A 68,434-nucleotide genomic window follows, 5' to 3' on the forward strand; every position below is an offset into this window, starting at 1 on the left:
TCCTGCTGCTGGGTGCTGAGCACCTTCTGGACACACTGCTTGCAGAAGCTGTGACCGCAGCGGAGTGACACGGGGTTCTTGTACAGGGACAGGCAGATGGAACAGCTGAGTTCATCTTCTAAGCTACAAGAGGCTCCAAATTCTTCCTTTGCTTTTGCCATGGCTGCACAACCGATCGACAACACCCACCAGTCTGCCAGAAACGAAACTGAAATGCACAGGGCCAGCCCTGCAGCCCCGCCCCCTGCAGCCCAGCCCCCTGCACTCCGCCCCGTGCTCTCTGAGGTGAACAAAATGCTCCCCCATGTGAGGCGTGTTATCGGCAGTTCGCCTGCAGCCCTGTGCCCAAGTGAGCCCTGGATGCGATGTGCCTTAGCCTGGCTGCAGCAAGCCAGGTGTTCTCTGCTTAGTCGCGCTCTCCTCAGCTGCTCCAAGCGCCACCATCCTGCTGGTACCCCAGGGTTAGGAACAGACCTATGGCAGTGCTGTGCAGGACACGGAGGTAAAAGCTGGTGCACTAGAGCAGAGATTGGCAATGCTGCTTGTGAGTGCTGTAGCATTCACGTTGTGCCGTATATCTAATAGACTAGGTTACCACCAAGTTTTGTGAACAAAATTACTTTAATAATATCCATCCAACACAGCAATCCATACAGTTCAGCAAAAGTACAATACTTGAAACAGAAGTACTAAAAACCTGAGGAGATGTATTTGATGGTAGAGCCTCATTTTCTCCTTCTCTCACTCAGCCCACAGCTGCAAAAGACCTTATTATAGCTCAGGAGCAGGCCTGAAGCCTGGCTTATACTGTGCTAATGTGGCAGTCTGTGCAGCTGCAGCCTCAAAACATAGAGAACCAAGGAGCAGAAAGGCAAGGCAGCCTTTCCCCCAGGTCACTATGTGAGTGAAAGGGAGCCATGAGAAATGCTGAAGATAGCATAGACAGGAGAGCTTGCAGGGATGATTACTGCAGCTATGGGCACACAGCTCCTAGAAGAGCCCGAATAATCCTTGACAGACACATCAAAAAATGACACTGTCTTTCTTTCGCAGTCTAGTTGTACCCTGACCATTCTGATGGCTGTGTTAAGTAAATGGACTTTAATCTGTCTTTTATCTAGAAACACACGGAGATGACGCTGAGGCGACATTTCCAGGTAGCATTGAAAACTGTTATCAGTGACACCCACTTTCCAGCACAATGAGTCACGGGTGATCACCTCCCAGAAGTGCTGGCCACTCGAGAAGCAGCTGGTGCTGTACACCCAGAACGGCATTTCAATTAGCACAGAAAATGGGTAAGATGGCCCAGCTATTCTGAGCACCGTGTCATCTACATGTAGTCCACATGCTTGACGTGATTTGAAAGTCAGATGTTCATGAGCTACAAAAACAAACAAAAAAAACCACGTTATGGTTCACAGATGGTTGTGCAGATCAACATACATCTCCATTGCTGGAAACAAAGGTGAAAGAAATCTTGAACCCAAAGTTATTAAAAGTGTATTCATTAAGTACACTCTCTGCACCTCTCTTAGCTACTCCTACAGAGTTCTAAAGGGAGTGAATATCACGTTTCAAGAAGTACTTCCATTTCACAATTTTAACACAACTTTTGCTTTCTGTTTCCAACTGCAGCAACTCCCTCACCATTATCCCGCAGAGCTTCATTATGTGTTCTAAAACGCTCTCTGGATCAATCCCCACGCACAAGTATGCAAACGTTTTATAAAATTATTTGCTTATTTCATTTGAAGCCATTTCCTAGAGCTCTCAAAAAAGCCCTAAGCATTGGCTGCCACACAGTTAATCCTGCCCTGTTTTCCTTCATACTATCTCTTGCAAGTAATGTATTTCAGTATTGCAGCTTTTTTCACTCTGTAAGTTATCGTTCAGTAGCTGTGAGCTGGCAACTAAAACTGCTCAAATGGGATAGGTAATTACAAAAGTCTGCTCAAGAGGGCAAGAACATGGGAACCAGAACTTTTTTTAATTCATCTGGACAAGATCCTACAGCGCACAGCACATCAGTATGCTGATCCTTTAAAACAGCACAAAAGAGTACAGTTATTTAGATAGAAAGAGCAAATCATTTATATTTGTAAACAAATTCCACCTGCTGCTGTGGAGTGCTCATCTCTCCTGTGCCACTTTGATGCTAGTGACAGAAGAGATGTTGCTACACTCTTCTCTTTGTCCTCTCAGAAAATTCCTAGACATCTGCACCTCACCACCCACAGCTCATTGTACTGGGGTGCCTCCGAGTCCCACAGCGCTGATGCCCAGAGCAAGCTTTCCTTTTGTTGCACACATACGTGAAAATAATCAAATGCAGTGTCAGCAATCAGTTCTAGAGGAACTTGGTGTACTTGCTGTATTTTTACAGCCCTTTCTTAAATATGCTTTGCTGATTCTCTGTCTTACCTCTTACTTAGTGAAATAATCACTTACCAAATGACGATTCCATTGAGGACTCTGCATCCAAGATTAAGTGGTCATAAGGCTGGAAATGCTCTTGAATGATGTTCTTCATTGATTCATCCATAATAGTGAGCTGCTCTGCCAGTTCTGTGCCATCTTTATTAGGAACTTGTTTCCTCTTCCTAGAACATACAGAAAGGCATCAGAACAGCAGTGAGTCATGGGAAGATGTTACCAATCCCAATGCTGAGTGAACAACTGAGCCAAGCAGAGGGCAATGCAGTGCTGGGGACAACTCTGACTATCTAAGCTCATCTGTTCTTTGCATGTCCGCACAGGCATCTCAATATTCACAAACTGCCCCAAGCTGGTCACAGGAATGGGTGCTGATGGTTCAGAAAAGTCAGTCATGTTGTATGCGGAGATTCACACACGATATCAGTGAAAATTCTGGGGCTTCTTCAGGTCTCTGAAGGAGAAAGGTGCCAAGCATGCATCAGTGTGCTGAAACTGGCAGCCGTCATGAGCCCAGCATAAGCCTGGGAAGCTGGGCTTGCCCTGTGTGCCAGGTGGGCAGACAGCCTGGGACTGAGGGATTGACAGCCATCAGCAGCTCAGTGAAATGCAACAGCAGACCACCAGTGAAGAACTTACCTGGCTTGTATTGCTGACAAACCCTGTAAAAAAGGCATTATGAAAGCAGGATTAGCACAGTACAAAGGCCAACACAAGTGCTGCAATATCTCTGGGAAGGGCTGTTATGTACCTTAAGGAAGAGTACTGGATCCTTCTGATCCCTCAGAGCCTTCAACTCCTGCACACTGCGGCTGGCAGCATCCTTCATCTCTTTGTGTTCTTTTATCCACGGCTCAATCTGAGAAAGCTGTTGCTCCTCAATGTCACTGATGGCTCCCAGGATCTCTGTTTTGCTTCTATCCAGCTGCTCACAAATCAACCTGAAGGAGTGCTCCACATGATTCCTGTGCAATCTTTCCAATGCCTTTTGAGAAAATATTTGCAAAACTATTAGGGATGGAATGTTACACTTTCCACACTCTCTCTCACTTAGAAAGGAGCCTGATCTTTTCTGCACTTAGAGAAGTATCATTTACTTCTTCCACATAGCAACATAGCAAGATGTCTCATTGACAGCAGATGGGCCAATTGACATAGGTGCCCTACTCCTGCATCTGGCAGCTGACGACAGAACACCTGGTAGCAGTAACTGGGGAATAGTCTCATTCCCTTTGGATAGACTCCAGCTCCTCTTTCCTTGGGTTTCCAATACTGGGAAGTTCAGTGCTTTCAGGAGCACCAGAATGATGCTGCCAATGACTAAGTAGCAGTTCTTGCACTAAGCTTGCTTAAGGCTTTCTGCTATGCATCTTTCCTTTTTCTGCACTGGTAGTTTTCCATGGATATGTTCTCTTTTGCTCTTTTAAAGAAGGGTAAGGAAGAATGCTTTAACTGCTTACTGCCTCCACCAAATTGCCTTCACTGTTAGCAAAAAGCTGTGCTGCCCCAAACAGGACACTGCCAACAGTACAGTTTTGCCTTCAGACAACAAGGGAGTACTTCCCTTGTCTGGTGCCAGGACTTCCACTACTTACAGCCCCATCATTTCTACCGGTGGAAGGAGTCAAGTACATTTGCATGCCAAAAAATTCAAAACACTTTGGGACGGTCTTTTAACCTCCCATCTACCAACTTCTTAGATGCACAGGCTAGCCTAATAGGATTGCTTGTTGTAAAGAGGATTAAAATCACTGTAAGATGGTTTATATCTTTCCCCTAAAGATTTTAGAGCATGCAAATTGAAGAAAGCTGGAAAAAGAAATCGCCACCCACCTAAGAGGAAGCATGGCCTCAACAGCAGCATTCAAGTTCATCTATCCTCTGTAATCTGAAAATGTACTTCCCAGTCTTACAAGAAAACTGCTCATCAGACTCCAAAGGGGAAACCAAGAAAGTAACTGAGAAACTAACCAGGAACTAAAAAGCTTGGAGATCCAGGGGCAAGGAAAGGGAAAAAAAAACACCAACACAACCCTGATCAGCTATGAGCATAAACCACCCTCTAAGTGCTATGGGATTGTGGAACAAACCTTTATCTTCTCCTGTTGTGACAGCAGATTTTCCAAGTTTTTATTCACTGCAGCTTCATGTTTTTTCAGTGTTTTCACAGTTTTAGGGAAATCACTCTGAGAAAACAACAAGAGCGAGGTATGAGGTACAGACATAAGGGCACAAGATGGGCAATGTTATGGAGGTGGGGGGGGTCAGACCCAGAAGTTTGTTCACTGTCTGCTCTCACGACAAATCAGCGCATAAAAGCTTTACTGGGAGATTCTGCCCCTGGACAGAACTCATGATCATGAGTGTGGGGAAGATACTCTCAAAACAAAAACTGTTCATACACAACAGCCACACGAAAAGCTACTTTTTATTGGTGGCAGCAGCTTCCTTTCTGTTATGCTGCCATCAATTTTCATTGCACAAACGCAACTGAGGCTGATACTCCTGTTTGAAGATGCAGTGAGGACTAAAAGCAAAGCCACAAACACTCGGTCCCACCGACCGCTCGGGAGATTGTTTTATAGCCCAAGGAGCAAGCCCAGAGGCAACCTGGAGCAAAGCCCACACCCAAAGCCACGTATCCCAAGATGGGAGCCTGCACACCTGAATCCCAGGAGTTGTTCAGGCCTCACTCTGCAGGCAGCTCTCCATATCCCGTATCCCCAGGTTTTCCCTCAAGCGTCCTCAGTCTGGGCAGCTGTCCTAGCAGCCCCTTACCTGTGCTTGGCCAAAAGCCTCCTCCACACTGATGATTTCATGGCTCCTGTGGGAGCTGGTGGCACAGCACAGCATGCAGACACAGACCGAGTCCGTCACACAGTAGCATTCCAGCAGCTTGCCATGCTGGGCGCATCTCCTTTCTGCCAAAACACGAGCATCACAGGGCTCCACCAGGACGTGGCTTGTCAGGAAAGCCTTTGTGCTGTGCTTGCCCAGGTGGGCCTGGCACAGGGAGGTCTCGCAGTTCATGCACGTCTTCACTGCTGGCTGAGGCTTCTCAAGGCAGAAATCACACATGATCTCCTCATCATGCAGGTCCGAACTTTCTCCCTTCTCTTCACATTCCACTTCACGTTTTAGTTTCTCTTCAAGAGCGGCATTTTGCTCACTGGTGTCCAAAAACTTCTGCACTACGCTGCGGAGCTGGATGTTGGGCTGCAGCTTCGTAGGAAGGGCTTCCTGGGCGCTGCACAGCGGGCAGCTGACGAGGCCCTGCGGGCAACGCTGACTGCGAAGCAGCCCCTGGATGCACTCCTCGCAGAAGCTGTGGCCACAGCTGAGGGACACAGGGTTCCTGTAAACGTCCAGGCAGACGGAGCAGATCAGCTCCTCCTGTAACGCCTTCAGCACCCGCGGCTCCGCCATGGCGTCTGCAAACGCACGATTCAACAGGGCGAAGGCCGGGCCGAAAAGAGCCGCGGCGCTGAGCTGGCTGGGCGGGGACTGGGAACTGCCGGCACTTCCCGGGAGGGCGCGGTGCCCCCTCGGCTTACAGCTCTGCTTCCTGCACTGCCGGGGCCGCCCGGCCCCTTGGGGATTCCCCAGAGCCGCCGCCGGAGCTGAGCGCAGCAAGTAGGCAGCCCTCCTGGAACGGGAAGAGCGGCGGCTGAGAGGTGCGGCCCTCGGCTTCCATCTGTAGCCGGTTTCACTTTTCTTTCTGTCGGTCCTTTCTAGAAATTTCTTGAGATGACATCTGGGGCCCTCCATCCTCAAAGCATGGCCCCGTGTCACTTTCTCCCTGCTCCAGCACTGCCCAAGTTCTCACCTTCCCTCAGCATTTGAGTCAGACCTTTGTTCCTCCTGGAAACAGAAGGGAGGCAAGCACAGAATCATTGAGGTTGGAAAAGACCTCTAAGATCATCAGGTACAACCCCAACACTTTGCCACCATTCCCACTGTCCCATCCCACAGCCCTCAGTGCCGCATCTCCACAGGTGTTGAACACCTCCAGGACAGTGACTGCAGCCCTCCTGGGCACCCCGTGCCAGGGCATCTCCACTCTGAGAAGCAATTTTTCCTGTGATCCAACCTGAACCTCCCCCGGTGCAACTGAAGGCCACCCCGTCTTGTTTTATCACTGTTACCTGGGAGGAGGAAATGCTCTAGCATTTCAGGAGCAGAGGAGAGAGGAGGATGGAGGCACCTTATTTAAGAGCCGCTTCCCTCTCTTCTCTCTGTATTTCTGTGCAGGCCTTCAGGCCGTACCCAGCTCTGGTGGTCTGATGCTGATAGGTGGCAATGCCTGGGGCTGAGCTGCTCCTCTGCTCCTATGGGTGTGTTGAAAGGTCCTGGAGCAGATGTAAGAACAGGGAGAAAAACAGGACATGTACAAAGAATGGAATCATAGAGTCATATAGATATCATGTGTAGAAGATCCTGAGTTGGAAGTGACCCCTGGTGTTTTTGTCTAACTATATGCTGGAACAGCTGTTCCAGAAGGATACTGTGAGAAACAGTATGAAAAGTTTTACTGAAATCCAAAAGGATAACATCAGCTGACTTCCTTTCCTCATCTAGGTGGATGGCCTTGTCATAATAGGAAATTAAGTTAGATAAACAGGACCTTTCCCTTAGGAACCTGTGTTGGCTGTGACCAATGACCACATTGTCCTGCAAGTGTTTTTCAGTAACTCCCAGCATAATTTTGTTCATAATTTTACCAGGCACTGAAGGGAGACTGACAGGCCTGTAACTACCAGGGTCTTCTGTCTAGGCCTTCTTGAATACTGGAAAGTTTGACAGCTTCCCATCACCTGGAACTTCTCCAAAGACCATTGAAAAATCATTGAGAGAGGTCTTGCAATGACACTGGCCAGCTCTCTGAATACCCTGGGATGAATGCCATGGGGTCCTATGGTCTTATATATATCCAAGTGGAGCAGCAAATACTGCACCTACAAGATTGAGGTTGCCTGGGATTTGATCATTACCACAAACAGTCCTCCAACTCAGTGCACCTATTGCTCCTGCAATGTTTGTTTCCTCTCTGCCTTCATCTCACTGAAGAAGTTGCTCTCTGCTCCTCTCACCAACAGCTTCTGCCTTCCCACTAACAGCACTGCTGCACTCCTCCACTCTGGACACAAGCACCTGGCTCCTGCATTCATGAACCTTTCCCTTTGGCACATCTGAAGCCACTCCAGCAGACGTGGCTCATACAACAGGGCAGCACCAAAGACATTTTCAAACCATGTATTTGCTGTCACAGCCATTCTCAGAGCTCTGACATGGAGCTGACAGATCCTGTGAGAGGGATGCTGCTCATGGTCAGGCATTTGGAAAATGCTGAAGATGCTGCCCTCATTGGGCAGATGCCAGCTAGCCAAGGTCAGCATCAGAAGATGTCCCTGTGCACAACAGCCAGTCACTGGCTTCTCTTAAAGAGGAGATAGATAAGAGAAAGAAGTATCTCAGGGAATGGAGCATCAAATTTGAAGTTAGATTGACTTCCTGCTTAAAAAACCTGCAATGGCCCATGAGATCCTGGTGTTTTGCAACAACCTTCTCTCCAAAAAAAAAAAAAAAAGAGAATAAAATTAATGGTTTGGAGAAAAAGGAGCTTTCCAATCAACTCTGTTCTAAAGCTGAAAATCACGTTAGAACCTGGTTCTAGTTGCTTTTAATTGGTTTGATTTACACATGTGCAGAAATTACCCTTCTGTCACATGCTTTCCCTTTCTCTTTCCTAGTATTGTTTCTCCATGTAGCCCGCAGCTGCCTGAAACAGTCAAGACTCCCCCCTTCCTGTCTTACCAGAAGCTGTTGGCCACGGTCAGTAGCAATGTCCAAGCACAAACTGTCCCTGCAGCCCCTGGTGGCACAGCCCTCGCTGCAACCTGTCTGCAGGGGCTGGTGCAGAGCGTCCGGGCAAGTGCTTTGTGCTCAGTTAAATGCCCAGAGGAGCAGTAGATGCTTATTTTACAGGAATTTATCATACAAACCTCCTCCTGATGATATTCAACTCCCAGTCCTGTTTCATGCACTGCAGCTGGTGCGGATGGGTGCAATTCTTCCCTCCATATCAGCCCACTGCATGCTCCCCAAGCTTTCTTGTGACCTTGGCCCACTTCTGTATTCTTGTCATTCCCAAAAGCTCAGGGTCCTTTATCATTACTTTTTGCTCCTCTGTAGGGTTTATAGTTTATTTTTTCAGCACTGCCCTGAAATATGGTTTTCTTACCCTCAATTAATTAGAGTTATTAATCTTTTCACTGAAGAAAGAATTCATCTCCCTAATTTTCTTCAGGAGTTTAGATAGCCAGAAGGTTCTGGAAGCTGCAGGTAATGACCACTGTAAATAATTTGCTGTTATCTCCTGGGCTGTTTGCATGGTGACCCACATGGCACAACAGTGTGCTGCTTCAGCCAAACAGGCTTTTCAATTCTTCTTTGGCCTCTGTTCTCCTTGGCATGGCAGCAACAGCCCATCCCCACGTCTTGTGTGTCCCTCAGAACAGCCACGTGTACCAACCGGAGCCAGGCTGGCCATGGGAGGAATACTTCTGGTCCAGGCGCTTCGTTGCTGCAGTGCCTTCCCCCGCCAACCTGTAGGGAGCACGGGTTCTCTGTTCTCCTTGGACAGCTGAGTTCCTGCCTGCACCTGAAATGAGTGGCTTGCAGTGAGGGATGGAGATGTTGGTGATGAGAACACAGGCTTTCACTGCCCACGCAGCAGCAGTGAGCTGAATCCTTGCACTGCCTCTCTCCGGGCAGATGCTGATATTTTGCAAACTCACTGAAATGAAGGCTCCTTGTGATACAACTCAACGTGAGCAGATACAAATCATGGTTGGAGTGTGGCAGGGTATAGGCAAATCTAGTTCCTCTCTGCGCCCTGGAGCAGTGTGTTCTGCATGGGCAGTAAATCCTTTGTGCTCCAGGGTACTGCTGTGAACCTGGGGCACCTCGTGCTCCTTTTTTGGGAGGATTACACTCAGGACACGTGCACTGCTGCAGTGGAGATGGTTTCCCTCTAAAACGATCGTTGTTGTGAAGGCAGTGGGGAGATCCTTTTGCTGCCCCACAGGCTGGTGGAGGGCATAACCCCACACGGCTCCGCTCAGCATCCTGTGCCATTTCTTCAGTGCTCTGCACATGTGGGTCCTTGTGGATGTCAAACTGAAAGGGAAGCAGAGATGCTCAGACAAGCAGAGAGCCCCAGCACATTTGCAAGAGTGCTCTGCCTGCACCTCACCCACTGCAGCTGCTGCTGAGCTGTTGTGGCTCGCCCAGGGCAGATGTGCTCCTGCTGCATGGCTCCTCAAGAGTCTGCTCAGCCAACACTGGGTGTAGCCCACTGTGCCATGCAGGCAACAAGAGCCTGAGGCACAGCAGCCTCACCCCCACCCAGCACTGAGGTGGGCATTTGAGGAGAGGGACTAGTTGGGAAATGGTATCTTCTTACCTGCAGGAGGCTGCTGAGAAGTGTGAGGGCTCCAAGCGTGAGTTTGAAGAGGTACTTAGAGGTAGAGATGGTATATGAAAAACTAAAATGTATCCAGCCAAGGACTGAGGGGGAGAGAAAGAAGGAACAGATTGTGAACCCACAAGGGGCAGCATCTAGAGCAAGCTCTCCACCAGCCCCTAAAAGCTCATAGAGAGTATAGACAGCATCCACAGCTGGTGTACAGAGAGAGCAAAGTTTGGCAGGGCAAAGAACAGCAAGATGGGCGAGACAGGCAGCAGCTGCTGGCAGAGGTCAGTGACACTGGGAGAGTAAGGCAGAGGTCCCTGAGCTGACAAGAGGCAAAAAAAACACCAAAGCCTTCCCCAGTCTTCCCTCTGAAGACACACGTCAGATCTGGCCAAGTCAAGATGGAGAAATCCCAAGTGGGCAAATGTGGGCTCCAGAGCCCCGACCGGGACCTTACAGTGCCAGCGCTGAGTTCCCCTGCTGGGCTGGGAGCTCAGAGCACAGCCAGCCCTGCTCAAGGTCAGGTGTTCAGAAGATGCTGAAGATGCTGCCCTCGTTGATTCCAGCCAGCCAAGGTCAGCATCAGAGGCTGTCCCCGTGCACAACAGCCAGTCACTGGCCCCTCTCCCTCCCACAGGGCAAGCTGTGCCTGCTGTCTGGTTTTGCCTGACTGATAGAGCAGGCACTGAAGCTACAAATGCATTCCCAGGTGTGTGAGAAGAAGTTGGTTTACCAGAAAGCTATGCCAAAACAGAAAACCGTTGTGCTGGTTTTGTTGTAATTTTTTGTTTCTGTTGTTTTTTTCTCAAATGGATGAGTGTAACTGTTGGAGTTTGTACACAACCCCACGTCCCCACAGCCAGGCCAGTGCACACCAGCCTACTGCCACATCCTGCTGCACGGAACACCTGCTTGGTACCCTGACAGCAGCACAGACTCACTGCTCGTGATCGGTTTGTTTCCCAGTTTGTAGTATATATGTTATCGTTTATTTATAGGCAGATCACTTCACTATTTACAGTACATGAGCGTAGAGATTCTACAGTCTTTGTGATGTAAACAAGTAACTCCGCGGCAGGGGAGTCTGGAAAAAGAAGCCAGTTCTGAAGTATTTACACAATTTAAAATAGAACTTTTATACCCACTGGATAGATATAGATAATACATCGAGCGATTTGGTTAAATTATCTATGAAACTATAGAATCTGACAATGTAAAAATACAAGAAAACGTTCTCTCGTTTTAGAAGGTAGACAGTTAAATCACACTAGAAATAAATCTCTGTTTAAAAATAATAACAATAATAATAATAAAGGAAAGGCATAGGAATCCATGCCATCTTTTAAGGTTAAAGTATATTACATAAATAAGGACACAACGGAACGGAACTGGGAGGGGGGGAACAAAAAAGTGAAATATAAAAAACCGCTACCAATTAAAAAAAATCAGACTAAAAACTTGATTCTTAATCACAGAGGGATCAACTCTGCCACTCCGACTTACTCTGCAAGCAGAAAATCACAGAGTTAAGCAGTACTTACTCAGCACGAGGAAGGGGGCAGAACTGGCCCCTAATAATTATCAGCAGTGTCCTTTTAGTTAATTAAAAAAAAAAAAATTAGCTTTTATTATAAATAACAAAGCAGATGTGCCCCTTTTTAGGTGAAATTCTTACACCTTTCTTGAGAAATGCATCGCTTTCACCTTCCTCTCTCTCACATGCATTCGGCCCCCGGCCACGCGGTGTTGGCGGTGCCGCGCTGCGACGGCTCCGGGGATGAGGAATGGAGCCCGAAGGCTGAGTTTGGTTCATATTGCTTGAGATTGCTGGGACAGATGGAGATAGAACAGAAGGGGCTTCAGGGCTCAGCTACGAACAACGATGGAGTTCGTCATTCAGCACAATGCCAAAAAGAAAGAATACGATTCAAAACGATCCAAACGCTGGTCTGTAATGCAGCTCCACATGGACCAGCGCTGAAGTCAGACACTCGGCCTGCAACGCAGCGCCTGAGCTGCTGCTCCTGTGGGGAAGGCGCGCAACCCAGCGAGCTGTGCTGACAAGGAGTCGGGGTGAACCTCATCTTTGGGGCAGCATCAAACCTAACACCTGGGATTGTCCTCTGCATTCAGCCCAGACTCAGAAACATCGGCTCCTCTCCTATGGAGCCCCAGGAACCTGCTGGATTCCAGCCAGGAAACCTGGTATCCCATCCTGAACAGCAAGATTTTACGGGGCAGATCTGTGCAAAAAAAGCGAAACGGCATTTCATCATCAAACTCTTCACGTTTAGTATCTCCCCACAGTACTCACAGGCAGCTATCAGGGGACATTCTAGAGCTATATACTTCTTAGAAAAATAAATCTCCTCCTTACTTATTGCCTACCTTAAAATACCCTTTGCTCCCAGATTCTCTGGGCTGTGCCCCAGCGGTGAGGGGCGCGAGAGCCCTTCCCTGCACCCAGAGCAGCCTCAGTCCCTGAATGGAGCGAGCTCTCCTTGGCCCCTCCTCACCCCTGGGCGCTGTGAGCAAACAAAACCTTTCCGTTAAAAAAATAAAACTCCAGTGGAAACTTATTTTTCACCACTACCCCTGCTTGAGAGATTCTAAACCCAGCCGGCAGGCAGCCACACCTGTGCTTCTCAGGCTGAAACGCTCTGCGCTCACCAAATCCTAACCTGGGGGGAGGCATGGGGGCTGGCGAGGAGGGTGCCTGAGCACCTGTGTGCGTATTGCATCAGTGCAGGAGACGATTCTCAAGGGGAGAGGGACAATGAGCCGTCCAAATTCAAGGGAGGGGGAAAAAGAACCGAAAACCCCCAAACCTCAACAAAAAATCCACTTATAGGCTTCAGGCAACACAAAGACCACTTATTGCATCTCTTCCTATCCTACGACTGCAGTACTGATTGGCTCTGTGCGTTACAAAGTTCCCATTTGCAGGGAGCACCGTGCCTCTGTGCAGAAGTGCTGCGATGGCACGGGAAGCCGCAGGAAAGCAACATCAAATTTTGGATGTTTTTGGGGGCTCACAGAAACCAAGGCTGGCAATGCACCTGGAGGCTGCCCCAGTGGGGTCCTCGAGGACCCAGCAGCCCCACCGTGCTTACCCTTCCCCTCTGCCAGGCTTGATGCATCCTCCAGCTGAGAGCAGCCCAGGGCTTGCTCCCATGGCTGAGCAAGGAGGAGATGGAAGAATTCCACTTGGCCTTTTTTTTTGTTTTTCTCTTTTTTTTGGATTGATCGTTTTCTGAAAAACATCAGCACAGCACAGGACAGTACTACCCACCCTAAATGTGTCGCTATATACATTCTACATAAGCTCTATAGCAATCACATGTAAACATCATTGTTGTGAGGAAATACTAGGACAGAAAAAGGCAAAGCTACAATGAGGCAATTGCCAATAGCAGATGCTCAGTCTCGGCCAGGGTTACTCGTGTATGCTGGGTTGGGGATAGGATGGGGACAGCCTGTGGCAGGAGAGACCTCTGCCCTTGCTCTGGGCTTAGAGCCAAGTGGCACAAGGACACGGCCGGCTCTGGTGGCAGGTGTGGGAACCAGTGGAGCTGTGTCACTGCCTTACTGGTGCTGTCGCATGGCTGCTGGCAGCCTTTCTGTCAGGGACAGGCCTGGGTTGGAGCCGCAGGCTGTGTCAGCAAGGCAGTGCTCCTGGAACCGAACCTCCTGCAGTTTTGGGGGCTTTGGTAATACTGCCTGCAAGATGAAATGGCATCCACACTGAGGAAATGAGAATAAAAACCCTAAGTCGCGTACCAGGGAGACCCCAGAAGACTCTAATCTATCTATTGGCAGAGTTAAGGCTATATATTCTATCTACAAAGAATGGCTAAATCCCTAATGATCTCTGTGTCCAGAAAGCAAATGAGGGTGATGGAGATGGCTTGAGGAGCCAGGGAGATTTCCTTTCCCCCTGGCCTGCTCTCGGTTGGGATCCCTCCAACCAAGGCTGGGGTCTCTCCCGCTCCCACCTTTCCCAGAGGTGGGGAACAAGTTTGCAAGCAAATTTCATGGGGACGCTGCTTGAGCATGCCTTATATCCAGTGGTGCCGGGCGGCCCTGGCCCCTGGCAAAAGGCAGGGGTTGGAGCACGCAGCGGCAGGCCAGCCAGGAGCCACAGACTCAGCAAAGCTGCCACGCTTCCTTCACGCTGCTGGGCACGGAGGCAGCAGCACGGAGCGCGCCGGCGGTGGGCACGGATCCGGCTCACCAACCGGGTGCTGGGTGGGTGTATGGCTTATCGGGCACCGGCTGCAGAATGGGCAGCGTGTCGGAGGGCAAAGACATGGAGCTGCCGTGCCCTGCACACGGCAGGCTGGAGCGGGGATGCCCGGAGGTGGTCGTGCCACTCCTTCACCAGCCTTCCCTTCATGCCCACACCGTGGCCCCTCTCGGCAGCTGGGGGCCGGGGCTCGGCCCCAACGAGGAGAATGGCTTTGACGGCAAAGTGGTGACCCGGCGGGGAGGCGGGCGGCCTCGTGGCAGAGGGCGAACGCTGGCTCTGGGGCTCTGCTCTGACCCCCATTTGCTCAGTGGCAAGTGCCTCATTACAGTGCATAGTTAAAAATCAAGGAAGCGGTACAATAAATCTGAATTACAGTACATTTGAGCCATAAATACATCTTTAAGTATATACTTCTTTTTTCTTCTTCTATTAAAAATTAGTTTATAATCCTGATTCTATTCACAATTAACAATTTCATCATCACACACTACGGACAAAAAATGTTATGGTGAACACAGCTGCAACTCCACGGCGAGAGCCGGGGGAGAGGGGCCGGGGGCTCCTAGGCTCACCCAAAAACAACCAGTCAGAAGCGGGGCGACTATTGTGTGGCAGTGAGACATCAACACCATGGGGACTCACAGACAGAAGCAGCTTTGTTCAATGTAAACATCAATTGAAAGGGACAGCAGTCTCTCTCTCGCGCGTGCGTGCTCTCGCTCTCTCGCTCTCTCTCGCTTGTCATAGACTGAATAATTTCTTTGAAAACGTAAACATATTGGAAGTGCCTTGACTGAGGTATTGAGGTATTCCTCCAAGGTTAAGGCTGTTACCGATGCAGGCTTAGCTGGGCCTCCTGCAGCAAGCTGTCAAAATCCATGGTCTCATACTTGCTCTTCACCGGCGCCGGGGAGGACTCCTCCACGCTGCCATCTGGGAAGAGCAGGACACAGCACATGGGTCAGGGATGGCTGGACGCCCAGGCACCACGCTCCCTGTGCCATCACACTGCTGAGCCCTGGCCGTGCTGGCAGGCACCAAGCACCTGAGCTGGTGTTTCCCCTGATGGGTGCCTGCAAACGTGCCGCTGTTATCCCATATCCCAGAATGAGAGAAAGTGGGAAAATGGGCTGTTTGTCCCCATTGAAAAGGAGCAAACTGGTGTTTGGTGGAGAGGCTCTCGCAGGTCAGGTTAGATGTCAGAAATTCACAAAAACTGCCAGATCCAGACGGGTTCTGAGTCCCCAAAGTGTGGCAGTTCCCACGTGAGCAACCAGGTCACGGCAAGCGTGGGCGTCTGCCTGTGGAGCTCCCCTTCTCTTGCATCAGAAGCTGAACAAAGAGTGCCATGACAAAGCCTGCCACATCTAGCAAATGCCAGAAATAAGGCAGCCTCATTTAGCAGCAGCTTAACCCCTTCGTGTGCACATTTTTTGCAAGAGCTGGGAGCCATGCTGGGGTCCCTGTAGCTCTGCTCCCCGCAGCATAGCACAGCCAGTGCTTTCATCATGTGTTGCATGCTGGTTCTTACCTCCTCAGAGCCCAGAATGAAGGATCTTGGGGTTTATTACATGAATAATGAGCGTTTGCACCCACAACCAAAATTGGAGTACTGCTCTGAGCAAATGAAGTATTACAAGGTGCTAAGGGATCAGGCAGTACTTGTGTCAGACTGGGCACCTAGGGGGAAATCAAAATGTATGGCTTTATTTTCTGGGCATGGAGCAGGACTGCCTTATTTTGTGCATGAAGTGAGATAGAACCACTTCACTTACTGCAGAGGGTGCAGAAATTAACCTGTACTGTTCATGAAACACTCGAGAGTCAAAGTAACAAGAGCCAAGCAAGGCTGGATCAGGTTTCTCTTTCAGAATCAGCACAGTTTCGCTCCTGTCCATTAGCAAAGGCTGAGGAGTGAGGCTCAGTGAGCCTGACTGAATCCAGGCAGGGGCCTATGGAGAGCAGAGTGTGTGCTTGCAGAAATCCACACAGCACCAATACAGTTAACGCAACCACAGTGCATTTCCTTATCATTTTGGATGAAAAGTACATACGCAATGCTGGGGATATTGTCCTGTCAAGCAGCAAATAATTCAGATCACATTTTGGAGCTGTTGTTGACTGCTTTCTCTAATGACAGGGAAGGGAGATCTCTGCTGGAAAGTGTCAAGCAGAAACACAGATGGGAAAGGATGATCTGTGCATTGGCTGAGATCCTGTGGCCCTGGACTGGAACGCTGTGCTTTGTGGCCCGCACACTCTGGGGTCCTCCCACAAGCTGCTATCCTCCTGCCCTTGGCACCCAAAGCCATCCAACTGAGCTAAGAACAGCTGTGTGAGCTGTGCCAGAGCAGGTGGGCTTTTGCTGCAGGCTGGAAAAGCTTTAGGATTCTTGCATGACAAAGATGCAGTGCTGTTACCGCAACACGCTGATAAACAGGATGCTTCTGAGGAAGCCTTCTTACCTAAGTCAGTGTATCTGGTCCAGAAGAAGTTCCCAAGGCTACCAGAGCTGAGCTGGAAGGAAGGCTCGTTCCTCTTCCTTAGCGAGGTGCCGTTCTTCAGAGATAAGGCGGCGTGCTCTGAATACCGGTAGGTGATGAAGCCGTATTTATCCCCTCTGAACAACCAGAGAAAGAAGTGGAGTTGTGTCAGGCTCCAGAGCCATGCAAATGTGACTCTGCTCTGTGCCATGTGCCCACGGACCGGGCTGGGATGGGCACGGTGCAGACCCCCATGCACAGGAACCTCGCCACCCACCTGTTAGTCCTGGACAGGACTTGGCACTCCACGATCTCACCGAACACCTCGAAGCGTTTCTTCAGTTCGCTGGAGCTCATGTTGCTGGAGAGGTTCCTGATGTACACCACCCGGCCTTCCCCCTGCCAGCACCAAGCCACAGGTCTCAGGCTTCCAACCCACACCTCCACTGCTGCCGACGGATACTGGAAACACGGAGTGCCAGGAGCCCCCACCCTGACCATGCAGTGCTGCTGGCTCCCAGCCCACCAGCTAACGCCCCTTACTCTCATTAAGTGCCTCCTGCACCCCCCCTGGCGTTTGCAGCTCATCGTTGTAAAGTCATCAGGGAATATTCCTGAAACAACTGGGGGAAAAATTCAACTATGCTGCAGTAAAATGATGCCAGATGGGCAGGTGTGAACATATGCATATATGCATGGCAGTAGAGAGGAACAGCAGCTATGTCCCTGCACATCCCATTCCTGCCACACACTCGTGCACCCGAGCTGCCTCTGCAGCAGTGGTGGTGGTAGGGCAGCTCCAAGGATTCCCCAGTTCACCACCCCAGCTGCCAGCTCCACAATGGAGCGCTGACGTGGGATGCTCTGGGTATTTCTGTGCCAAGGACTCTGCATATTGCCAATTGCCAATTGCTCCTACTTTACTTTAGATTTTCTCTCTTCCCCCACCATGTCCTTGTTTAACACTGGCCTTGCACCAAATGATGCTGAAGCCAGAACTAATGGGCTCCAGTGCTGCTTTTCCAGTATAGATCACTGAGGGCTGTGGGTTTCTTTGTCCCAGTGCACATTTGGGTGCCCATGGCTGCAGCTCCCTGCTCACTTACGATGGCCTTTTCCTGTTTCTTCTCAAGCTGGCCCCGGCTCCTGCTGCCACCCTGACACCGCTCATTGTTCTTACACCTGCAGGGCACAAGAGTCAAGGTCAGCCCAAAAATGGGACAGCCCAAAACTGGGGGAAAGCTTCAGCTGTCAGAAAGGAGCTTAGGCGCTGGGAACTATTAGCAGCAGAGGAGAGATTGGGTCATGCAGAGCATTCCGCTGTGCTCCAACACTGGGAAGACCTTTCCTTGATGCCAGAAGAGGGCTCTAATTATAATATATAATATAATTATGTAATTATATTATATTATAATGATATAATATAATATCCCTTCACAGGAATGGCTCCGGCCTCTGCCTGTTGCTCCCAGCACAGTGGAAATCCACATTACTTCCCCAGGTGCCGCTCTCTGGCTATGGCTGATATTTTCAGCAGCTGCTGTTGTAGTACCAATTATATCAATAGATTTTAATTAATTAGCATTTTTATGACTCAGGCTAGCAGACCAGAGAGAGCCAGTGCTGTCATACAGTGCCTTTGGATAGTGCTGGGAGCACAGCCTTGTGCACCAAGCACAGCAGGAATGATATCAGGGCTGGTGCTGGGAGCAGGAAGCCCTGAGATTCACACAAGGACCTCCTGCAGCAGGAAGGGAGGAGACAGCCACTGCACTGGGTCAGGCCAACAGCCAGTCTGGCCCAGGACTGTCCCAAGCCACGGACAAAGGAAGCTTCTACAACAGCACGTGACCCAGGCTACTGCCTGCAGCTGCTGAGGGCTGTCAGCCCTTTCCACTGCCCAGCTGTACCTGAAAGTGCATCTGCTTGTGGGGGATCGGGACCGGCAGCACGAAGACCCCGAGCTGGACCTGCTCCGGGAGCAATAATGCAAACTGGTCCTGGAGAGGGGATTTCTCCGCAGGCACAGCTTGGTGTCCAATGGGCTGCCACAGTGCTCCTCCTCCTCCTCTTCCTCTTCCTCCTCCTCCTCCTCCTCTACCAGGGAGCCACTTTCACTGCAGCTGTCGTCAAAAACAGTGTCATACTCAGGGGTCTTGCAGAAAGCCATGTCCTCATCGTCAACAGGACTGTCCGGGACACCAAAGTGCTTCGTTAAACTGGCTCTGATGTCCTGATCTCTCAGCTGCTTGATGCCATCCTTCCACACCATCTCGCCACCTGCCTCCTTGCTGCCAAGGTCCAGCCCCTGGTAGTGTGTGTCTGGGACCCTCCTCTTGTGTTCCATCTCAATCTGGCCTGAGGGCTCCCAGGACTTGAGCACCTTCCTTTGCAGGGTGCCCTCAGGCTTCAGCACCTGGCAGTAGTCATGGTCCCCAAAGGAGCGTGAAAAGGGCCGCTTGAGCACTCCTGACTGCTCAGCAGCTCGGCTTAGGTGGGCCAAGAGCTCTGTCCTCTCAGGGTGCTTCTTCGTAGTTTTCTGAAAGGTGGCCGTGTCCCCTGTGCTGCCAGTTCTGGAGCTGGGGACTGTGCTGTCCTCCTTGCCTGTCTCCGGGGGCATGTCTGGCTTGTACAGATCCTCCTCAGCAGGCTTGTACGGTGGAGTAGTGGGTGGCGTGAGACCTGAACCCGTGACAAACAAACCACAGGAGTCAGCAGGAGTCAGCTCTGCCCCAACTGACACACTCCATTCGACCTCAAAGGATGAGCAGCATTGACATCTATCCACTCACCGGCACTTTGGGATAAAAGGATGCTGGATCCCCAGCAGGACCACCACACTCCCCCTTGGCCCAAGCAGCAGACCCCTAAACAGCCCCCACATCCAAACACCTACTGCATTGCCTGTTCTTCAGAAAGATGGAGCCTAGAAGCTGCTCACAGTGTTATGAATCCCCGTGGCTGATCATGATGGAGGCTCCCACAGCACAAGATGAATGCACCAGCAGCTCTAGGCTGAACTCAGGCTGTTCTCCAACCCAAGGAGAAGCGAGACATTAAAAGCCCATCCTACCTGCTGTACCACACAGCTCCATGGTCAGCATTGACACCGAGTTTCTCTTCCCAAAAGTAGAGTCACTGGAGAACAGCAGAAAAGAAGGAAAAGAATGTGTGTAAGTGAATACAGTCAGGAAATATAAAAAAGGAGGCTGAGAAGATGCTGCCTACAAATGTACTATCCCACCACTCCTAGTGCCTGGCGGTGCCTGGGACAAGCAGCGTGCCCTCTTTGCCACCGCTGGGAATGAGCTGCAGCCAGACCTTGGGACACATCCCCCACGCACCTGTCCTCACCCAAGGGCCTGAAGCCCCCCAGCCCCTTGCACCCAGGCGATGTGCATGGCTCCCACACCCCCGCCCCGCTGCACATCCCTCTGCTTTTTGGCATGCCCAGCCGGACACAATGAGACGGCTTTCCAGCCCCAGCGCGGTTAGTTCTGTCGACACAGATCCTGTGTGCACTTACGTTTGCGCCAAGGACAGCGTGAGACACCGGGGTGTTTCTGAAAGGCAGGAGAAGCAGGGTTACCGGCGGAGCTGCGCTCCCTCCAGCGCCCGTGGGCAGGCAGCGGCGCGGGGCAGCGGGAGCCGGGGCTGGGGCCACTGCCAGTGAGGTGATAGCATCCACACAAGGGACGGTGTGGCCTGGCCTGGGCCGGCAGGTTGGAGCCGCTCATGCACACAAAGCACTTGCCACAGACAGGCTGTGCCGGCTGTGCTTTTGGGGCACTGGCACAGCTGAACCCCAGAGGGGTCCAGCCCAGTGTCTGCTGGGCTGCTGCTGCGGCACCCGCTGCCTCTTCCTGCCATTACGATGGGGAAACTGAGGCAGGAGGCAAGGTGGGAGCGGATTGAAACAGCACCCCGACACCAGAACAGTCCCCAGCTCCCCACGTGTGGGACCCCGCGGCCAGCTAGCACCTGAGGGTCACCCCCACCCCTCACCTGCACGCTGCTGGGGGGCACAGCGCTGGCTCTCACAGCTCTCACCATCCCCCGGGGATGCCGGGATGAGGGGCTGGGGCTCTGCTGGCAGCACTGCGCTCCCGCCATCTCCCTCTTCTGTGCCGCCCACCTCCACTTCGGCCGCAGGCTCTTCAGCAGGGAAGGCCTCCAGTGGCGGGCACGGCACGGGCTCCCCACTGGCTGCGGCCTCCTGGGGCACAGAGGAGTCGGGGGGCGACTCGTCGAGGAAGGACAGCCAGTGGCCCAGCTCAGGGTTGAGTCTCTTGGACCGTCGGACGGCATAAACAGAGCTCTCGGGCCTGCGGGCCGCCTTCCCTGCAGCTGTGCCTGGGGTGCTTGCACGCCTCCCGGCCTCCTCCTCCACACTGCCAGGCTCCCCCGTTGCCTCCATCTCAGTCCCAGGGCTGTGCCGTGGCTCTGCTTTCTCTGGCACCGCTTTGGCTCTGGATTTGCAGGCTCCACCGGCCTCCTCCCTGTCCTGGGCCTGCACTGCAGGGCAGCAGGTGGGGGGCAGTCGGGCCAGGGAGGCGTACACGGGCCTGCCCAGCCGGTAGGGCTTGCTGACATCGCACAGCAGGTCCCGCGCCAGCAGCTCCTTCAGGATGGAGAAGGAGGCTGCGGGCTTCTGGCAGGCCCCAGCCGCGTGCCAGGCGCAGCCCGGCCGGCTCTCTTGCAGGGCACAGTCTGCTTTGGCTCTCTTGAAGGGGCTGCTGCAGGGCTGGGGCCTGGCATCAATAGCGTCACGGGCGGGCAGCTTCCTGGGCGGCAGGCAGTAGGTGTGCATGTAGCGGATGAGCTCCACCACCGAGTGCAGCCCCCCTTCGCAGGAGAACCGTCCGTCGGAGCTGTCCTCCGCCGAGGAAGGAGAGGGCACCGCATCGCTGGAGCTGAGTGAGTCCTCACTGCAGTCGCTGTCGTCCTCATGCTGGGCGCAGTCACCCACGGGTGGGTAGTGGTGGCCGCTGTGGCACTGCTCGGGTGCGCGGGGGGCTTTGGTCTGGGCGCAGGGGGTGGTGGAGGTGAGGTGCCGGTGCAGCTCGGTGCAGCTGCGGCTCTGCGGAGCGCCTGCCTGCCTGTCCCGGGGAGCATCCACCTTGGGAGAGGAGAGAGCCAGCCGTCAGCTCCGCGCCCGCAGGTGGACGTGGGCCCGGCATCGAGAGCGGGGGAAGAGACACATGGCATGGTGGAGACAATCAGGATGACGGAGCTCCTCCTTCCCAAGAGAGTTTTACAGCTGCTCTTAGGCAGTCTAATTTGCCCATCCTAATTACCGTTACCCAAGTAGAAAAATGTCTGACGGCAGCTTCTGCTGGGGTCAGCAGGGGGCTGGGGACAGGTGCTGCAGTGCTCCCTGGGCCCAGTGGTGCCACGGTGGGTGCAGGCTGGTGGGAGGGGGCCAAGGGGCAGTTCCCATACAGCAGCTCTCAGTGACACTGGTAGAGGACTGGGCCAAATAAAACTAGGTTATCCCCCAAAGCAGAACAAACCCACACATTTTGCTGAGCCCCACAGAGACATACAGGAAAGCAGAGGGCACTCCACCACCCCGTGATGCTGTTTCCATCACCGTGGGGCTCAGGGCCCTTCTCTGTGCATGCACCACTGAGGAAATACCTTTGTGTAGGGTCGAGATGGCCGGGATTTGGGTGTCCCTGGGCGCCGGGCGCTCCCATCCCTCTGCACCTCACAGCTCGGAGGCGATGGAGAGAGGAGCAATTTCTTCAGCTGCAACGAGAAGTGTCGAGAGAGCGTGTCAGCATGGCATCTCCTCCAATGAGCACCACGCGCAGGGGGCTGCGGGCTGTGCCCAGTGCTGAGCTCCCAAAGCAGGGGAAAAAGGCAGGAGGGGTCTCACACCTCCCAGTGCCCACAGCCTCATGCCCAGAAGCAGCACAGGGCAGTGGGGATGTGGGGCAGGGGAATTTGCTTCCCAGAGCCATCCCCACTCCAACCACATGGGAGCTGTCGTAATATTCCATGCCACAATCCATCAGCTCTGTCCTTTGTGACAGAGTCCATATTTACATGGTGACTGATCTGGGCCAGTCTTGGGTACTCCCCAAGGCTCGTTCAGCTGTAACACCCAGAACGAGGCCCCCGCTCATTAGTGAGCTTGCAAAGCACCGTGTGGATGTAACCCCTGTGTTGGGCTGAGGTTCTTCCCCGGAGACTCCACTGCAAACCAAAGGGTGGTCAGAGTGGAGTTCTCCTGAGGTCACAGTGGAGTTCTCCTGACAGCCAGGTTAGCAAAACATTTCTGCTCAAAAACCTTTTTTTTTTGGTCAGGAAAAAAACCCACCACACGCAGCAGCAACAGCATTTTGTGCTGCACCTGGAGGCAACAGCGGCTCAGCACAGGGCGACCGCATAGCCTCTGCAGGACTGCATGGAGGCACAGATCTGAAGTGCCCTGGATCAGGCACTGGGATCTTTTGGATAATAGGAATGGGGGTGCCCAGGTCAGAGCATCAGCCAGGGCTGTGGGTGTGCAGCTCCTGTTGGTGGAAGCAGTCAGCACCTTCTCCCTCCCCCTGCAACGTATACATCCTATATATACACATACATACTGTGTGTGATATATACACCCACCTGCGCGCGGGACTGTGGGAGGTGGAAATGCGCGCTCTCACCACTGGATGTCACTCCTCCCCACCAGACAGTGGGGCTGGGGGGACCCCGGGCAGGGCTGGGGTCTGGGGGGGCCGTGAGCCCTGGGAGGAAGCAGGACAAGTGGCCCCATCCCCATGGACTTCCCGGGAATGGCAGAGATTTGCAGCAAATGCTGCAGCGGGCCGGGATAGGGAGCGGGGCCGAGCCTGGTAATGCAGGGACCAGAAGAGATATCCCGTTTCCAGGCTACAGGGACTGAGGCCACACAGCCCTGGGGGAGCTGTGGAGAAGGCATGGGGGGGTTACACCCACCCCTACAAGCTGAGGGCAGTACTCGCACTCAGGCTAAGTCCCCTCTGTCTCTCATTAGAGAGCAGCGGGAGCTTTGTCCTGGGGATACAGGGTGGGCCTTAGGGCCATGATGCTCTGGAAGGAGCCCCAGGCAGCCCACAGCCTCTCCTGGCATTAACAGGGGCTGTGGGTCTCACCATGCCACCCCCCACCTTGTGACACCCCCTGTGGGTGGCACCCACCCCGGCCCCTTAAATAGATACTGGAACACACACAGCAGCACCCAGCTTGTTCCCGTGAGGATGGCGATGGAGGTGACAGCAATGATGCAGAACATGTATACGTATACAATACAAGTATATGCTTTGGTATTGACGGTTAAAGAGAGTTTTAAGCCTAGAATGAAAAAATTCAGACCTTTGCTTCCTATCATACCCATGCAGCCGGCTTATCAGGGGCTCATCCAAATCCACCTTAAACAGTAGGAAGTGGGTTCTTACTAGAGACAGCTCATCAACCTCGGGGGCCGGGGGCGGCTCCCCCGTGACCAGGGCGGTGGGTTTGGGGGAGGGGGCAGGCGAGGTGTAGGCATGGTTGAGCGTGTCCCCCTCTTCCATAGATCGGAAGGCAGCCAGGCCCATGTCATCTCCCTGCATATCATCCAGTGTCTCGGTGAGGGCCGCCAGCAGCGCTTCATTCTCGCTGTCTATTATCTGAAAGGAGCAGGGAGAGGGATTCAGGCACCTTTTGGTCCTCCTCCGTAATATCCTTAACATAAACCATACTCGACAAGAAGCAAACATAAAATTAGATTGGGAACAAAGTCAGGCTCACGAGGAGGACTGCTGTCTGCACATAGCCTCCCTTGCTCCTCTCTTCTTGTTTGAAAACTAAATATCTTTTGTTCCATGCCCTAACCTTGCTCGCAGTTACTAGATCAGGCTCCAGGGAAAGGCAGCAGGATGCTCCATTTTTGGCTCTGTTTCTTTTCCTCCTGTTATTGGCACGAGACTGCAGCGCACACGAGTTCAGTGGGATACATTTCATCATACTCTGCTGTGCCTCACAGGCCTGCCTTTTGCATTTCTTTTCTGTTTATCTTTTCCCCAGGAAGTTCAGCGGAAAATATGCATCTCGTGATGAAGGTCCGTCAGCAGGACTGGACCACTTTCAAGCACAGCATCAGCACAGCACCAAAGCCAGAGGGCTGTTATTATGGCCAGGTTGGAAAATATTGGGACTTTTTTGTTGTTGTTCCTTTTCTTTAAGAACAAATTCTCCTCCTTCCCCAAAAGTAACCCTCTGTAGGCGACTCTGTAGGCTTGGAGGCCAAGCTGGCCTCCAAGTCAAGGGCCTGGGGATGTTCAGAAGGGCATGGCAGCCCTGAGAGGATGGGCACATCCAGGCCGCAGCATGGGAGGAGGGACAGTTTTGGGAAAGGCGGCTCTGGCACCTCCTCATTATCCTTACTCTGCCTGCTCCATTTACAGACAGCGAGCAAATTAATGAGAGCACTAATCAGCTGGGGAGGGGATATTAATAGCAGTCCCATCGCACCTTCCCTCTCTTCTCCACACACCCTGTGCTCCCCACGCCTCTGCCTTTGGGTCCCTGGTGCCTGGCTGTCACCCAGCACGCGCCACACAAATGGTTCTGCCTCCAGTTCATGGAGGGATGTGTCCCCGTGTCCCCATGTTCCATGGGTACCTGGAGGAGCTCAGAGTCATCGGTGCTGTACTGGCTGGACTCAGTCTCAGAGTGCTCTGCGCACCATTGCAGCTCGCCAAAGCAGCCGGCCGAGTCGAAGTCGCTGGCATCCAGCTGGGACAAATCGATCTCAGGGAAGTCGGAGTAGAGATGCTCCTCATCAGACACCTCATACTGGGGAGAGAAGAAAGCGGCAGTGAGCGTGCAGCTGCAGTGCAAGGGGTTTCATTGGGGTCCCCACACGCATCACCTCCTCTCAAGCACATTCCTCAGACTACAACAGTGGCATTTTGGGATAAAATGGAAACGCTGCGCATGTGTTGAGCCCAGGATAGGCAGAGCTTGGGGTATGGCAGCTGGCATGCAGCCTGTGGTGCCTTTTGTGTTGCACGGCGAGCACCCAGGCTTCATCCTGCTGCCCCAACAACAGAGAGAGGTGAGAACTGTGGGCGCAGACACATGCAACACACAGGGCAAGGCTCTGCAGGATGGCTTCGCACCACTTACCCTGTCCCCATTCCTGCTACATGGCAGCACACTGCTCCCTGGGGAGGCGCAGGCCCCAAGGCACTGCAATGAGGGCCCCTCAGGCTCCTTGCACAGGCAAGAAGGGAAAAACGGCACAGAGATCATCATCCATGTGCACGTGGGGCGACTGGAGCTCCAGGAACCGAGCTAAAAATATCCACTGATCACGGAACACAGCTGAGACCTGCCCTGATCCCACCTGGCTCCTCACTGCCCGCATGGAGCTGCACCCACCTGCCCCGCTGCCCCCATGCATCCCCAGCAAAACACGGGGCTCCAGCACAGGGTGAAAGGTCCGCGTGCATCGCCCCAGCATTGGCTGCCCGGAGGGAGTTTTCTGGTGATGAGGGAAGCAAGTTTGTTTACACAGCAAATGGATTTCGAAGCAGGCAAACATCTGAGCACGTGAGAGAGGCAGAAAAACAGGGTGGCCTCCACTTGTGCGGCGCTGACAGGCTCTGCTCCGCCACGCAGCAGGGGGACAGGGATCTCAAACTGAGCTGCAGGAAGGGCAAAGGCAGTACTTCTGACTTCCTCATCTCCTGCAACAACTCCAGCTCCCCCTTCTCCCTAAATCTTCCCATGGGAACACAGGCAAAGGGCTTATTTTTAGAAAAGCCATACACACACATATATACGTGTGTGTATGTTCAATTAAAAATAGCAAAGCAGACAAATTCTCCTGCTCCTTTTGATATGCCATCAGGGAAAAGTTCTTGGTGCTGATCACAAGGAGCAGCTGACACCAGTGCTTGGGACGTCTTTTGATCAACTCCACAGATGTGACACGTCCCCGTTGGCAACAGGGCTGGGTAAAAATAAACTCCTGCAATCCAATGCCATGGAGCTGCCCAAGCCAGGCACCCAGAGACAGGCATTTGGTGCCCTGTGCTGCAGTGACCCCAGCAGTATTCACGGTGGATGCTCCTGGACTCCCAGCTCCCATATGGGTGAGCAGTGGCCCAAAGCCCCGCATACCAGCAGGGCAGCCCTGTGCCAGGCCATGTGATTCCAGCAGGAGGGGTCTCGTCGGGTCAGGAGCACAAGTGGGGAGCATGAGCTGGTGCTGGTGAGGTACCAGTGTGGTACCAGTGCGTACTGGTGCAGGGTTGCTCTGGGCATGGGACCTCATCTGTTCCAGCTTTCCCTTTTCCCATCCTTTCCACTTCCTGCTGCCTTGGGAGAGGAGTGAACTTTTGTTCTAATTTTACTCGGGAGTTTGTAGGAAGATCAGCCATGGGTTCTTGGTGTGCAGCCAGCAAACACCCATGGAGACATGCTTGAAAATTTGGAGGCATCCTCCAGCCCGGACACCTGGCCTGTGCTCACTGCTGCATGGCTGCAGCCAAAGCTGCAGGGAGCTCTGCCATGTCCAACTCATCCTGCAGCAGGAACAACTCCAGGTCCCCATGCCACTGCCCTACACTGTCCAGGGACACAGAGCCAGAGTGTCAATAGTGGAAGCAGGACCTGCCTGGAAGATGTGCAGGGACCCACACAGTGGGGCTTTGTGCTCACTTTGCAGGTTTGTGCAGAGCTGCCCACTAGCCCTGTGCCGTGCTGTGGAGATACCTTGGCTCCAGGTACTCTCTACTCATTGTCTCTGGCGTCCCCATGTACCACATCTGAGCCAGGAGCAGCGACAGCACGAAGGACAGGCTGCCAGGGACATTCAGAGGTCACTGTGGTGACGGCTCTTTGATGGGGCCCTGCTCTGCCCAGGCCTTTTCCCAAGAAAGCACAGTGCAGCCTCTTTCAAAGCAAAGAACTCTCCCAGCCTGTTCTGTGCCTTCACCTAGAGCAATTGCCTGAGCAGAGGCAGCGGGGAGGCAGGGGACAGCCACCTCGTGTTTCCTCGTAGCTGGGGTCTGCCTGGAAGCTGGGGCAGCTGCTGGCCAGAGTCACCTCTGAGCAGACCCTGCTGAGCTCAGCCAGGCACTAATGCTGGCATGGGGACAGCAGGTGGGCCATGTCCCCAGGCAGGTGGTTTGCAGCTTTTTCTCCTGCTTTGGAGCAGCACTAACTTCAGTGCAGGTATTTGTGAGGTTTTATCTGCTAAGAAAGGAGCCCAGCTCTATTTCAAATATTGGATTAACAAGATGGGAAATGTTTTTTTTTCTCTTTCAATGTGAACTTGGGCTCCTCGGGCTGAACCAGCCAGCAGTATGTGTGGTCATGGCCGGCCTGAGGGCTCCTGGAGAGCAATGGGTTCTCCCATGCATGGCACCAGCAAGTCCATGACCACAGCTCAGAGACAGCACTGAGGCAGCACTGGCCCTTATCTTGCAGCCTCCTCCCTGCAGGCCCTTGAAGTGGTGGCCAAGTGCTCTGCAGCACAGCTCCGGGCGCAGCAGGCATGCCGTGCTTGTGCTCAGCGGTGCTGCACGAGCACAAGGCTCTGAAGTCTGCCGGCGCGGATGGGGCACGGCAGCCTCTCCATGGCTTAATCCCAGTTAAGCTGGAAGGGCAGATCTGCACCGCCACTTCCACACATGTCCCCAGGATGCTGTGCAATCGGCTTGTCACTCACATGCCACTTAGCTGCTCTCTGTGTCTAATGAACAAAAAAAAGGAAGGAAAGAGGGGGCTTCCCAGGGAGGGTGAAGGAAGAAGCCGGAGGCTGTGCTCTCACAGGGAGCGGGGCTGTGACTCACTGCCCCTCTATCCCCACCACTCAGTGCCTGCTCAAGGCATTAAGGGATAAACACACATCCACACACAAACGGGAGACAGAGCTCCAAATTAGCCCATGGCATCCCGGCTGCAAGGTGAGAAAATTCGGAGCCCCACGGGTAGCTGCCACCACAGCCCTGCTGCAGATGGGAATGCTTTGCCCTGAGCTCTGAAAAGGAAAGAAACACCTTGGGCAGGAGCTTGGAGAGAGCCGTAAACGCTTATCAGGGAAATCCGTAATTACAGACTGCTTGAAATGGGGATTATGGCCATGCGGGCAGCAGACACCGTGTGATTGTTCCAGGTGGGGCAAGGGAGCGAGGGGGCAGCGGCACTGGTGCCACCAGCACCATCCTGTTGCCCTGTGGGCACCGACCATACCCTGCGTGCCCCTGCAGCCGGCGCCTGCCCGTCCCAGAGCTGTCACCGCAGGGCTGTGTCGGCTCCCGCTCCGCTCCCTGATAAGAGCATGGCAAGGGGTGGCTGCCCTCGGTGCCAGGAGGGGGGCACGGGATGGTGGAGGAGAGAGCTATAAATAAGAGTAAATACAGCAAGGAGGCACCTGGCCAGCGCTGTGAAGGTCATCGGAGCGCGTGCCGCAGATAAGCAGCCCCCCTCCCCACTGGCATTTGACAAAATGTCACCGAAGGAGCAGCACAGTGTCAGGTTGTGTTGCTGCCTGCTCCCCCCTCTTATTTATAGGCCCCGCAGCTCTGGGGCCACTGCCACCCCTCCTGCAGAGCTGTGGGGCTGCAGCACTGGGGCCTGCCCTGCTGCAGTGCTGCGTTTGAGGTAGAGGGGCAGAGAGAGCTGCTAGCTGCCCAGCTCTACGCAGGCATGGGGTTAGGAGAATTTGACCTCTGCACTCTCTTTTGTTTTCAGTTGGTACTGATTTGTTTTAATGATTCAGCCCAGCCAGAAGGAAAAACAGCACTATCATTTAAACTCGGACAAAGCAAACATCAGGCTGGGCCTTCCTTCCTCAGAAATAGCCACTGTTTGCCTGTGCTGCTGCAGCATGGGGCAGCCCTGGCCACAGTGCCAGCCTTGCACAGCTCCCTGCACAGCTCCACGTAAGGTACACGCACAGTTCCCTGCTCCATACACAGCTCCATGCACAGCACCATGCACAGCTCCACACAGAGCAGTCTGCAAAGCTGCATGCACCACTGCATGCACAGCTCCGTGCAGACAAGCAGCACAGCCAAGCAGTGCAGGCAGCACACAGAGCTGCTTAAGGTCTGAGGCACAGCCATAGCCGAAAGCACAATGAAAGTGTTCTCATTCACTGACTTTTGTCTTACATTAGAAGGGTATAATTAAGATCAACCACAAGATGCGAGTAATAGGAAATATTAAACATTAACTACAAACAATAAACATGAACTTGCCAGGATATCTTTGATATGGCGTAAAGATGGAATAAATTGCATTAAACTATCCTTGAGTCACAGCGTGGACCCAGAATAAAGGAGCCTGAGATAGTGCGATAATGCCCTGAGTAAACAAAGGTGTACTGGAACATTTTAAACAAAGGTGTGCCGAGTTTAGGAAGAAGGGCAGCAGCATAGTGCCTACATCACAAGTTGTGGAGCTGCATTCTAATACTGCACCCACTGCTGTCTGTGTGGGCTCTGTGTTGCAGTTACATTGGGCACGGCCATGGTGGCTTGGGTCTTGTCCCAGACGGTACCCAGAGGGGCAGGGAGCAGCAGTGGCATTGGAGCAGGCAGGGAGCCCCTAACACAGGGGTCCCCCCAGCACAGGCTGTGCTGTGGGATGAGGCCTGCGCCTGACTCAGTGGGGAGCTGACCGTTAGCCAGTCTGCTGTCACCAAAATTCCCCACAGCGGCAACTCCTGGCTTTCAAAAGGACAGGATGAGCCGGCGATTATTTTCAGACCTTCCTCTTGCCGCGCTCCGGGTGCTGGCAGCCACATGACGGCTGTGGGCAGGGGCCAGGCGGGGTGGCTGCTGGGCTGGAAGGCATTACCACCACACTTATAAACCTCCCCCAGCCACACCAGCTCCGGCCTGTGGCACTGGAACCCATCGGCCTCGCTCAGGGACCTGCAGAGGTAACATGGAGAAGCCCAGAGGCTCCTGGGGTGCACTGAGAAACAACAGGGAGAGGCACCCAGCAAACACAGAGTGCTACCAGGGCCACTTCCCGCAGGCGCTGTCACCTCCAGGTCCCTGAGAAGTGCAGCCCTGGAGACCACGAGCTTTCCATCCATGGCACATCAGTGCGCTCTCCCATTGTGGCACGCTGGTGTGGTTGCCATATTGATGCTGAGCACTGACAGAATATAGGAAGGCAGCGGGGGATGAACTGCGATCACCAAAAATCTCCTCCTCCGTGGAGGCCCTGGCTTGGCATGCAGCCCAGCCCTGCAGCTGGAGGGCTGTGATTTGGGGATCCAGGCCACATTCTCCTCCATGTCAGCAGAACTGTGGCTGTGAAGTGAGAGCTGAGGCTGAAGCCAGCCTAAATGCCAGCCCCTTACACATCCATCTGAGGAGTGAGTCAGGATAATGTGCCGACTATTGCCTGCAGGATCAGCTCACCCTTCCTCTGCTGGAGAGCACTCCCTGGCTGGTGTGCCAATGGGCAATGCTCCTGCCTCCAGGTTGGCAATGCAGTTTCTGCACCTGTATGGGGCCGTTGGCACCATGAGGAAGCAGAGCACCGACTCAGTGCTAAATCAGGGCGAGGCGGGAGATGAGATGGAGAAGGTTCAAGCCCAGGTTAAGAAGGCGCAAGGAGGATCTTTCCGCATTAGCCTGAGCTCTGAGCGGGTCTGACCACACCGTGCCACTGCCATGGGCACGCTTAGTATGACACTGCGGTCAGGGCATTCAGCACCAAAACCAACCCAGGATGACTCCCAGCAGAGCCTTATCTCCTGCTGGTCACCAGAATTCCCTCTGGGCAAGGAGAGGAGGAGGGGAACAGTACCCTTTTTACCCTTCTTGCCCTCTCCACAGGCCCCAAAATGCCTGTACCTTCCCAGCACGCACACCTGCAAGGTGTGCAAGCTCCTATTCTCATAGCCAGGACCCCCCTTCCCTCTTTCCCTTTGCCCTCCCACCCCCAAGGATGGTAAGTGCTGTGTCTCCATGCATGGCACAGTCCATTCCAGTCTCTGGCACTGTGCTCTGGGGGCACACAGGGGCCCAGGCAATGCACTGCGTTCGTCCTGCTCCTTCTGCACTTCAGGAGAGCCTCGCTGTGCCCAGCTCCCACATGGAAAAACAAAGCTTTCGCAAGATGTCCAAGGATGAAAACCGCTGTGGAAAAGGCAAAACTATTCCAATCTCTCCACACCTCCCATCAGGCCTGCTCCTTCATGCCTGGGCCCATATCCCAGCGGGGGTGGCAGCACCAGCCATGCCCTGCCCTCCTGGCTGGCTCCAGCACCTCCTGCTGCAGGCAGCACTGCCCATGCCGGCTCCTGCTTGCTGCCCTGCAGGAAGCAGGGTTATATTGGATATATTGGAATAGTTCCAATGGTTATAGTGGGGAAAATGAGGCATGGGAAGGCAAAATGGGATCTGGTTGTTACAGGACACGTGTCCCGTGACTGGCAGCTGTGAAAGTGGCTCTGCAGGGTGATGGTCAACACTTCTGGGCCGGCTGTGGGCACACCAGCACCACCCAGCTGCACTTTCCCTAGCGCAGCACGCTTCATATGGGGATTTCCCACAGCCACACCAACAAATACAACACACTGCTTTGCCCATGTCTGCACCGGAGCCGGTGCCCTGGCAGCAGGCAGGAATCACACTCAAGCAATCAGCTGCCTGGCATCTGGGTTCTAGCGGCAGCTGCAGGGGTAGCAGGATGCTGGGGCTGGCGCCGCTGGCCTGGCTGCTCCTGCAAGGGGGTCGGCTTTACCTTCTCTCCCCCAAAAAGTGACTCACCTCAGAATGAAAGCGCTGTGAGATCTGCAGATAGAAAAATCCCTCTGAGGGCAGAATGCTCATTTAGGAGTAAATGCAAATGAAGGCGATCACACACGAACACAAAGCTTCGCACTCTTGAAAATTACCCCCTGCAAGGGACCACACCTCTCCCTTTCCCAAAACCCCAGCCCAAGAGGCACCGATGGGCGCGCAGGGAGCTGCACACTTGGGTGGGGCCTGGCCGCTCCCCACTGCAGCTGCTGGGGCTGCTGAGGATTCTGGGGCTGCTGAGGGCTGCTGGGGGTTCTAGGGGCTGCTGAGAGCTGCCCTCCGCCTCCTCCCTGCTTGCCATGGGTGAGTCCATCACTGCTGGTGCTCTCCCTGCCCCTTGTCCCACTCCATGTCCTGTGCCACCATTTTCACCACCGTGTCTGCTCCCAAGCGGTCCCTTCCCCATTTCTGACCCCCTGACCAGCATCAGAGCTGAGCATCCCCTGCTGCGCATCTCCAAGGCAAGGCTCGCAGGGCTTAAGGCGATTGCTCCATGTGCCACCTTCATAAACTCTGAATGGTCCCCACACCTGGCAGTGCTCCTCAGTCATGTGAGCGGCTCCAGTTACCCGGCCCCACTGTCTCTAAGCCTCGCTTTTATCCAGTCCATCTCCTGCCCAAAGGAGGCCATCCATCCCCCCGCTGTCTCTGCTCCAGGTACTGGGAGTTGCTGAGCGGCAGTTGGTCCAGCTGTCCCCATGCCCATCCGCCTTCATCTCCAATGTTACTGCGAGCACAGCACTGCAGCTCCAGCAGGGCGCCTCACACACACCCTGCACACTCCATGTGTAAAGCCTCAAACCCCTGCAATGCTAGGTGCCTTCGTCTCCCGCTCCTCCTACTTCCCAAAGGCTGCTGGGCCTCGGGAAGGCAGCTGTCTCCATCCCTGCTCCCAGGGGGGTTAACAGTCCCTTGAGCAAAGGCATAGGGCTCCCAGCTCGCAGCTCGGCATGCTCTTATCTCCCACGTGCTGCCAGGAGTCAGCGAGATGCAGCTGCGAAGCAGCGCTGTCAGCGAGTTTCACAGTCATTGAGGTGTCCTCATGTGTCCCAGTGCTGCCGGTGCAGAGTGCACCACAGGCAACTGGAGGAAAGGTTGTCTGTCCATGCTCACCTGGCACTGGCATGGCACTGCTACAGCACTGGCATGTGCAGCTGGGAGCAGAGAGTTCAGGAGGGACCAGCACCCAGAGTGGGTAGAGCAGCTGCTCCCAACAACCTCTGCAGCATTGCAAAATGGAGGAAAAATCCATTTCAGGATGTGAGCACTATGCACCATTATGCAAACCTCATCCCACCCATCCCAGCCTCAATCCCACACCGCCAGGGATGGCAGCCGATCTGGAGCAGCCTGGCTCTGCTCAGGGACCTTCCTGCTTTGCACAACACTCTTTGCATTTCAAGATTGCAGGAACTCCTCATAAGTCTGTGAGGCCCTGGCTACAGCTGGGAAATTCTCTCTAATCCCCCAGCCACTCACACCAGCTCGAGGGAGTCGTTTCCATGCAACAAAATCAGGCTTTTGCCAAAACCAAAGGGCCTCAAGCCAGTGCCTGTCCCAGGCTCCGTGGGATGCTCTGCTCCACTCTGCACATCCCTTGTGGTGCCAGGCCATGAGGTGCTGGTGCCGGTGCTCTGGCTGTCGGGATGCTCTGCCAGCTTGCTGCATGTCCTTGATGAGCTTTTCTGCAAAGGTAGCATCAAGCAGGAGGAGCGGGGAAACCTGCCTGCACTGAATAGTAAAATCTGCTGGCAACATTGTGACGCTTCTCCAGACGCTGTGTCTAAATATAGACTGCTCATTTGTTACTGTGCCTGCTGCTGGATTTGGTGCGAGGAGCCAGGGTGCTGCATGAGGCTGCCCTGCCACTGCCAGAGCTCAGCTGGCGCTGCAATGAGATGAAAGTGACAGTGGCACTGCTGGGCACACACTCCAGCATCCTACTGAGCTCAGGTGTCCGTGACACAGCCATGTAGGGCCACACAAGAGAAAGCGAGGATATTTCTGTGTGAGGCTGTGCAGGCAGTGGGATGGAAGTGCCGGACCTGGCTGGGAGGGATGCACTGTACAGCACAGGTTGTACATTGGCTGCCAGCCCTCCCTGCTGTGCAGGACCCAGTGGGCAGCAGGTGCAGTACTGCAGCAGGAGCCTCAGTCACAACGCATTGTCTGTAGGAGCAGGCGGGCGGTGCAGAGCTCAGCAAGGCATGGTAGCAGCACACGTCCTGCAGAGGGACGGGGCTGGTGAGACCCTGTGTGCTCAGGCTGTGCCAAGCAGACCCAGCCGGGGTACAGATCCAGCCCAGGAGCAACGCTGATGCCTGCTCTGGGTTTTTAAAAATACCTCTGTGACTCAAAGTGCTCTGGAAAGCAGCAGCAGTACTCAGGACACCAGCGCAGAACGCTGACCCAGCCCCAGAGAGCAGAGATCTGCACTGCCTGCAGCCAAGGATGGATCATGCACAGTCAGGGATGGAGCCAGCACAAGCCAAGGATGGATCCAGCACAGCCAGGGATGCCAGCACTCGCTCTGGTGCAATCACTGTCTGCCTGGGGCTATGGGTGAGCAGACATCCATGCCAAACATTCAGCTCACACCAGGCTTTGTTACACTTTCCGGAGGGAAGGAGATGTGCCCCAAAATGTGCTGGGGATTCGCATCCTTCTTGACTCCTTGCCAAAATTCTCTTGAGGGATGCAGCTCACTGATGGGAAATCGAGTGCTGCTGGGGAGGGATGGATACTCAAGGAAAGAGGAGAAATGGGTAAAAAGTTAGGCATACACTGCAAATGTGCCCCAGCTGGGTCGAGGCAGTGCCGGCTGCACACAGCAGCCTCCTCCTCCGCTCTTGGCGCTGAGTCCCATTGAGACGGGGCCAAGGAAGACAGGAACTCCAGGCATCCCATGCTGCCGACCGGGTCACACTGGGACACCTGCTCCTGGGGCACCACTGCCAGCACTGCCGGCACGGCTGCATCCCCTACCCTGTGTCCAAAGAGCTGGCCAGGGGCACATGGCCAGAGGAAGCAGTTCCACAGCTCCAGTCTCCCCACCTTCACCCCATGAGCTTGGGGCAGCAGTGGTGGCAGAATGGCCACAGCACAACCAAGAAGCTCAAGACTGCTTCCCATGCAAGGGAATGGAGGAGCAGAAGGATAGTGAGCGCTGTCCCACAGCCTGTGCACCCAACACGCTCCTCTTCACCCCGCAGTGCACATTCTGGGGTGAATCCAACCCCACTGCATTAGTAGCAAAAGTAGTTGTCTGAGCAAGTGCTTACAGGACCAGAAAGCTGCTGGACTCACCCAGCCCTCCCATCACACACCTTTTGTCACACACCTCCTATCACACACCCTGTCACTGCATGCTTCCCACCCCACACCCTCATCCCTCCTTTGGCCTGGAGGCTGCTGCAGTGGGCTGGCGCGTGGTGGGAACAACACCAGCACCTGACCATCCACAACAGGGTTAGGAACAGGACAGAGACAAGGATCACTTGCAAGTTCCCAAGAACCCCAGCCCAAGCCCCAGACATGGGCACTCACAGCCCAGGATGTTTCCACATGGGGGCAGGAAGGATGAAGCACACAGCTCACATGGGAAGCTGAAGAAGCCTTCAGGTTCCACCTGGAGCAGGGATATGCTTTGGCCCTCTTTGCTCAGTCTTACAATGTTCTAATGAACTCACAGCACAGTTCATTTTGTAAGACTGCAGGAGAACCTAAAGCCATCAGATCCTCCCTGCATTCCCCACTTGGGTGAGGATGCAGTTTAAGTGCTCCATTTCTCAGCCAGATCCTACAGATGGAAAAAGTCCATCTTTTGGGGGAGAGTGGATACTGGAAAGTGAGTCCAGCGGAGAGGGAATGGCTTACAGGGTCAGGAGCACAAGGAAACGTTCCAGTGCCTTCCCAGACTTCTCCTCTTGCACATGCCCAGGGAATATCCCGAGCACAGGATTGCTGCAACCCAAAGAAGCCAAAAATGGGGCAGCCATGGCTGGAGCAGCAAAGCGAGGGCCAAGCTGAGAGCTGCTGCCCTGCCCCAGCGCCTTTCCCCCACTCCTCCCAGCTCATGGGGCACAGACCCGCGTGCTGTCACTGGTATTTGGGTAGCAGGCCACCATGTGCTGATGACACAGAGCCAGAAGCAGCTGAAAACCACAGCCTTAAAATAAGAGCTGGCAGCAGGCAGACTCAGCTGGGCATCAGCCGAGACACACTAGAGGCAGGAATGGGGACGCATCCGGTGACTCCCTGAAAGAGAGTGGTGCAGGCAGCAGCACCTGGGTCCAGCTGTGCAGGGCTCCCACCTGTGCATTTCATCTCAATTCTCCATCAGTGCACAGGTGCACCCTGTTCCCTGCACCATGCCCCCTGGAGCAGGTTTGCTATGAAAGGCTCCGGAAGCTGCCCGCTGTCTCCGCTGCTGGGGACAAGGAGGGGAGTGCAGCTGCAGCATGGCCACATCCACCCATTCACCTGTCCATCAGCATCACATGCTCCAACTGCTCTCCCATGGCCACAAGCAAACGCTCCAGGACTCTTGGGGTCCCAGCGTGGTGGCTGCAAGCCAGTCCCCAGGCTGTCCCCTTCCTGCTGCCACCCACCCTCTGGAGCAGCCCTGGCTTTGTGCACACATGAGATGCCTGCTTTCGGATCTCTTTCTGCGCCTGAAGATCTCCCAGTGCCAGCAGTGCCTCAGTTTCCACTCCTGGACCTCAGAACAGGGCTCATGTCCCCGCAGGAGGATGCCACCAGCGCCTGCCAAGGGACTGCAGCTCCCACATGCTGCCATGCCCGACAGCCGGCTGGCATCCATCTTGGCTGCTGGCAGGGACCGAGCGCCGTCCTGGAGAAACCTCGGCAAACCTCGCACCCCGTACTGCTGTGAGCAGCCCCTCGCCATGGCCATGGCCACAGGCACGGCCCCACGGGGCGCGCAGGGGGAGTGGCATGGGGCAGCCAGCACGGGGACAACCAAAGAAGGAAAGGAGCAGGGCGAAGCAGGAGCTGCTGGCATATACTGTAAAAGGAGCGGGAATGGAGACTGCAGTGCTCCAGCTCAGCTGCTTTAAGATGGCTGTGAAGCTGAGAGGAGGAGGAGGATGTTAACCCTCCCAGCACTGTGCTAGTGCTAGGGCACTGAGAAAAGCAGCGGGTTTCCCAACATCAGATGCAGCAGGGTGCCCCCGACTGCCACCTGACAAATTGCACCTAGTTGTGCTGTCAGGCCCTGGGAGATGCTGCTCTAAGGATGGATCGCTGAGGGGAGAAGGAAGAAGAAGATGAGGAGGAGGAGAAGAAGGAGGTGGAGGTGGAGGAGGAGGAAGAGAAGGTGGAGGAAGCAGCACAAAACGAGTGCCCACAGGATGAAACCACGGCGGTGCCATCCATGGATCCAGGATGCTCAGCAGCAGCACTCCCCAGACACTGGCTGCTCTGCCCCCTTGTGCTGCCCCAGGAAAGTGGCCCCCAGTGCCTGAAAAGGCTGTGGGGGCACAGCTGGGGCACCAGGGTTTGGTGGAGCTCAGCTGCACCCTCGGTGCCATCCACTGGATGCTGCCATTGCGCTGGTGGGCAGCAAGGCCACATGGCTTCTCAGCTGCCCTCCTCATTAAACACAGGCGTAATGCTTTCCTGCTAATTTTTTTCCTTCACAAACATCAGCCTTGGCCCTCCCTGTGTTTTATTGTTGGATTCATCAAAGCTTCAAGAACCCAAGCGTGGTGATTGTAGGAACAGAGTATCAAGCACTTAACTGCAACTTCCTTTCTTTGAAATGTTTATTGGCCATTGACGTCAACTAATTATTGAGAATTATTAATTAAGAAAGCATTTAAGAGCACTGCTTTTGTTGAGGTTTTGTCCTTACAATTAGTTTATCAGCCAACAGAAAAAAACATCGGCCTTTCCAGTTGCTTGGAGTGAAGCAAAGCTCCTATAATTAATTTCCTTTTCCTTAGCAAGCATTTTGCTTTGACCCACCTTGGGGATGTGCCTTTCCCCAGGTGTGCCAGCCCCGCCAGCTCGGCGCTCAGAGCCAAGGGACCCCAGGGAGGCTGCTGGATGGGAACACCATGTCCCCTCCACTTGGCAAGGGCAGCAGCACATGAGAAGCAGCTCTTTTCGGGAAAACACCTCAGGTGCTCCTGCTCCCATCAAAAGGTTGCTTCCTTATTTCCTACTCAGGCTGCTCCCACTGGGGACAAATCCTGCCCCAGGAGTGTCAGCCATTCCCCAACCCTCGGTGTCCCGCTCAGCAAATGGGTCAGCTAAATATAAATGAAACAGCCCAAGCAGCCTCAGCACCAGGCACCTTCTCGCCTTGCATCATTGCCACCCTAGAAATGATGGCCCTGAAATAGGGTCTGGCTCAGCCTGCACTGTGGCAGACATGAAACGTTATGTTGCCAAAGGCATCACTGAGACCTCTCCCTATAGCAGTCACCCCGAGCTTCCAGGTTGGTCGGGGCAGCCACCATGGGATGACGGACCAGGTGGAACCAATGTCCTTTGGACAGATGCTCCCAAGAGTCCACAGCTGCAAACTGTGTGCACACCCTGCACAGAACAGGCCCGCAGGAGGGAGATTTCCATTTACCAGAAGCAGCTGCCCAAGCTCTTGAGCACACACAGAGCGAGCTCAAACCCCATAATTAAGGCTTGGCAGTGCACCGCCAAGCCTGCGGCACAGGCATGCCCATCCACAAAGAGCGCGTGGGTTTGGCTGGTAGGGCTGCACGAAGAGCCTGAGTGTGGTGCATTGGTGGGTAAGGCTGGAAGGCTGCAGCCCGCCTTCTGGGCAGCAAGGCAGTGCAGATCCCATGGGCCCAGCTTGTTCCAATTCTAAGGCGTTGCCTTCCTCAGAGCAAACTGCCCACCACCCCTCTCCTTCCTCCCCAGCTGCACTTCGGTAGGTGGACACAGTAAAACCCAGTGCTTTCCTCCACCTGCTAGGATCAGCTCCATGGCTGGGGCCAAGGGCTGCAACGACAAGAAGGGGCTGTGCCAAAGGGACCCACCACTCAGCTGGGAGCAGGCACTTTGCAGCCTCTGGCTGTCAGCAGTCAAACATCTCCAGCCTCTCCCCCAAGCCCAGAGGGTTGATTATTAGGGGAAAAGCACTCAAATGAGGCAGCTCATTAAAAGCAGGAACGGATTAGTCCAGGAACCGAGAAACTCTGTGGCTGCGGAGTTCAAGAACAGGACAAAGCCACCCTTCCCTTGCAGGCACTGTGCAATCCTGCCTCAAAGCACTGGGTTGAATGGCACAGCCCAGAGGACCATCAAAGCCCTGCACCCTCCCAGGGTCTGCGGGAGCTTGGAGGTGGATGAAGGCAGCAGCAGAGCTTGGAAGCAATGAGAGCACGCCCTGAGAGTGGAAAATGTCTGCTCCAGCCCAGACGGTCAAGCTGCAGCACTGCCTCCTCCGCTCACCACGCATGGTCCCAGCATTGCTGCAGGCCCCCAGCGGGGATGCTCCAGGGAGGAAGCCTTTAGGCGATGTGGGAGGAGAGGCAAAGGCAAGCAGAGTTCACAGCTGGGGCCACCAGAGAGAAACAAACCCTGGAAAAGAATCCTGTTCCATTTCCCACTGCAAGGAGGGCTATGCAGGCAGTCTCCCACGAACCACTGGGGAGCAGCCGCAGTGCAGGGCCTGGCGGCAGGGTGAGCCCAGCCTGGGCCCATGTTGCCATGGGGCAACAGGGAGGAGTTGGGGCTGTGCAATCACTGCTGTGAACGGAGGTGGAACAGCACTGCTAAAGATAACTTCGTACAAAGGTGCTATTAATAGTGATATTGTAGGGGTTTTGCAGGTTTTCTTCTTGCGTTCTGCAAGGCTCTCCCCCGGGCGTGATGGAACTGGTCCTGCCACAACTCCAGGGAAGCGATGCTGCGCGGCAGAGCCCAGCAGCACAGCAGAGCCCTGGAAGCACACGGACAGGCAGTGATGGCCAGCACCCAGCGGCCAGCCTGCCACCTGCCATGGCTGCAGGCCTGGGCCAGCTACAGGATCCCACACGGGAGCTGCAGGCCATGCTGCTGCCGCCGCGCCGGTTTCCATGGCAACTTCAGCACTCAGTGCAAGATGGAGATGACGGGATCAACAGGGAAAGTAACCGAGCGGAGCTGGCATCCTCCATCTGCAGCACAGGCTCACCAGCCCAAGAGCCTCCAGGCATCTGGGTCCCCCTCATGCTGGCTGTGGCTGTCCCCGTGCCACCACTCCCTCCCTGACAACTAGCCCCATCCTGACCGTGCCTGCAGCACCTAGCTGGTGCTGTGCCCCAGAGCGGCTTTGTCAGTGCTGGTGGCTGCAGGGACAACTCCCGATGGCACCACCTCAGAGCACACCACAGCCCAGCCTGCGCAACCTGGTACTGGAGCCTGCATGGGCAGCGTGCAGCCCTCCAGATACAAGAGCTGCTGGGGCTGGGCCCAGCTGCCACGCTCCCCAATCCAAAAGCGATGCCAGCATTTCTCAGGGGTCCCTGGCCAAGTCGCTGTGTACGGTGGCCGCATTCCAGGCCCTGGAGCAGAGACAGGGAGGGTGGGAGCTGCATCCCCCCCACCAGGTCCCACCACTGCCTCCTGCCTGCACAGGGCCCTGCAGCACGGCCCTTCTGCGCAGCGCTGCAATTAGCCTCGGTGACCCCTGAAATCCTCAGCCTCGCTAAGCAGCCATGCATTAAATCCCAGATCCAAGAGTGGAAATAGACTTCGTAAAAGGCTTATGGCCCTATTTATTACATTTTACACATGATGGAGTCCGACAGCACAGCGGCAGCACTGTGGTTGGCGCTGGCTCAGCCCGCACACTGCGACAGACGGACAGACGGACCGGGAGCGGGCAGCTGAGTCCTGGCGGGTGTCTGCTCCTGGCTGGCATTGAGTTGCCAGCTGAGTGCTCCAGCAGACGTGGGCAGGCAGGGATATCGATCTAGATGAAAGCTAACACTGCTCTCAGGGATGGGTAACCGTATCTGCCACACATTTGTATTCTTCAGAGCAGGGCACGATGGTTTCAGCCATCTGCCAAAGCAGCTCCGGGATCCTGGGGACGCTTCGGGCCCTCTGCCTGGCTGTATGCTGCATGTGCAGCCTCTACCTCCTCTATCTCACCTTCACGTTATCAGGGCCCAGTGCAGCACGCAGACAAAGAGTTCACCACCACTGAGGGCGATGGGGTCTTGTGTGAATCGAGATGCAGCAGCAGGTCCCAAAGCCACATCTACCACTCATATCCCGTCCCTGCATGTGGCCCTCACAAGTCCCAGTGGTGATGTCTGACGGACCACTCTGCCATGTGCCAAGGAGTCAGACCCTGGGTGCCACCAGGCACAGGGAAGGCCACCAGCAGGACCCGATGAGGACAGACCTGACAAGGGGAAATGGGCTTCTAAGAGGTGTTTTGGCTTAGCATTCCAAAGGAGCAGATCACACGTCTTTCATTAAACAAGCTCAGTGCTTTGATGTGTGTAGTGCCCCAGTCACCTAAGGACAGACGGACCTTTGCTCTTCTTCCCTTCCCTTCCTGCTGCCCAGCCCCATGTTCTCGTTTGGTGGCTCTGCTCCAGCAGCCTGAGTTACCACCCCTAGTGCCAGTCCCCTTCATGGCACAGGACTGCAGGTTTTGCCTGCAGCTGTAAGTTTTGTTCTGTGCGGTTCTCAATCTGGCTCTTTCCTCCAAGGGAAGCAAACAAACAGCATGTTTGGGCATAGATGGGTTCCCACCTCAAAAGGCAGAGAGACATCTAGAGAAAAATCTGCTGCTTGGATCCAGCAGGCTGCCTGCTTCCCCCCCACCTCATGAGCTCTGCAGTGCCTGTGAAGCTGTGAGCCATGGCCAGGGAACATGGAGGTCAGTGCGAGGGGTCTGAGGTCCCCCCAGCACTCCTCCACAAAGGTCCCAGACCCTCACTGCGCTCTCAGGCTAATCCTCCCACAACAGCGGCAGCTATATTTAGGTATCTAAATGAGACAGAGTGGCTGTTTCCAAAAAGAGTTAGTTTGGGTTACATAAATACAGAGGGAAACTTAAAAGGACCTTAGACTGCCATAAGCGAGCAGCAGAGCCAGGAACAGTCTCCACTCTCTTGTGACTTGCCTTCACTTTCTGCCGGATTTGGGGCTGTGCTCCCCAGTACTGACAGGCAGGCTGGCACACGGCACAGGGACACACAGCTCCAGTAGCAACATGGGGGAAGTGCCTGGGATGAGGGGAACCCCCTGCCCCAGGACAGGGCCCTGACTGCCATGTTACCAAGTGGCACCTCACTGCGTCCTGAAGAGCACCTTGCCATTTCCTTGACCATCTCAGCATGCAGCACTTCACCATGCCCCAGGTGGCACCGCGCCATGCCAGCACAGCTGCTCAGCCCCAGTCCTGCAACAGGTCCCCAGGGCAAGAAGCCATCCTCCTGGGCAGCACAGGAGGAGCAAACAGCACAGAGGAGGCACCCTGAGCACTGCAGGTGGAGCAGCAAACAAACCCAGCAGCTCCAGACCTCCATGTCTGTGCTTGCCCAAACAGCTCCCCACGACCTCCCACCCCTCTCGGCTGCTGGCTTCCTTCCTCTTGCATTGACTTCCATAATCTAAAGCCTCTGCCGGGCGAGGAGGAGACGCACGTGCACGAGCGTGTCCCACACACCCACTGCTTCTCATTCCAACCCATGGGGGTAAAGGTGGGGGCTCCTGGGGTCCGTGTGCTGCAGTCACATGAACGGCAGCCTCCACGCCAGCGCCGTTTGGTAGCACGCACAGCAGGAGGTTTTGCACCAAGCGCTTTCATTTTCAAAATAAACGTATAGACATACATATTCCTTCCAAAAAGGACATGACAGCAAAGAAAGAAAAAAAAAAACACAACAGCTCTAACACTGAGAAAACCACGGAGTTTTCATAAGGCCTGAGTTCTGTTATCCGAGTAATAGGTTTTAGAACCCAAAAAATTATGTGCTGGTCTCTTGGTGGGGCCCAAATATACAGAGAAACTTCCTCTTCATGAAACGCAACTGCAATTTTTTCTTTTCATTATTAGCATGGTTAGGTCGTGACAATCTGTGTGCATGCTTACTCACAGGGATATGTGCTGCTGGCTGCTTTAAAGCTTCAGCTCCAGCTCTGCAGAGCCCTGGGGCTCACGCTGCTCCAGGGAGGGTTTAAAATCCTGCTGGCCCCACGGTGCTGACCGTGTCCATGAGCTGAACACCGCTCCTGGGCAGGCTGCAGGGATGAGGCAGAGAAGCAGCTAAGCACTGCGGTTTAAAGAGAGCTGGCAGCAAGGCAAAATTTAATTAGCTTCCAGTGAAGGGCCATGAAAGTCGCAAACATTTGCACTGAGGTTGTGAGAGTCCTGGTAAAGCAGGGCACATGGACTGCAGCTGGAACAAAGTTCACCATGGATGCCAGGTGGGCAACCTCTGCGGGAAGGGAAGAGCACAGCCAGCTGTGCCTGCACAAATCACTGTCTCGCTCTGCCTCCAGCACCCAGTGCTGAGGTCAGGCAAAGAATCACTCCATGGGGATCCCGGGTGGGCTCTCTGCGTGCGGCCTGCAGCACTCACGCTTATCATAGCACAGGGACAGAGGAGCATGTGCTCTGCATGGAGAACGTGTGAGGAGAAGCAGGACCACGGCAGCAGCATCCTGTTTGGTGCACAGGGGCGGTGAAACCACTGCCCACATGGCAGTCATGTGAGGGTTATGCTTCACACCTGTGGCTTGCTGCTGTCAACCAAGTGTGCATCTGGTCACCACTGCAGCTGCAGCCAGGACTGCTCCCTGCCCTGACTTGGCCCCTGTGCACACACGGGGTCACAGCAAGCTCCTACTGCAGCACTTCCTGACACACCTCACAGCCACACTTGCATTTTCTTGAGAAGCAACAACATGCCTTGCTCCCACCGACATAGCTGGGCTAATAGCAAAGTGAAGACTCAGCAAGCAGGCTGCAGGCTGAGCACCACTGAGCATGCTGCCTGTGCTCTGCACTACTCTCTGCATCCTGAGTGTGCTCAAGTGCTGCTCTAGCTGTGGAGATGCCACAGGATGGCCAGATCCCCAGCTGTCACTTGCAGGAGGTGAAACACAAAGCCCCATCCGGGCAGAAGAAACATGCTGCGTGGCAGCCAGGCTCCCCGCTGGCTGTGCCCCACACCCCCCCAGCACACACTGTGCAGCTGCCTCAGACCTCCCTCCCACCCCGTGCCAGAATGCTCTGTTCTCTCCCCTCCATCTCCCCCTGCCACAGGATTTCCTCGCTCTTGATGTGCGCAAAAATTAGGAAATGAGGACTCCTCAGGGACTGGGTGGGGGAAGCAGATTTTGGCCGGTGAGGGGGAGGGAGGAAGGGGGGGGGGAAGGATGACACCTCCCACCCTCACCCCATCTGCCTGGGCCCCGCGTGCTCACACAGCCCTCCTGAACAATGGTCAGGAAGCAAAGCAACAGCAGCAAGGAACTTTCTGCAAACCGGGAACAGAGGTGCCTGCCGAGCAGCGCTGGCTCAGCAGAAGGGGCTGCCTCAGCCCTGTCGCTGCAGGCGGCCAGCTCACGGCGCAGAAGCAGCACAGAGGAAGAATTCAGAAAATGCATCGCAGTAAAGATACCGCTGCTCTGCAATCGTATTCACTGCAAGAGCTCCAGGCACTCGTTTCATCCTCAGCCACCTCAGCACAAAAACATCCCTGTCAAGCATGTGCCGCTGCGCGCCATGGGAACACAGAAGTGTCACATCAGCCCTCGAGGCCACCGGTGTCTTTCCCACCGCAGCCCTCAGCCCAGGGACTGTCCTCTGGTCTCTGCTGGAGGGGAAGCGCTGTGCGGCCCCTCACCAGCTGACAGCTGCAGAAGGAGGGGATGTAGGAAGCTCTGTGCCGCTTCAGCCAGGTCTTTGCAGCGCTCCCACGGCGCTCTGTGCACAGCAGCATCCTACCTGCAGAGCTGCTCTGTCCAGGCACAGGGCACTGGGGAGGTGCCCAGCACCCAGCGCCTGCGGCTTTGTCTCAGGACAGCGGGAAGTGAGATAAGCAAAGCATTTTCCCTAAGCCCCAGACATCTGCCCAGGAGCCAGGAGTGATCAAAGGTTAAGTCTGGCTACTGGGGGCTTTGCATACAGCCGCTGAGCTGCCAGTCTCGCATCCCCACCAGCCAATACACAAGACACTGCATTGGGAACCACTGGGGCTTTTCAGCTCTTACATGGCCAAAGCAGAGCTTTCTAGCTTTTATTTTTCCTTTTCTTAGTTCTGCCATAATCACGTTCAATGCAACAATCTGCAGCTCAGAGCTGCACGCTGCCTTTGTCACGGAGCCACATGAGGACAGCTCTGCTGGCATTGCAAGCACTGCCAGATCCATGCAAAGTCCGTGGCGTTTCTTGGAAGCTCCCATTACACGCATATATAAAAAAAGCCAATAAATAAATAATAATTAGTGCGATTCCATGGCCGGAACTCAGGAAAAGTGCTGAAGAGCAGAACTGCTGAGTGATAAGTGAAGGAGAACACATCGGCCAGACCATTACCTGGGTGGCACAGCAGCGTGGCTGCCTCCAAAGTAGGTCAGCTCACCCCACCTGACCATCTGCGCCGTTAACTTCAACCTTTAGTCTTTGGCTCGTGACAACCACGATCAGCACCCGCATCCCCTTGCACATGGTGCAAGCAGCAGGGCATCCCCCTGCCTGCGTTCACCCGCTCTTGGGGTGCAGGTGAGGGATGCCCCAGCCCATCTCTCCATGCAGGCAGCGTGCAAAATTCCTCCTCTGCTAAATCGCTTCCGTTCCACCAAGCCATCACGAGAAATGAAAGCCTGCAAGGGGTTGCCATGGAGCGGGGCTCAGCCGTGAAGCGGGGGCCGAAGCGGATTCCTCTGACAAATGCAGGCTCCTTGCCCCACCTCAGGGAAAGCCCCGAGCAGCACAGTTTTCACAGGTGCCCATGTCCCTGGCCCTGCACACAGCAGAGAGGGGGTCTTGGGGGAGGAAGGGCATCCCGTGGCCCCAGGACATTTTTCATTCTCAATTGACAGCATTTAAGTGTGGGAGCAAGCAGAGTTTCTAACTACAAAGAGGCTTTTGACATTGGAAAGGTTAATGTGGGAGAGAAATCAGTCTCTTTCACAAAGCACCCTTTGCTAGAGGCACGAGGTTAAGACCTTAATTATTCACCTGTTGGAGAGGTGCCTTTCCATTACAGCATGGGAGCAGGGAGGGATGTGCAGGAAGGTGGAGGGAAGGGTCCTGCTGGGGCCCAAAGCCAGGACTGAGAGCAGTCAGGCTGAACACAGCCCTCCAGAGGGCCAGCCCTCCTCTCCCTGCTCCCGCTGCACTCTCCATCTCCTCCATATCTGAAGCTGCAATGCACACAGCTGTGGGCATCCTGCCTTGTAAGCAAACCAATGCTGACGGCCTCACCCACACACATCTGTGCCACAGCCCAGCAGCACCCAGCAAGGTGAGAGCATCACCAGCATGGGCTGCACGACCTGAGCTGCAAGGGCAGCTTTGCCAGAGCTTGGGGCTGCCTCCACTACCCAGAGCTCAACACACGCACAAAGCGCAACATCGGCCTGCTCAGCAAGGACTGTCAGAAATTAGGGACACACATTCATTTCATTACCAGCAATACTGATCCACCTGATGCTCAGCCGAGGCCTTCAGTGCTCTCCCTGCACTCATCAATGGATTAAGCTGTTAGTGGGAGGCTGAGAAGTTAATGAGGAATATAGCATTGCAGCTCACATGATCTTTTAGCATCCCTCCCAGCAGCAGCCTGTTGTTACCGTTTTTCACTGCTGCACTTCACTGGGGGGTTTTAAATAAATTGAAGCCATAGAAGCGTAGTGCTCCTGCTTTTTGCAGGAATGCTGAGGCCCATGCTCCCTGCAGAGCCACAAGGATGCCACTTTCCAGCACCTGCTGCCACCTTCCATTGCTTGCTGCAGCAGGGTTGCACAAAATGGATCAAATGGGCCCATTCTGAGTTACTGCAGAACAAAATCACTTTTTCGTTGCTGTTAGAAAGGAAAGGGGACAGCAGGAGAAAGGCCTGTATACGGAGTGAGAAACCCTGATTTTTTCTCTGTAGCAATGCAGGCTGCAGGTGAATCATCGCTGTCCTCAATATGTAAATAGAGGTTCACAGGCAACCTCAGCACAAGCCCATATAATGAAGGGACGGATGCAAATACCCACGCTAAACCTTCACTGTGCATCTCCCGAGGGTTCCTCTGTCACAGAGCGCTGATCACCAACATTGAGCCACTGCTCACCCAAAACCCACTGTGAAGGAGGGAGTGGGGAGAGGCAGCGGGGGAAGAGTCAGAGTTCCTCAAGATTTCCACAGAGGAAACGGGCAATATTCATGATCTCACAGCCTCCTGACATCGTAGCCACTTAGGATAATCTGATTCCATGCCGAAGCACCGGGGACTGTGCAGAAGCAGCTTTCGGGCTTCAATGAGCAGCCAGCACCCAGTTGTAAGCAGGGCTGTACAGTAGTAGTGGGGAGGGACGTCAGCGGAGAGTGCGGGGCCCGCCTCTGGCTCCAGCTCTGGAGAAAGCATGTGACAGCAGCAGGAGCTGCCACTGCAGTTTCATCAGAGGTGAAGGTACACGAACAGCACACACTTACAACTTAGTCCTTCCTTAAACCAATGTATGCAAATCCACCCCCGGGGGGGGGGGACGGACTTTATTTTTTATTTTTTTTCTTCTCTCTCTTTCTTTCCTTCTGTTTTCACACCAGGCTTTAACCCTTCTACGCACTTAGGGCACAGAGGGAAAATGCAATATCTGTTCCAGCGCGGGCTGCACGTCGCTGCCCGGACGTGCGGCAGTCGGTGCGGATCCGTTTGCCACCCGTAACATTATATGGCTGGCAGACGTCAGATCAGCACTGACCCCATGTGCACGCACGGCGCTCCCTCCAGCATCACGATGCACATAGAGGAGAGGGAGGGAAAAAGAGGGCACAAGCGCAGCAGTCTTATTTCACGAGATGCCGTAAAAATGGTCTTATTTCATCACAGGCCATTTCACGGTCCCAAATTCTGCAGGGGATGCTCACAACATGGTGGTTTCGCACCAGAGAAGGATGACAATCATCAGGATTTCTTTTTTCCCTGAACAGCCCCTTTTTGGGAAAAAACAAGATTCCTAGATTGAGACGTCAAATGCTGACCAGAAAAGCAAAACGGAGCAGCCCTTCAGATGCGTGCTGCAATTACACGAGCTCTGTGCTCAGAGCTAAAGCCACTGAGAGCACACAGCGCACTGCTGGGAAGCAGAGCCAGGAACTTTCACCTGCCTTGAGAGCAGCTGTGCTGCTGGGAGCCGCAGCAGCACTTTGGGGGACAACACCCCCCAAACCTGCCTCCTTCCTTCAGCCAAGCATTCTCCCCAACAATGATAAATCAATCCAAATTAGAGAAAGCAAACTGCTTACAAAACCTCCTCGGCCCACCTCTCACCCTCCCTGACCCTTCTGCTGTAAGCAGCCTGTCATCAGCTCTTCGTTAAGAGCCGGAGCTGCCACCCGCTGCTCTGCCCCCAGCAAAGCGCCCGCGTCCCGTGCCAGGCAGGAGCATGCGGGGCAGGCACTGGGACCACATCCATCTAGCTGGTGGCAAGACCTGCCTGGTTCAGTCTGGCACACACACCAGGGGCAAATCTGATTTACCAAGTCCTGAGAGCTTGTTTGTTTGGAACCCAAACAGCAGGATTAGTCCCCGTGTGTCCCGTCCTGCCCCCACGCGTGCACACACACACACACCCGACATATTCCTGCTGTGTGCAATCCCAAAGCTAACTGGTAAGAGAGCATGGGTTGGGATGAATCTGCTCACTTCACAATCGAAGCTATTTTGTAATCCGGGGTTATGAAAGTGAAGGGCTGGAGGGATGATATATAACTATAGAAAACTCTTCCCACTTGCACCGGCCTCAGCAATCCGGCTGTGAAATGCACGGAGGTGCTCCAGATCGGCCACGGCTCTCGCTGCCGCCCGGATTATCGTATAGTGCCTCTCTTCCAGCCCCCAAAATGGAAAAGCATGCGAGCCCTATAGCGAGCACAGCTCGCTCTCGTGATTGTGCGGGAGCTGCCAAGGAGCCTTAATCTGATTTTAATACCCGGCTCCGTGCAGGAGGGAGCCGATCCAGATTTTGGAGCAGCCGGTTCGCAGCACGAAGCCCCTTCTCCCAGCCTCCCCATCCCCAGATCCCAGCCCGTATGCGTGCAACTGACGCTCGGCATGACTCATCCCGCAGCCCGGCTCTTATCGCCCCCACCGCGCAGCCCCCCGCCGCCCCCCCGGCGTTCCCCGCCGCCCCTCTCCCGCGGCCGGAGGGGCTGCAGCGCCGGTTTCCCGTTCGCCCCACGCGCACGGGGAGGGGGGGCCGGGAGTCCACGTGCGAGTGGTGCTGAAAGCGGGGGCCGGAGCCGCTGCGGCGCGGTGCGGCGCTGCCCCGCAGACCCCCTCCCCTAAAATCGCTCCCGCGCAGCCGGCGGTGCAGCCGCGGGTTCCCCTTGGGGCTCGCGCCGCTCCGGGCCGCTCCGCGTCGGCTCCTCCCGCACCGCACCGCCGCCCTCCCCACCTGGCTGTCAGCGAGGTAGTTGAAGACGAAGGAGGAGAGCGCCTCGTCTAGCAGGGTTCCGCAGTCCGGCCCCGGCTCCGCCATCTTCCACCTCCGGCTGGGGCTGAGGCGGCTCCGAGCATGCAGCAGGCGCGGCGGCGAGGAGCCGGGCGGCCGGCGGGGCGGAGCCGGCAGCAGCCCCCGCCCGCCGGCTGCGGGAGCCCGGGGGGGCGGCGAAAGGGGGGGGGGACGGCACCGCGCCGCCCCGCCGGGGGGACCCGCAGAGCTGCGGCCGCGCGTGGGGCAGCGCTGCGCCGGGAGGTTCTGAGCTGCACCGCCCGCGGGGTGCTTCCCGGGGGGCTGCAGGAGAGCGGGGGGGGCGGGGGGTTCCGGGCGGGAGAGCTGCTCCGGGGGACAGAAAGTGGGAAGAGAGCGGCAGAAGGACTTCGGGCCGCCTTCCTCTCAGCAGTGTGCCTACAGCGAGCATCTCGATGTCACGTGTATCGTTTTCTGTCTCAGGTTTTGAGGCATATGTACGCTAAAAGCCCTGTTAGAAATAATTGATGACAGGATGAAAATCTCACGAATGTTCTATTTGCTTAGCCGTTGCAATTACACGGGAAGGAGCAGGGCTCCCTGCTGCAGCCTGAATTAGCTGCTGCCCAATGAGCCCAGTGGCAGCACCTGCAGCTCAAGGGGCTGCGGCCTCCAGTCCCATCAGAGGGTTTGGTGCCGGACACCTGTGTGTCCAGCTGCTGATGTGGCAAGGCCATGAGGTGGGGAGGCATGTGCTGTGTTCTGATGGCTGTGCTGAGGGTCCCTTCCCCCAGCAGCCAAGCCGTGCTGCCCATCAGCATTCTCTCCTTGCTCTTGTTCCAAAGGCTCTTTGCAGACCCTTCGGCAGCAGCAGCTGCATTGGGTTTCCCTGTGCCCCGAGCTCTGCACCAACAGTGTCACAGGCAGCACAAGGTTGGTGAGAGCTGGAACGTGGGGTTCTGCTGCTGGGATGGAAGAAGTGAGAGAGAAGCTGCCAAAGCTCTTCCCCATGCAGTGCTGCTTTAGTACTGATTACTGTTAAGCAGCACTGCAACCCAAGGCGCTTCTAACACTGCCTCACCGCAGTAAAACTTCCCTCCCCCAAGGGCTCCATGCCCCAGACTGCTTCCTGCAGCCCACACCACTGCACATGGCAGGAGGGCAGGAAATGGCTCTGGGACACGGGTGGTTTCCTGCAGAGGAGGGCTGTGCTCCCAGGGTCCTGCAGTGCAGCCCCAGTGCCCCTATGCATGCAGTACAGGGAGAGGTGAGCTGTCGGCAGCGGTGTTTGCCTCGCTGGGGGAGAAGCAGGGCTGCAGGGCCTCACGCTGAATGTGGGCTTTCAAGCCAAATCTGTTGAATGACAAGTGAGGTTCTCCTTTGTGTATCTCGTGATTTCCTTTATATGAGTTGCACTCAAATGGGAAGTAACCATCTATGAGAATCATTTGTAAAAGGCTCGAAACTCCAGCCCCCATAGCCCTGAGTTTCAAAAACACCTCTCCCAGCTGAGTATGCGAGCACCCAAGGAGCAGAGCAGAGCCAAACACAGCCCACACCGCCCAGCTGCTCCTCTGCACAGGGCTCCGTTTGGCCGCAAGACTGGGCAGGGCCAGCTGGGGACAGGCCCTTGTGCCAGCAGGTGAGTGGAGGACAGCACAGGTGGGACAATGGGGACACCTTGCAAAGAGGACGTGCTGCTGGCCTTGTCCCTGGGGTCCGACAGGATCCTGGGGGATGAAGCACAGCTGCTGACGTGGTTGCACGGCGGTGCTTGGATGCTCCCTCTGCTCCTGCCTGCTCTGGGCTTTCGCACAGCCCCGGTGCTTTTCTATGCTGGTTGGTGCTTTTCCCCTGTAGAACGGAGAGCCCCAGGGAGGTGGTGAAGGAGGACAAGATGTCTCACTGCTTTGTTCTGCCTCCTCAGAAGTGATCAGGTGGGGATGGAGCGTGTCCTGCCTGTAGTGGTGTGAATAGGATGCAGTGCTCCCTTCTCTGGCTGTATGCAGAGCATCGTGCAGTTTCACTACCAATTGCTTGTGACTTCTCTCTAAATCAAAACCTGAGTTTTGCAAGCAGGAGGGCTGGCAGAGCTCAAGGCCCACTGGTTCTTGTAACTGAAGAGGTGTCAGCTACGGTTTGCAGCTCTCAGCCCTCTGCCAGGGCAGATAGGCCCTCCTCCAACTGCTGTCCTCCAGCCCCAGCCCTGAAGGAGCCAACGTCCCCAAGCAATGACACTTTCTGTCCCATGATATGGCCAAGCTGGTTTTTGCTCTCTCCACCTCTCATAATCTCAGGCACCAGAAATTTCCTGATTCCTCAAAGAGGGGCAGGCAGCTGAGACCGTTGCAAGAGGAGGAGCCCCGCAGCCTCCCCACAACGGGGCTGAGCGTGCCGACCCCAACCCCGCTCCCACGCCAGCGTCTGCCCCGGGGATAACAGAGCCTAGGTAAAATATAACAAGAAGCTGCACATGCCCTTTGGGAGGGCGAGCCGTGCCATTAGGGCAGCGGTCGGGGGGGGACGCGGGCTGAGTGCCCTCGGACTGCCAAAGGCCAACGCGGGACGCGGAGCGGAGCCAATGAGCGGCGCCAGGGCCGGAGCCACCCCGCGCCAGCGCCCGCCCTCGTGCTCGGGTTTCAGCCGCTGTGTTTGCGGATGGGGAGATGTTGTAAGGGCCGAGCGGCGCGGGGTGGAAGCGGCGCTGAGGGGGGTCCTCCTGGTTACAGCACGGGGTTCCCCGGGAGCTCGCCAGCCCCACTCAATGGCGTGTTCTCCTCGTCACCTGCGTGGGTGATGGGCTGATGGTCGGACTAGATGGTCGTTGTGTTTTTTTCAACCTTAATGATTCTATGATACGTTAAATGAGGCACCGTGGGACTGTCCCCAGGGCTCCCAGCTGTGCTGCTCCATGTGGCACTGAGCATCTCTGCTGGGCTCCTCTCCTTGGATCCATTGCTCTTCCACCAAAGCGATGCTGCTCTGTGACACAAAGCCCCGTGTGGAATGGACATCACAGCTGCCCCAGGGCTCGGTGTGCTGCAGCTCAGCCCACAGCAGAGGCAGGGATGGAGCTGCTCCAGCATAGGCTCTGCTGGTCCAGCCTGCTTTTGCAGCCTGCTCATCTCCAAAGCTGCTTCCCTGAACATGCTGAAGTCAGGCTGTTATTGCAGAGGAAACCTGTGGAGAGAGACACGTGGGGTTTGAGGATTAGCTGCTGAAACAGATGGGAATTTCCCAGAGCAAGGAGCTGAGGAGGGCGGGGAGGTCTCCTATGCAATGGGGCTGCTGCCAGTTGCGTGGGCTGTATGAGGACCCCGGGATGCCCACTGTCTCCCCACAGTGCTGCTGCTGACTCACGTCCCTGCAGGGGAGCGGCACACGGCAGCTGTGCACCCAGTCCCTGCACTGCACACCAGAGCTGAGCACGGGCACGGTGCAGGGTTGGCAGCCTGTCCTGTTTGGGGACAGTGTCTCCATGGGGTCCCAGAAGCCCTCTATCGCAGAGAGGCTGCTCCTTGCACACAGCTTTGTGCCCCGATGCTGCCTGGGCTGGGCACCGCGGTGCGCCTCCTACGAGCAGCTCGTGCAGCGCTGGCACTGGGAGGCCGTGTGCCTGCAGGGCCCAACGGGAGCTGTGCCGTATGCTCCGTGTTCCTCCTGCTTATGCTCTCACTCCAGCTCTCGCACTGCGTTTATAGCATGTGTCATATCCCATTGATGTCACCCGCTGTCCCCCCCTCGTCCCTGTCTGCAGTGCTGCCTGTGCCGGTGGCTGCAATAATGGCACCCTGGGGTTCTGCATCCCTCTGGGTTGGTCCCAGGGCGTGGGCAATGCCAGCTGGGGGCTGAGCCCTGCAGCCAGGCCTGAACGCTGCAGGCAGCAGTTCTGCACATAGCAACAGAGAGAATGCAGCACGATCACAGCTTATGCTCCTTCCTGCCGCTTGGAAGTGTCTAGAGAGCTGAAAAAGCTGCAAGATGTTCTTGCTGCCATCCTTCTTCCTGTTAGCTTCATGTGCTGGCTGTGTTTTGAGCACCCTTTCTGGGGGGGCACAGCTCTTTCCCAGACCAATGGATACCGATTTGGCGTGGTGAGGGCTGCAGCCATCCTGCAGCATGCTGCTTGCTGCGCAGGGCTGGCTGACTCATCGCCATGCAGCATGCAATTACAAAAGCAAGTGCAGGCCCCAACTGCTTTGCACAGGTATCTGTGTCAGCCAGGGCTATTTCCATCTCTCCGTGCATTCTTGGCTCCTTAGGAGGGGAAGGAACACAGCCACGCAGCTCACCTGTCCGACAAAGGGCTGGGCATAATATTCCCATGAGCAGAGAACCAGAAGGGGAATTACATCTGAACACACCGAGTGACACAAGGGGAGGAGGAGGCAGCGGGGTGCATTGCCCACACATCTCACATCCTTACAGGTGCGCACGCAGACCAAGCAGAGGTGTGGAGGTGCACCATGGTGCAGAGCACCATTGCCATGAACTAAGAGGTTCCTGGCCGGAATCCAAGTGAGGGCTGCAGCCCTCCATCTGCAAGCACCATTTGCTACAGGGGTTTAGCAACCGGGGCTGTCACAACTGCAGCAGCTGCAGAATCCTTGGCCATGAGTGGGGGCAGCTCTGCCATTGCATCACTGCTTTGTGCAGTGTAGCACTGGGGAGGGAATGCCCGGCTGCAGTGTGAGGCAGCGTGTGCTGAGCAAAGCAGTGCCCGATTCTGTTCTCATACAAGTGCACTTCTTGTGTATGCTTGCTATTTTCTAACTATTTGGTAATGTTCATTTCATTTACTGCATGCATAAATGAGCAAATATGACATATACAAATGTTGGGAAGTAATTTAGTTTGTTAAGCTTCTTCATTAAAAGAATTCTGTATTATTAAAATATCTACATTGTCATGGGCTGGTATCCCATTAGCAGTCGTAATAAGAAATGTTGTTTATCCATTCACAACCAGATCTCCAGTGCATGCATTTGGCAGCATGCATTGAGTCAGTGGTGGCAACTGGTGGCATAAGCCTGGTCACAGGACAGCATTTCCCACCCTGACCAGGCCAAAATCTTCACCTCCAGGTTGTCCCTGGAGACCTGCTCTCTCCTCTAGTCTTGCTGACCCTGTCCTGTGAATGGCATTGTCTCCCCAAGCCCAGCCCTGTGTTGGCTGCACATCAGGGCTGTAGGGGAGCGCAGCTGGCTCCCATGTCCACATCTCCACATGTGCCTATGTCACGTATCACAGGTCCCACGTCCCCATGTCCCCACACCACCGCTGCATTCCCTGCCCTGGGTGCCCACTGCTCCCTTGGCAGGGCCATGCAGGGACAGGAGTCACTCCAAGGCTCTTTTCAAGCTCCTTTTCTCCCCGGATTTCCCAGACCAGCTTCATTTGCAGGGGAGAGCCCTGTGATCAGCCACATTTGAATGCTGCTTCTCCCAGGCAGAACGCAGCCGCGTCTGGGACAAAACAAAACCGGCATTCATGAGCGGTCATTTAAATTCCCAGCAGCTGTTCTGTGCCCGCGTTCCCACTGCTCACAGACACAAGCGTGGGCTGTGTCCTGGGCAGCAGACAAGCAGGTCTATGGGTGAGCCCACCGGCAGCAGCGGCCCTGGGGATGACTTTGGATTTGGTGTGCTTGGCTCTGGTGGTGCAGCCATACGGGCAGGAGCAGAGAGCAGAGAGAAGAGCGCAGGCCTGGCCAAGGGGTGCTGGTGCTGCTCCACACCATTCATCCCGCAGCCTGGAGCCCTCCTGCAGGGTGCCTGGAGTGCTGTCAGAAATACAAGCAGCTGCACCCCTTACAGGATGCAGGGATCCAGCAATTACCTATACAGCATCACCTTGGGTTTGGTGGCTGGCACCCAGCTCCCAGCAGCTTAAACACAAAGCTGGGCATGGCACGTGTCTTACTGAGTATAGACAATTTCTCCTCTCCCAGCTGCTTGTTTCCAGGTTCAACATATCCCACTGAGGCTGGAGGCTAGTACTGCAGCTATCCGAAAAACAAATTGGACCCCATTTATTCCATTTATTTTTCTTTCCTTCTCTCATTCGCATGTCCAAACACCCAAAAACAAAGCAGTCAGTGCAAGCTGCAAATAGATCTCATGTACCCTGGGATATAAACCAGGGGAACAACTCCTGTTCCACTGCTCCCATTCAGTGCAGCACAGCACCTGCAGGTCCCTCTGTTGGGATGGGGGAGCAGAAGAGACCCTGAGCACTCCCCAGGCTTATCTGGGGATCCCTCTGGGCAGGCACTGAGGTGAGGGCAGAACGTGGCTAGCCCTGAGCTATTCATATCGCATCCCATCTGGAGACAGAAATCTGCCTGCTGGCTTTACAATTAAAATTGAAATTATTTGATTATGGGGCTTCATTAGCAAAAACAAACAGCAGGCAGCTTTCCTCTCCCCACCCTTCACCCATCCCTTCCTCCTCGGGGTGTGTTTAGGTGAATTCCCACCGGGATGCTGAGCACACAAAGGGAGTTTTTGTCAGCAGCGTGCACCTATGGTTGGGAGCTGCTTGAAGGTACAGAACCTGGGGGTTTGGGGTGCCTTTACAGTCCTTGCTACCACTGTGACAACCGTGAGTGGCCACCCACAAGTGCAGCAGGAGCCCTTGAGATATGGGTTTAGGCCATTTGCCACTGTGGGCAGCTGTCACCAAACCCAGCAGCCTGTGCCCTGCACACACATACCCCCTGCCACGCACGCTGCCTTCACCTCAGGTGCCCTCAGGAAAGCCCCGAGGAGCGCAGCACACCCGCCAGCAGGGTCACCTTGGGGAAGGGACAGCCTGCAGGGCTCTGCCTTGGGCAGCTGCCAGGGGAGGAGGTACAGGCAGGGAGAGAAAGGTGCATTGCTCCAGGAGCGCCATCCTGGGCTGTGTGCTGCAGGGACACAGCAGGGATATGGGGAGCGGTGGGGGGGGCACCCGGCTGTCCGTGAGGGGTAGCGGCAGTATGGGCTGCTCCAGCTGACTCATTTCACGTCAGGGGCAGGCTGACAGCACGGTGGCACAGAGCCTCCCCCCACCCACGGCATTTGGCTGTGCTGCAGCACAAGGAGGTGGCAGGGGCAGCGTGGGCTATAGGGTTACAGCACAGGGTGAGCTACAGAGCACCACTCCATCACCCAGAGCCGGGCACGAGGCGCAGGGCTCCACAATGCCAGGCTGTACCCAGCCTTCCCCTGCTCTCCCCATGCCTCCTCCGCAGCACAGCAGAGCTAAGGACTGTGATGCTCTCTGCTCTGATGCTGTTGTGCCTGGGATAGGGCTGATCCTGCAGCCTTGCAGCCTTCCCGCAGGAAGGAGGGCAGCAGAGTTGTCCCTGTGCCTGGGCAGCACCGGCAGCATGCATGTCCCATCTAAACTGCCTTCTGGACTAAATCTTTAACAAGATCAAGGGTTTAACTTTATCAGTGGCTGGAAGAACATGACACCTTTTCCCTGGGGCAAAGTATCTCTGTTGCCTGGCATTTCCTGCAGATCCCTGCACCCATCCCACGCCTGGCTCCCTCGGCATTTCCTGTCACAGAGGGGCACAGACCGCCCTCCTGCAGGAAGGAAAGAGCAGAGATCTGTGTCCTTTCGAGGGGATGTTTCCCCTGCTGGCAGTGCAGTCCTCACCAGCCTTGCCAGCCCTCAGCTCAGGAGAGCCATCCTCAGCAGCTAGGCCCAGAGCAGGAGCACAGTGATTGATTATCTCTGTTAAGACTGCAAATGGTTTCTGGGCACGTTCAGGCGGCTCAAAAGCCATCGGTCCACCTTGGCGGTGAGGCAGTCCTGTGTTCCCTGCAGAGCATGGGCTGATGTTGCAGTGTGCAGCATCTCTCAGCATCCCCAGGGCCATCTGAAGAGGGGAACAGGGAAAAATGGGGTGTGCAGCCCCAACCCAGCCTCATGGCTGGGTTTCTGCATCCACAGCAGTGGAGCTCTGCTATGGGGCTGGGAAGAAGGGAAGGGTGTGCATTGTGGCTGTGCTGTGGAGCTGAGCTGGGTGCCGTGTGAGCCAGCAGCTCATCTGGCAGCTCTGTGACAGCAGGGACTTTGGCAGCAGCCAGCGGCTGGCTGGGGGGTGGGGGGAGGCAGTAATGATGGTCCGTGTCTGCAAAGGTAGCAGAGCATGAAAGCAATTTCACACTTTATTAAGCAATTCAGGTGCTGGCTGTGCAAGACAGGAGCAAGCAGTGCCGCTCATGCCTGTGCTCCTATCTCCCAGCCCTGTGGCCACCATCTGCGGGGCTCAGCCCCCCAGCAGCACAGCACTGCAGGTACCTTGGGTCCTGAGATCCTGCTGCACGTGCTGCTCTGCATCCAGCCCTGCATTCCCTACACACCACAGCCCTGCACACATTGCGTCCCTGGGATGGACCCAGGTTTGGGAACCAGGCCTTGGAGTTTGCATGGATGCCGTTCTTCCCTCAGCAATGCCAGCCGTGCCTCGGTCACTGTGCGCCTCGCACACAAACAAGCCGGCCCAGGGCCAGCAGGTCAGATCTGATCCTCGTTGTCGCACCCTCTGGGTGGACACCATCCAAATGCCAGCATGTCCAGGATATGAATCAGCTCAGGCACAGTGCCAGCGCCGAGTCCCTTGCTGGCCAGCGGAGGCTGTAGGCAGCAGTGCCACCCAGCTCCACCGCCACCAGAGCCCTGCGCACGCTGAAACCCAGGCTGGTGAGCGGCTGCCCCACACACGGCCCTGCTGCCGTGCTGCTGCTCTGGGCGATGCCTGACCTTGAGGTGGGCACCTGGCCAGGAGCCGCCCCCCGGGCACAGGCATGTTCCACCAGCCCGGCCAGAGCGTTCCTCTCGGGAGAGCGTGTCCTCGCCGCGCTATTTAAAGGCACGCTTGTGCCCTTTATTCTTCCTCGTGGTTGGGCTGGAAGGGACCAGTGCCCTGCGCTGACCCCAGGGAGCAGCCGAAGCCTCTGTGCAGCAGCGCAGTTGGGGTGATAGAATGGGAGAAGTGAGAGATGTCGGTGCCCTGCGTCCTCACACCGCGTAACAGCGCACGTCCCGGGAAGAGCATCTGCAGGGAACGTCCGCGGGCACCGAGGATCCACGCGATGCGATTGGCAACGGAAGATCCCGGAGGAGCCGCGGGCGGGAGGCGCGGCGCTGCGGTGCTGAGCTGAGCTGAGCTGTGCCGGGACGGCGCCGCCACCTCGCGGCCGCGCAGCCACACCGTGGGCACGGGAGACCGGAGTCTCGTACCGTCACAGCCAAGAGCTGCGGTCGCGCACAGAGCGCTTCTCGCGCCGCGAGCGTCAGCGGCCCTCGGCAGCACCGCACCGCAGTGCAGGGAGCAGGAGTAGGGCTTGGTGGCCGAGAGGTGACAGAGCGCCGGCGTCGGGGGCAACCAATGCCCAGATGGCGATGGGCCGTGTGGGTGGGCACAAGGGAGAGTCATCCCGCCCGTTTTGTGGAGAGCGCGTCTCCAAGAGACACGTGCCAGGCTGGAGCCCCGTTTGCAGCACTGCGGTCTTTGCAGCTCAGACGTGATTTACTCAGGGATGGTTCTCTCATCACCACTACAGGCACTTTTCTCACCAAAATGAATCCCTGCCGAGCTGCAGCCACATGTCACTCCATCCCAAGTCTTCTCTCCGTGCTGCCCAGCCAGAAGCAAACACACATGGACGTGGCACCCTCGCACTTTCCTGCCCTTGTGCACAGCGGCACAAAGCACATCTCCCCACTTGCAACCGCCCCTGGGCCACATTCTGCTGCTTCCCCAGGCAAGGGCTGTGCAGCCACTCCCTCAGCAACGAGCTCATCGGGTGCCAATCAGACAGCTCTCCTCCGTGAGCGGCACGAAGCCATCAGGTGCTGCGCTGGTGCTGCTCACACGGGCAGATTCCAGCCCACGGGCTCCTGCACAGGGACTGTCCGCAGGTAGCTGGAGGGCACGTAGCCCCGCTGCCCGTTCACCTCCACCAGGCTCCACTCGGTGCTGCCCTTCTTGTCGTGTGGCTCCAGCACCACCACGGGCTGCCCTGCCTGCAGGCTGAGCTCCTGCGGGCTGCGTGCTGTGAAGGAGAAGCCAGCGACCACCTGTGAGAGCAGGAGGAGAGGAGGAAGCACTTAGCAAGGGTCAGAGCTAGGAAGCAAAGGGACATGCATGGCAGGGTAGGACCTAGAGGGGACACCAAGGACATCGATGTAGGGACAGTGGAGACCTCCAATGCACAGTTCCCTTGCTCTGTCCACCCCAGGTCCCAGAAAGGCAAACCTCAGCCTTACCCAGGCGGCTGCGACCCTCCTGCAAGGCACACAGCTGCACACGAATGGTTGTATGTGTGCTGGAAAAACAGGTCTGTGTCTTTGCCCACGAGTAGAGAGCTATCAGGGTCGCTGGGAACAGGCCTGGGTTGTCCTCTCCTCTCACCTGGAAAGCCGGGGTGAATGTGGCCACCTGGGGTTTAGGAGCTTCAGGTGACACATAAGAATGTCGCCTTCTCTCTGTACCACTCTCCAGGGCTGACATCTGCATCCTGGGCTGCTGGCTTGGTCCCAGGCAATAGGGCTGGAGTTTGGCAGCAGGCACAAACCCTCGGGGACCTGGAGAACATGCACACACAGGTCATGGGGTTCCACCACCTGGCACACATAGGATGGGTTGGAGGAGAAGGGAGGGGAACTTGGCTGTGGCTGGCACAGCACAGGAGCCCCACTCAAACGTGTCCATCACTAGGGTACATCCAGAGCAAAAGCCCAAATAATGGGTTTCAAGACACTTCTGTGTGGGCTGGACTCTCCTTTCCCAGTCTTGACACTTCACAAGTGCTCTTTTGGGGAACAAATGAGGAAACCCAAGATCTACAGCCAATGGCTACAGGTGTAGCTGGCAGAGCACAGATGGGTTTGGGCTAAGCCAGTCCTGGAAAGGAGGGTCCAGGAGACAATGGCTCACTGTTTCATCCAAGCTGAGGAAGTGGTTTGGGTTTGTTTTCTGACCCTGGTGCCTCCCTGCAATGTTAACAGTACCTCCAGCATCCACAAGCCATCTGCCCTTGTTGCCTTTAGTATCCACACTTTGTATCAGAGCCACAATCTGCCCCCTTTGCAAGGTCAGGTCCATGTCTTTGCTGCCACTGATGTTGCTTGTCACTTGGTAAAGCTTGTCTGGGCCGTGTTTGCTCACAAGGGAAAGGACCTTCCGCTCCTCAGCAGGGTTCAGGGGCTGGAGGGGAACAAGAAACACAGGAGCACTCAGTGAGACACAGGAGACTGAGACACTTTGTGAGCATGTTCTATCATCATGTGGTCACGTTCCAATGGGTGCTTAGAGAAACCTCTCCACACTATCTGCTCTTCCTCACAGTTTGGAGAAGACCAGAGCTCAGAACCAGAAAAGCTGAGGCTGTTCCAGCTCTGGTTATTCCCAGACAGCCTCTTCTGGAGTAGCGCTGTGGCTGTGGGGATCCCCTGTGCCACTGTGTGAGCCAACCTGCCCCCAACATCCTGCACCACGAGGTCTCAGACACAGCGCCTCCTCATTGTCAGCCCTTCCTTTGGCACAGGCTGCCCAGGGAGGTGGTGCAATCACCATCTCTGGAGGTGTCTAAGAACTGTGGAGATGTGGCACTAAGTGAGCACGGTGGAGATGGGTTTGTGGTTGGACCTGATGATCTTAGTGGTCTTTTCCAACCTTAACGAGTTTATGATTTCCAGCACCTACCTGTGGCACAGGGCTTGGTGTGACAGTCTCAAATGCCTGGATGAAGGTAGAGAGCTGAACTCCTGACTGCTGCAGGGTGTCCTCCACCAGCCTCCAGAAAGCGGGCAGCAGCATGTGGCCATGGGGCATCTGTGAAGGACCCTGAGGTCAGTGTGGGATGCAACCAGCTCACCAGAGCTGCCATAGGTCCTGGCCCGCGCCCGCAGCCCCACGGGCCTGCTAGAGGGGGAGACGGATGAACCCAGCTAAAACAGGCAAGCCTGGATGAGCACAAGGACACCCGCTCTCCTCCTCTCACCTGCTCTAGTTCCTTTTTAGCCTCATGCAGAACCTCTGCAGCCAAGTCCTGCTGCAGGACGCAGAAGGAGCCCAGGAGCTGTTCCAGGAGCTGCATGGCCACCTGGTTGAAGCGCGGGAGCTCAGCCACAAGCAGGGCATTGATGGCCAGATAGGTGTTCATGGCTGCTTCCTCATCATATGTCACACTGCCCGTTTCGCTCCTCCTCTCCTGAATCTCCTCGTAGTCCAGCAGCTTGTCCAGGCGCTTCTTGACCAGCTGCTGCGGCCCCACCAGCATCTCTGCCAGGCTGCAGAGGGGCTGCCAGACAAGCCTGTCCAGCCGGCGCCTCTGTGGGATGACAAAACCCAAACCTCCATGGGAACTCCACTGGACAGGCCCCGCTGTCTGCATGCAACACTGTCTTATGCATTAGAAAAGGCTTGGGAGCCTGCTGGAGGACTTGTGTGTGCTTACCCCGTGTCTCGCCCTGTGCAGCATGGGCAAGGGAAGGGCTGGTTCTCCCTACAGGGGAACTGTATCCAGTATGGAGATCTGTCTGCCCTGCCACAGCCTGCACTGCTTGGAAGCCCATCCTGGCCATGCTTACAATGAGTGGGGCTGAGGGCAGACACCATCTATGGAATGCTGATGGGCTCCCAAAGCTGAATATTGATAAGAATGCTCCCTGCACCGGGCCATTCTGAACCCCACTCTCTGTTTCCCCTGCCCTGGCAGCCCTGGCAGGAGGTGTGAGAGATGCTTGGCTCTGATCCCAAAGGAGCTCTGCAAAGAAGGAGCACTCACAAACTCTGGGAACACAGCGCAGTGGAGGTGCTCTGCGAGGCGGCGGTACTGCTGGGCAGGGCCCTCCTCCATCTGCAGCTCACACTTGTGTGGGGTGGGCAGCAGGAATGCCTGGAAGGGAGAAAGCAATCAGGGCAGGCCTCTGGGAGCTGCCCAGCACCGTGCAGCATCCTGTAACTATTCCAGCAGCATGGGAGCTTCTCTCCATACATGTTGTGCACACAAATATAAGGGGGAGAAAGAACAGCCATTCCCTGCCACATCTCACTAGCACACAGACTGCCATCCTCGTGTGTTCTTCTCTTTTTATGCACTGTTTGGGCTACAAGGAGTCATCCTGTCCCCTTTTCCTTCATGTCATCCCAGTGTGGGGAACTGTTCTCAGTATTTTCAGGACAAGGTCTTTCCATCCTGACATAGGTGCTCTCTGACCCCTCTGCCATTTCCTGAGACCTTCCTCACAGTCTTTTTGCCATCACTCATGCTTTCATTTCCTTCAGACAGCCTGAAGGATCTCTGTAAGAAAATTACAGCAATTACTGACCCAGGTCACTCAGAAGGGAAGTCTGCTGCCATGCCTCATCTGGGGACACTTGTGCCTTATACCTGGTAAAGCAAGAATTTCCAGGCTGAACAACAATGAGCACTTCCAGCTACTTGATACTTTGAAATAATGATCAGTGTATGGATTGACTTTTCTCAACTGACACCCAGCTCTGCCAATGAAGCCTTAGCTTCATTTCAGCCTCCTGTGGATGGAAGCAATCTTCTGAGGCTGTGAGTTCCCCAGCACAGCAACACGTTTCAGCCAAGAAACACAAATCCCTGAGCACCTCCAGCTGTTGTCTGCAGAGGGCTTGGGGGTGTTCTGCAGCTCCCAGACAGGGTCCTGAGGCCTGGATGGGGAAAGTTGCCTGCACACAGTCAGGGCTTTACCTCTAAGTGCTTCAGGTAGGATGCCACGTTCTCCTTCAGTGCAACCACACTGGATGCCACGCTCTGGAATTTCTCTTCCAGGTCATCATACTCCTTGTCCTCTGTCTGCAAGGCAAGGGGCGGCTTGTCTCTGTGCAGGCAGAACGGGAGGGGTGGGGGCAGAGGGGATGCCAACACAAGGTGCAGCCTGAAGCTGGAGCTGGAGAGACCCTGAGGGGCTCCAGGAGTTTGACAAGGGCCACGATACGGGGTGTTTGGGCACTACATGGGACGTGGTGCTGGGGAAAATGTCCTAACTGCAAGCAGTGCTCTGTGTCACTGGGTGTGCATCCTTTCGCTGGGATGCTCTACAGGTCTGAAGGGCTTTTGGAGGTCAAAATGTTCCCCTTTGATACTTATGAGGCAAGGAGGGAGGTCTGTGCCTGCGCAGCGGCTAGAATTGGAGACCAACAGCCACACTGGGTCACCCGGCAGGTGGACGGGGGCTTACATGACAGCACAGGCCGCTGGGTGTCAGCACCGGGCTCGGCTCTCCCTGCCTCGGTGCAGGAGGAAAGCCGCAGAAGCGGCAGAGGAGGGAGGTAGGCGCGCACCTTGGCCACGATGCCGGCCTCGTGCATGAGGAGCCGGCTCAGCCGCGTGGTCTTCTTGGCGATGGAATGGGTGTTGAGCCGAGCCAAGCGGTCCCGCAGCGTCAGCTGCTCAGCCTTGTTGTACTTGGTGGCTGCCTCGAGGAGACACGAGAGGGGAAGGAGAGCTGTTGGTGAGCGGTCCGGCGGCCCCGAGGTGAGGGGCTGCTCACACAGCTGCTCATCTGTACAGCGAGACCCCGAGGGTGCTTTGACCTTCATTCATAGGACAACAGTGCTCTGGGACCAGAAATCCTGCCTGCAGCCACCAGCAAACCAGTGCAGATCTGGCTCCTGCAGCACTGTGTCCTGGCTGTTCTCTGCAGGTAGCATGCTCTTATCACAGCCCTGCAGCCCAGCAGCCTCCCTGCACGGTGCTGGGGCAGCTGTTGGGATGCTGGTGTGACCAAGAGAACAATGTGGCTGCAGAAGCTTTATAGCAGCAGCCTGAATGGGTGAAACGGAAAAAGCAAGGTGAGAACAGCAGCAAGGCTGGGACTGATCAACAGAATAAGCACAACCCACATCAAAGAAGGGCAGCCCCAGGGAAACTACCATGAAAACCAAAAAGCAGAGTGAGCTTGCATTTGTGGGGAGCTTGATTTCTCCTATCCCAAGGGCAGGATTGTTCCTTCAACTCCCCAGCCCAGGGAATGCAGATGGACCAGTTCTGTGCTCGCTCCTATGCCACCCTGCTCCTGCAGCTTACCCAGAGCGCAGCACCCACCCTGAGCCAGGTTCCACAGTGCCAGGAGCTGCTGGGACGCAGCCCAGCCTGCAGCCCCACCTGGCAGGATGGCTGAAGGACAGGAGAAAGGGAGAGCTTTGAACTGACTTGAATAGGAATCAGTGCAGCACCAATGGGACGCAACCAGGGTTGAACTGAGCCTCCCCAGCCACCCGCTGCCTGTGCCATGCCCTCTGCCTGAAATGTGCCCCTGCTCACCCACTTCCCGGCGCCGCTTGTACTCGTTGATGTTGGCATTGACCTGGGTCATGGCACGCACGGCTGCAGCGAGGGCTGCGTGAGAGCTGGTGCTGGCAGGGGTGTTCTCCAGGATCTTGCCCAGCAGCAGTGGGTATTTGGTGACTCTCTGCACCGGCATCACCAGGAAGAAGCTGAGGTCCGAGGCGCTTGTGTGAGGCCTGAAGGAGGGGGAACTGCGTGAGGATGGCATGGAGGACAGCCCTGATGCTTCTCTGGGCTTCTCTGCAAGCATTCTGGGGATAACCTGGCCCTTCTCCAGCACCAAGAAAGCTTTGCTGCCTGGGATCCAGAGGTGAGCTGTGGATTTCTGTCCATGTACCCCAGCTGTGCATCCTCAGGCAGTGCTCACCAGCGTGCTGTCCCCGCCAACCCCAAAGGGAGTTCCAGGCCTCAGCAGGCATCTGGTGCTCCTGAACAGAACTGTGCTTGACTGGCTGAGAGGTGCAGGACAGACACCCCAGGCTGTGTGCACAGACCCCCTCTCTCCAGCACATCATCTATACTGCAAGCAGGAGGAAATGCAAGTGGCTTGTAGTGTTTGTGACCACACTGATGGGGCAGGAAGGGTCCTCCATGTCCACTGGGGCTAGTCTATCTCTCTGCTGATACTGGAAAATGCATATTCTCTGTGGCACAGCTCCTTTGGATGGCAGCGATAGGGGGAGAGGAGCAGGCAGGAGCCATGGGTGCCACCCCACCACAGGTTCAGAGTCCACCATAATAGATTCCCAAACTGTAGTGCTTTGACAGGTCCCAGAGGATGCAGGAGAGGCTGTGAAGATGTGGCACTCAGCTAGGTACCCCAGAGCAGGTACCTATCCACGAAGGGAGCTTGTTTAGAGAGGAGAAGGGCAAGGCCACTAGGGAGGAGGTGGCATGGGTACCTACACTGTCGTGGTCAGGGTCTCCATGATCTCCTCCTGCAGCTTGGGGTCCTTGCGGTAGCTCTCCACCAGCAGGAGGGCATGCTCATAGCTAGCACAGTAGATCTTGTAGACCATCTCCATCTCCTCCTTGAACTCCTGGAACAGAGTGCCTGGAGGAGGAGGGTCAGGCTGGATGGAACAGTTCTCTTCTATGGGAAGGGGTCTCTTCCCCACATACCATATGAGTTTGCTTTCCACTTACTGATGCTGAGCAGCTGCTCATGCTCCTGGGTAGCAGTGTCCTGAAGTCCCCTCAGGAACCGTCTGGAGACATGGAGGATGTCATCAATGTTAGAGAAGAGTCCTTCCAGGTCAAGACCAGGCAGCTGGAAGGAACACAATTGCCCCAGAACAAGCCAAATAGATGAGATGGAGGTGGATCTAGCATTGTGGAATCATCTGCACTCTCTCAACACCAGTATCCTTCCAGCAGCCTCATGTGACATCCGAGGAGCTGGAAACGCTCCATTTCAAGAGGCATTTGGAGATAAGACCTGGCTTTGTTCCCAAGTAGGACAAGGCCTTTCTAACATTACAGATGCAGAGTTAAAGCCTTTCGATGGCTGTACTGGCTAAGACATAATGTCTGTTCAACCCACGACCCTGCCTGATGGGGGCAGTTGGGGGGCTGAAAGGATCAGGGTGCAGGTACTGGCCTCCCAGCTGTCCTCAGCATCAGCCCTGCTGGGATCTGGGAGCCCCCCTGCTCCCAGCACATTCACCCCACAGCGCCCTCACCTGCTTCTTCTGGAGGTGCGCCCGGATGTCGGACAGGCACAGCTGGAGGTTGTGCACATAGCTGGCTTCAGTGGTGATGAGCTCCTCCACAGCCAGCCGCTGGCTGTGCTCCATCCTCTCACAGAGCATCACCTCCTCATAGATGTGTGCATCATGGTCGGCTGTGTCCTCAGCAAGTGGCTCTTCTGTGTGGGTGCTTGCCATGACAAGATGCTCTGCAAGAGTGAGTTTGGGTCAGGGGCTGAGCTGCAGCCACAGGGACTGGTGCTCCGGTGTCTGGCTCGGTGCTCACACTTGGTCCACCTATGCCAGGGGACAGAGAGCACTTCCATAGGCACATCTGTGGGATGCACACTTGCTCCAGGGGACAACAAGCCATTCACATCTACAAGCAAGGCTTTCCTACCACTGATAAGGTCTGGATGGATAGGGCAATACTCCAAAAACATAAAACCATAAAATGCTGAGAGCGAAAAGTAGACTGGCTGTCAAGGGCAGGCACCCACGTGGGACAGATGGGGACATGCTGAGCAGTCGTGCCCAAATCCCAGCAGCCAGAGCAGCACCCCGGCACCAGCTGTGCGCCCCTCCCCAAGAGGAGCACAGGGCTCCACCACCTCCGCGCCTGCTCCAGCACTGCTCGGGCTGGCTGTCACTGCTCAGCAGTGCCTGGCGTGCTGCCTTGCATTCAAGTGTCTTTTTCAAAGTACAAAGAGTATTTCTGTGACGCCTGAACAACAGGCATTTCTATGGGAGGGAGAGCTGATTTACAAATCGGGGGGAGAAGCGGGCAAAGGTGTGAGCGCCTGGTGCCAGAGGCGCTGGGAGCCCCTGGTGCTCAGAGTGCTTTTTGCAGAAGCGCTGCTCCGGCTCTCCCTCTTCTTGTAGAGAGCACAAAATCTGGGAGCTGATTCACGGCACTTCCTTCTCAGGGAACATCCCGTGTTATGCTGGTGCTGAGGAGAAAGGCGCAGCTCTCCAGGTGGCACAGACAGACGCTGGGGCAGCGTGAGGCAGGAGGCCTTGAGATACAGCCAGCCTAGGGCAGCCTGGCCTCCTGCACAGCTGCACAGCCCTGGTGCATGTGGTGGGAACAGAGAGCTGAGCCAGAGCCTCAGCTGGGGGCTGCTCCAGCAAATGCTGGGTGCTGCAGCAGTGAGTGCCCCTGCCTGGCAAATGCCTGCAGCTGCTCTGGAGGAGAGCTAGGCTTGACAAGAACACAAATACATGCGCTAAGACAGCAGGCACAGCGCCTCTGCTTGCTTTATAGGAGAACTCTACCCTGCTAGCTGTCATCCCAACCCCCTACGTATCTGTGGCTGCCACAGGACACTGTTCTGCGCTCTACTGGGTGCCTCGGAGGTCCCCAGACA

At 55.5% G+C, this 68,434-nt stretch overlaps 4 protein-coding genes across 10 annotated transcripts in view; all 4 read right to left on the reverse strand.

Annotated features, from left to right (window-relative positions):
- Window positions 1-213, reverse strand: part of LOC122164512 (E3 ubiquitin/ISG15 ligase TRIM25-like) — a 6,912-nt gene extending 6,699 nt beyond the window's left edge. For both annotated transcript variants that reach the window (XM_042826599.1, XM_042826600.1), the window contains exon 1: window positions 1-213. This exon is cut by the window's left edge and continues 454 nt beyond it. In XM_042826599.1, coding sequence (XP_042682533.1) covers window positions 1-161 — 161 coding nt within the window. In that variant the 5' untranslated portion in view covers window positions 162-213.
- Window positions 214-602: 389 nt separating this feature from the next.
- On the reverse strand, window positions 603-6,346 carry LOC122164287 (E3 ubiquitin-protein ligase TRIM62-like). Its single transcript, XM_042826169.1, has 6 exons — window positions 5,215-6,346; window positions 4,527-4,622; window positions 3,188-3,421; window positions 3,076-3,098; window positions 2,452-2,603; window positions 603-1,384 (listed from the first exon to the last, which is right to left on the reverse strand). Exons 1-6 carry the CDS (start codon window positions 6,202-6,204, stop codon window positions 897-899), a joined length of 1,983 nt encoding a protein of 660 aa, XP_042682103.1. The 5' UTR covers window positions 6,205-6,346; the 3' UTR covers window positions 603-896.
- A 4,146-nt stretch (window positions 6,347-10,492) lies between these two features.
- On the reverse strand, window positions 10,493-50,154 carry PPARGC1B (PPARG coactivator 1 beta). Its single transcript, XM_042826168.1, has 12 exons — window positions 50,042-50,154; window positions 25,277-25,450; window positions 24,070-24,282; window positions 22,283-22,393; window positions 20,648-21,761; window positions 20,169-20,205; window positions 19,716-19,780; window positions 18,553-19,324; window positions 17,749-17,824; window positions 16,920-17,041; window positions 16,625-16,779; window positions 10,493-15,092 (listed from the first exon to the last, which is right to left on the reverse strand). Exons 1-12 carry the CDS (start codon window positions 50,123-50,125, stop codon window positions 14,989-14,991), a joined length of 3,027 nt encoding a protein of 1,008 aa, XP_042682102.1. The 5' UTR covers window positions 50,126-50,154; the 3' UTR covers window positions 10,493-14,988.
- Window positions 50,155-59,546: 9,392 nt separating this feature from the next.
- Window positions 59,547-68,434, reverse strand: part of ARHGEF37 (Rho guanine nucleotide exchange factor 37) — a 10,853-nt gene continuing 1,965 nt past the window's right edge. For 4 of the 6 annotated variants that reach the window (XM_042826525.1, XM_042826527.1, XM_042826530.1 and 1 more), the window contains 12 exons: window positions 67,062-67,276; window positions 66,526-66,649; window positions 66,286-66,433; window positions 65,356-65,555; window positions 64,374-64,504; window positions 63,781-63,885; window positions 62,845-62,955; window positions 62,059-62,388; window positions 61,761-61,889; window positions 61,067-61,262; window positions 60,468-60,640; window positions 59,547-60,133 (listed from right to left, as the gene is read on the reverse strand). In XM_042826525.1, the coding sequence (XP_042682459.1) occupies window positions 59,924-60,133; window positions 60,468-60,640; window positions 61,067-61,262; window positions 61,761-61,889; window positions 62,059-62,388; window positions 62,845-62,955; window positions 63,781-63,885; window positions 64,374-64,504; window positions 65,356-65,555; window positions 66,286-66,433; window positions 66,526-66,649; window positions 67,062-67,265 (2,061 nt within the window). In that variant the 5' untranslated portion in view covers window positions 67,266-67,276 and the 3' untranslated portion in view covers window positions 59,547-59,923. Of the gene's footprint in view, window positions 60,134-60,467; window positions 60,641-61,066; window positions 61,263-61,760; window positions 61,890-62,058; window positions 62,389-62,844; window positions 62,956-63,780; window positions 63,886-64,373; window positions 64,505-65,355; window positions 65,556-66,285; window positions 66,434-66,525; window positions 66,650-67,061; window positions 67,365-68,434 lie in introns of those variants that run through there. The other 2 variants (XM_042826529.1, XM_042826531.1) reach the window with 2 other exon arrangements.

This window comes from Centrocercus urophasianus, unplaced genomic scaffold (assembly GCF_019232065.1).
Source record: "Centrocercus urophasianus isolate 14NV4802_14NV808 unplaced genomic scaffold, USGS_Curo_1.0 seq_26, whole genome shotgun sequence".
NCBI lineage: Eukaryota > Metazoa > Chordata > Aves > Galliformes > Phasianidae > Centrocercus > Centrocercus urophasianus.

Excerpts from the sequence above, each read along its gene's own strand:
- PPARGC1B (XM_042826168.1), bottom strand. The coding sequence starts at position 50,125 with ATGGCGGAGCCGGGGCCGGACTGCGGAACCCTGCTAGACGAGGCGCTC. Across the intron at positions 21,762-22,282 it reads CATCTCGACCCTACACAAAG|GTGGATGCTCCCCGGGACAG; the intron begins GTATTTCCTCAG and ends TCCTCTCCCAAG. Across the intron at positions 17,825-18,552 it reads ACAAGCAGATGCACTTTCAG|GTGTAAGAACAATGAGCGGT; the intron begins GTACAGCTGGGC and ends TGTGCCCTGCAG.
- LOC122164287 (XM_042826169.1), bottom strand. The coding sequence starts at position 6,204 with ATGGAGGGCCCCAGATGTCATCTCAAGAAATTTCTAGAAAGGACCGAC. Across the intron at positions 3,422-4,526 it reads CACAACAGGAGAAGATAAAG|GCATTGGAAAGATTGCACAG; the intron begins GTTTGTTCCACA and ends TTTTCTCAAAAG. Across the intron at positions 1,385-2,451 it reads CTCAATGGAATCGTCATTTG|CTCATGAACATCTGACTTTC; the intron begins GTAAGTGATTAT and ends TTGTTTTTGTAG.